Below are 68540 nucleotides of genomic sequence, written 5' to 3'. Positions count from 1 at the left end.
TAATTTTTTTTGGACCTTCATACTGTTTTCCATAGCAGCTACACCATTTTGCATTCCCACCAACAGTGTGTAAGTGTTCCAATCTCTCCACACCCCTGACAACACTTGTTGTCTTTTGTTGTTGTTGTTGTTGTTGTTTTGTTTTGGTTTGGTTTTTTTGAGGTGGAGTCTCACTCCGTCACCCAGGCTGGAGTGCAGTGGAGCGATCTCAGCTCACCATAACCTCCACCTCCCGGGTTCAAGCGATTCTCCTGCCTCAGCCTCCTGAGTAGCTGGGACTATAGGCGCATGCCACCACGCCCAGCTAATTTTTTGTATTTTTAGTAGAGATGGGGTTTTACCGTGTTAGCCAGGATGGTCTCGAACTCCTGACCTTGTGATCCGCCCACCTCAGCCTCCCAGAGTGCTGGGATTACAGGCGTGAGCCACTGCATCCAGCCTGTTGTTGTTTTTACTCACCATCTTGACAGCTGTGAGGTGATTTCTCATTGTGGGCTTGATTTACATTTCCCTGATGGTTAGTGATGTGCAGCATTCTTATTATTACAATCTGTTCTATCTCCTATATTGCAAGGGGTATTGTTGCCTGTGGCTTATTGTAATGAAGCTGGAATTGATCCATACAAAGATAGAATTAATTTTTCTTTTTTTTTTTTGAGACAGATTCTTGCTCTGTGGCCCAGGCTGGAGTTCAGCGGCACGATCTCGGCTCACTGCAGCCTCCGCTTCATGGGTTCAAGCGATTCTCTTGCCTCAGCCTTCCAAGTAGCTGGGATTACAGGCGTATGCCACTACGCCTGGCTGATTTATATATTTTTAGTAGAGACAGGGTTTCTCTGTGTTGGCCAGGTTGGTCTCGAATTCCTGACCTCAGGTGATCCACCCACCTTGGCCTCCCAAAATGCTGGGATTACAGGCATGAGCCACCTCACCTGGCCAAAATTAATTTTTCTATGCCAGGCTGGGTGTAAATTTTCTATGCCAGGCCGACTCACACCTGGCCTGGTGTGCAATCCAAACACTTTGGGAGGCTGAGGCAAGAGGATCACTTGAGCCCAAAAGTTTGAGAACAGCTTGAGCAACATATTGAGACCTGATCTCTACAAAAATTACAAAAAATGCGGATCACGAGGTCAGGAGATTGAGACCATCCTGGCTAACACGGTGAAACCCCGTCTCTACTAAAAATATAAAAAATTAGCTGGGTGTGTTGGCGGGCGCCTGTAGTCCCAGCTACTCGGGAGGCTGAGGCAGGAGAATGGCGTGAACCCGGGAGGCGGAGCTTGCAGTGAGCCGAGATTGCGCCACTTCACTCCAGCCTGGGCGACAGAGCGAGACTCTGTCTCAAAAAATAAATAAATAAATAAATAAATAAATAAATAAATAAATAAATAAAAAAATAAAATAAAAAAATAAATAAAAAACTGAAAATAGTAACTGCTGGAGAAGATGCGAAATAACTAGAACCTACAAACACTAATGGTGAGAAAGCAAACTAGTACAGCCTCTTTAGGAAGAAGTTTGGCAAGTTTCTTATATATTTAATATGACCCATTAATCCTACCCCTCGATATCTACCCAAGTGGAACAACAACAACAAAAATACAAAAAATTAGCCGGTGTGGTGGCACCTGCCTGTGGTCCCAGCTACTCAGGTGGGTGAGATGGGAAGATCAGTTGAGCCCAGAAGTTTGAGACGAGTCTGAACAACATGGTGAGACCCCGTCTCTACGAAAAATTAAAAAATTAGCCAGGTGTGGTGGTGTGCACATTTCATGTAAATAGAATCACACTATATGGGACCATTCGTCTCTAGCTTCTTTCTCTCAGCATCATGTTTTTGTTTTCTTCTTTTCTCTTTTTTGCAAAAGTTACCTTGATTGGCGTAATGTTTTTATTTGGGTTGTCTTTCTAGTTTTGAGGTGTAAGAGTTCTTAGTTTTTATTGTGGGTTTTGTTTTTTGTTTTTTTTTCGAGATAGAGTCTCGCTCTTGTTGCCCAGGCTGGAGTGCAATGGCACGATCTCAGCTCACTGCAACCTCCCGCTCCCGGGTTCAAGCGATTTTTCTGTCTCAGCCTCCCGAGTAGCTGGGATTACAGGTGCCCACCACCATGCCTGGCTAATTTTTTGTATTTTTAGTAGAGACAGGGTTTCACTATGTTGGCCAGGCTGGTCTCTAACTCCTGACCTCAGGTGATCCACACCCCTCGTTCTCCCAAAGTGCTGCGATTACAGGTGTGAGCCACTGCACCCGGCCCCAAGAGTTCTTTCTATATTCTGAATCGTAGTTCCTTATGAGATATATGATTTGCAAATACAGTTAGCCCTTCATATCCAGTTTCCTTATCCATGAATTCAATAAACCACAGAGTGAAAATACCTGGAACCAATAAATTAAAAATAATACACAATAAAAAGAATACAAATAAAAATGTATAACAATTATTTATGTAGCATTTATATTTCATTAGATATTATAAGTAATTTAGAAATAATTGAAAGTATATGGAGGGCTGGGCATGGTGGCCCATGTAATCCCAGCACTTTGAGAGGCCAAGGTGGGCTGGATCACTTGAGGTCAGGAGTTTGTGACCAGCCTGGCCAACATGGCAAAACCCCGTCTGTACTAAAAATATAAAAATTAGCTGGACACGGTGGTGTGCACCTGTAATCCCAGCTACTAGGGAAGCTGAGGCAGGAGAATTGCTTGAACCTAGGAGGCAGAGGTTGCAGTGGGCTGAGATTGCGCCACTGCACTCCAGCCTGGGTGACAGAGCGAGACTCCATCTCATAAAAATAAAATAAAAATAAATAAATAAATAAATAAATAAATAAATAAATAAATAAAGTGTATGGAGGATGTGCACAGGCTATATGCAAATATTATGCCATTTTATATAAATGACTTGAGCATCTGAGCATTTGTCCCATTCTGTGGGCATGACAGGTTTTTGTGTGAACCTAGTTTAAATTTTTTTTTACATTATACTTTATTTTTTAAGTAGTTTAAGTAGCAGTCTTAGTTTCACAGCAAAATTGATCAGAAGGTACAGAGATTTCCTGTACACCTGCTGCTTTCATACTTGTATAGCTTCCCCTACAATCAACATCCTCCACATGCAAGTGCATGACAGTAGCTAGTCTGTTACAATTGATGAACTGACACTGATACATCATTATCACCCACAGTGGATAGTGGATAGTTTACATTAGGGGTCACTCTCAGTTGAACATAGGTTTTTATTTCCCTTGGGTAAACACCCAGGAATCTTTTTTTTTTTTTTTTTTTTGAGATAGGATCTCACTCTGTCTCCCAGGCTGGAGTGCAGTACACTGGAGCAATCATAGCTCACTTCATCCTTGACCTCCCTAGCTCAAGCAATCTCCCAAGTATTGCTGGATGCCACCAAGCCTGGCTAATTTTTGTATTTTTGTAGAGACGGGGCTTCACCATGTTGCCTAGGCTGGTCTCCAACTCCTGGGCTAAAGTGGTCCTCTTGCCTTGGCCTCCCGAAGTGCTGGGATTACAGGCATGAGCCACCATACCAGGCCCTGAATCTTGTAGTAAGGTTAAGTTTAATTCTACTAAAAAAAAACCCAGCCAACCTATTTTCCAGAGTGTCTATACCATTTTGCATCAACACCAGCAATGTATGAGCATTCCAGTTGCTCCACACCCTCACCAACACTTGATATTGTTTATTTTTTAAAAGTTATTCTTGGATGGCTGGGCATGGTGGTTCATGCCTGTAATCCTAGCACTTTGGGAGGCTAAGGTGGGTGGATCACTTGAGGTCAGGTATTCAAGACCAGCCTGGGCAACATAGACAGACCCTGTCTCCACAAAAAATACAAAAAAAAAAAAAATTAGCCAGATGTGGCAGCATGTGCCTCTAGTCCCAGCTACCTGGGAGGCTGAGGAAGGAGGGTCGCTGCAGTGAGCCATGATTGTATCACTGCTCTCCAGTCTGGGCGACAGAGTGAGACCCTGTCTCAAAAAAAAAAAAAAAAAAAAGTCATCCTTGGGGCATCTTTCAAGCCTGATCAGGGTCACATTTTACAAGATGACTGCACAGATTTGGTAGAGGATGCTTGATGAGGCCGAGGCAGGAAAGTCTGCTGGGAAACATTGCAATAGTCCAGGCAAGGTACAGAAAACACAGGTGAGACCCACAGTGAGAAGGGCATGGAGGGCCAGGCTAAGAAATTTAGACTCTCAGATTCTCCACCCAAGAGGATTCTGGGCCTTAATAAAGTTGGTAGCTGCTACATTAGATCTGCCCTTTGGGCCGGGCGAGGTGGCTTACACATGTAATCCCAGCACTTTGGGAGGCTGAGGCAGGCGGATCACCTGAGGTCAGGAGTTCGGGAGCAGCCTGGCCAACATAGTGAAACTCTGTCTCTACTAAAAATACAAAACTTAGCCAGGCGTGGTGGTGGGCGCCTGTAATAATCCCAGCTGCTCGGGAGGCTAAGGCAGGAGGATTGCTTGAACCTGGGAGGCGGAGTTTGCAGTGAGCCACTGCACTCCGGCCTGAGTGACAGGGTGAGACTCCATCTCAACAACAACAAAAAAAAGTCTACCTTTTTTTTTTTTGAGACAGAGTCTCACCTTGTCTCCCATGCCAGAGTGCAGTGGTGTGATCTCGATCTTTTTTTTTTTTTTGAGACTGAGTCTCACTCTGTCACCCAGGCCAGGGTGCAGTGGTGTGTGAGGAAAAGAAAGAGAGATCAGACTGTTACTGTGTCTATGTAGAAAGAAGTAGACATAAGAAACTCCATTTTGTTCTGTACTAAGAGAAATTCTCCTGCCTTGAGATACTGTTAATCTGTAACCCCAGCCCCAACCCTGTGCTTGCAGAGACATGTGCTGTGTTGACTCAAGGTTTAATGGATTTAGGGCTGTGCAGGATGCGCTTTGTTAAAAACGTGTTTGAAGGCTGTATGCTTGATAAAAGTCATCGCCATTCTCTAATCTCGAGTACCCAGGGACACAATACACTGCGGAAGGTCGCAGGGATCTCTGCCCAAGAAAGCCAGGTATTGTCCAAGGTTTTTCCCCATGTGATAGCCTGAGATATGGCCTCGTGGGAAGAGAAAGACCTGACCGTCCCCCAGCCTGACACCTGTAAAGGGTCTGTGCTGAGGAGGATTAGTGAAAGAGGAAGGCCTCTTTGCAGTTGAGATAAGAGGAAGGCATCTGTCTCCTGCTCATCTCTGGGAATGCGAATGTCTTGGTGTAAAACCCGATCGTACGTTCTATTTACTGAGATAGGAGAAAACTGCCTTATGGCTGGAGGTGAGACATGCTGGCAGCAACACTGATCTTTAATGCCCCGAGATGTTTGTGTAGAGTCAAACATAAATCTGGCCTACGTGCACATCAAGGCACAGCACCTTTCCTTAAACTTATTTATGACACAGAGACCTTTGCTCACATGTTTTCCTGCTGACCCTCTCCCCACTATTACCCTATAGTGCTGCCACATCCCCCTCTCTGAGATGGTAAAGATAGTGATCAATAAATACTGAGGGAACTCAGAGACCAGGCCTGGTGCGGGTCCTCCGTATGTTGAGCGCCGGTCCCCTGGGCCCACTGTTCTTTCTCTATACTTTGTCTTTGTGTCTTATTTCTTTTCTCAGTCTCTTGTCCCACCTGACGAGAAACACCCACAGGTGTAGAGGGGCTGGCCCCCTTCAGTGGTGTGATCTTGGCTCACTGCAATCTCCACCTCCCGGGTTCAAATGATTCTCCTTGCCTCAGCCTCCCGAGTAGCTGGGATTACAGGTGCCTGCCACCACACCCAGCTAATTTTTGTATTTTAGTAGAGACAGGTTTCGCCATGTTGACCAGGCTGGTCTCTAATTCCTGACCTCAGGCGATCCAGCCACCTCGGCCTCCCAAAGTGCTGGGATTACGGGCGTGAGCCACCGCACCCAGCCAAATGTCCTTTTTTAAATTTTTTTATTTTTTAGAGATGGGGTCACACTATGTTGCCCAGGCTGGAGTGCAGTGGCTATTCACAGGAGCAATCCCACTACTCATCAGCACAGGAGTTTTGACCTGCTCCATTTTTTTACCTGAGCCAATCCGCCTGTCCTAGGTAACCCGGTGGTCCCCAGCTACCGGGAGGCCACCATACTGATGTCAAACTGAATGTGGACATCCAGTCAGCATAGTGCACCATAGCCCAGAACTCCTGCGATCCCCCTGCTGCAGCCTCTGGAGTAGCTGGGACTACAGGCATGCACCACTGTGCCTGGCAGAATATTAAAGGCTCTGACAATTCCTGCAACAAAGAACTGTATCTGGTGTTATTTAACCCACTGTTTATCAACCTGAAAACTTGGATCACTTTTTTCAAGTCATAACATAATAATAATAGGGTGGGCACGGTGGCTAACAATTGTCATCCCAGCACTTTGCGAGGCTGAGGCACAAGGTTTGCTTGAGCCCAGGAGTTCGAGACCAGCCTGGGAAACATGGTGAAACCCCATCTCTACAAAAAAAAATACAAAAAAAGGGCCAGGTGTGGTGGCTCACACCTGTAATCCCAGCACTTTGGGAGGCCGAGGTGGGCGGATCACGAGATCAGGAGATCGAGACCATTCTGGCTAACACGGTGAAACCCCGTCTCTACCAAAATTACAAAAAATTAGCCAGACATGGCTGGGCACGGTGGCTCACGCCTGTAATCCCAGCACTTTGGGAGGCCAAGGTGGGCGGATCATGAGGTCAGGAGATCAAGACCATCCTGGCTAACATGGTGAAACCCTGTCTCTACTAAAAATACAAAAAATTAGCCAGGCGTGGTGGCAGGCGCCTGTAGTCCCAGCTACTTGGGAGGCTGAGGCAGGAGAATGGCGTGAACCCGGGAGGCGGAGCTTGCAGTGAGCAGAGATTGCACCACTGCACCCCAGACTGGGCGACACAGCGAGACTCCGTCTCAAAAAAAAAAAATACAAAAAAAATTTAGCTTGGCTTGGTGGACACCTGTGGTCTCAGCTACCTGGGATGCTGAGGCAAGAGAGTCACTTAAGCCCAGGAGGCAGAGATCGCAGTGAGCTAAGATCAAGTCACTGCACTCCAACCTGGGCAACAGAGTGAGACTCTGTTTCAAAAAAACAAGACGTAATAAAATAATAATGTCAATGCACACCCCAGAACTTCATCTAGCTTGTTCACCATTATGTTCCCAGTGCAGTGATGCAATCATGGCTCACTGCAGCCTCAAACTCCTGGGCTCAAGCAATCCTCCCACCTCAGCCTCCTGAGTAGCTGGGACCACAGGCATGCACCACCATGTCCAGCTAATTTTTGTATTTTTAGTAGAGACAGGGTCTTGCCATGCTGCCCAAGCCGATCTTGAACTTCTGGCCTAAGCAAACCTCATGCTTTGTCCCCCAAAAGTGCTGGGATTACAGGTATGAGCCACCTCGCCCAGCCAAAACCTTTTTTTTGGAGATGGAGTCTTACTCTGTCGCCCAGGCTGGAGTGCAATGGTGCAATCTTGGCTCACTGCAACCTCCGCCTCCTGGGTTCAAGCAATTCTCCTACCTCAGCCTCCTGAGTAGCTGGGATTACAGGCATGCGCCACAACGCCAGGCTAATTTTTGTATTTTTAGTAGAGACGGGGTTTTGCTGTGTTGGCCAGGCTGGTCTCGAATTCCTGACCTCAGGTGATCTGCCTGCCTCGACCTCCCAAAGTGCTGGGATTACAGGTATGAGCCGCCACCTTGCCCAGCCAAAACCTTTTTTTTTTTTTTAAATCTCAGATCCTGAGAATGACCCTATGAGATAGGTATAATGTAATTTTCATCTCATGAATGAGGTTCAGAGAAGTCAGGTGACTTGCCCAGGGCCACACAGCTAGTGGGCAGAGAGCTGGGATTTGAGCTGGAGTGTGCCCATAGCCTTTCCGTATACCCTGCCTGTCTCTTGAGTGTGCCCCATAACCCCAGCCTCACCTGGTGGTGGCAGATGTGGCCTCCCCACTGAGGTCTTCTCTGTGACATCCCACAGCCCTTATCCTTACCCGTGGACACATTCAGGCTGTTGTCCAGAGAGCCTGGCTGTAATTTGAGTCTCACCAAGCAGGGGGTGACGGCGTAGGTGGGCGGGTGACAGCCAGGGCAGGGAAATTTGCCCAGACATTGGTACACAACAGCCTGGCAACTCGTGTGGCCCTGAGGAAGCTGGGAGCCTTTGGCGTGCATCCCCCCGTCTGGGCTCTGGTTCACGCCATGGGCAACAAGCAGACAGTCTTCACACATGAGCAGCTGGAAGCATATCAGGTAGAGGCGGACAGGATGGGTCCTCAGTGGGTTTGACAACTTTGGTTCCGTGGTCTGGGAAATGGGAACAGAATCCCTTCATCCAGATGTACCGTCCGCCTGGGTTCCTGGTTCAGCGCTGTGTGTGGCAGCGTCAGGCCATCTGTGTGAGTGTGGGGTGGAGGGAGGAGGCCGTGGGAGGAGGCCCCAGAGGCAGGGTTCCTGTTAAGACAACACCTCTCTCCGCAGGACTGCACGTTTTTCACAAGGAAGGAGATCATGAGGTCAGTCCAGGGAGGAAGGGAGAGAAGACCTGGAAAAATGACCTTCTATTCATTGCTGGAGGATATTTGCAATTTGGTGTGTGTGTGTGTGTGTGTGTGTGTGTGTGTGTGTGTGTAAGTGGTCTTTCTTTCTCTTTCTTTCTTTCTTTTTCTTTATTTCTTCCCTTTCTCTCTCTCTCTCTCTATATATATATCTTTCTCTCTCTCTCTCTCTCTCTCCCTCTCTCCCTCCCTCCCTCCCTTCCTCTCTTCCTTCTTTTCTTTTTTTTTTTGAGACAGGGTCTCTCTCTGTTGCCTAGGCTGGAGTGCAGTGGTGCAATCACGGCTCATTGCAGTCTCGATCTCCCAAGGTCAGGTGATCCTCCCACCTCAGCCTCTCAACTAGCTAGGACCGCTGGTGCGAGCCACCACGCGCACCTCATTTTTGTATTTTTTTGTAGAGAAGGAGGTCTCACTATGTTGCCCAGGCTGGTCTTAAACCCTTGGGCTCAAGCGATCCGCCTGCCTCAGCCACCCAAAGTGCTGGGATTACAGGTGTGAGCCACTGTGCCCAACTGGTATTTCCAATTTGTTGGTACTCAAATGGGGAAGGGGGGCAGGTGTGGTCAGTGGACAGAGGCAGAGATGGAAAAGCTGAGAAGTCACATCTTGTCACATTGTCCCAGTCTCTAGGCTGATGAACTTGGGCTTTCTCCCAAGGGTGGCAGGGAGCCGTGGAACATGCACGAGCAGGGGAGAGACCATCAGCACGTTAGAAAGATTCTCCTGAGGCTGGGCGTGGTGGCTCATGCCTGTAATCCCAGCACTTTGGGAGGACAAGATGGGTGGATCACCTGAGGTCAGGAGTTTAAGATCAGCCTGGTCAACACGGTGAAACCCCGTCTCTGCTAATAATACAAAAATCAGCTGGGCGAGGTGGTGGGTGCCTGTAATCCCAGCTACTCAGGAGGCTGAGGCAGGAGAATCGCTTGAACCTGGGAGGTGGAGGTTGCAGTGAGCCGAGATCACGCCACTGCGCTCCAGCCTGGGTGACAGAGTGAGACTCTGTCTCAAAAAAGCAAAATGAAAGATAAAGATTCTCCTGAGACTGGGACTTGAGGCTGGGAGCCCAGGTGCAAAGTCCAGAGCCCACTCTGTGTTGTGGGCTTGGCATTAAGGTGAGGGTGTGAGGAGGTGGCCCAAGGCTGCTGCAGGTCCCTGGCGTGACCCAGCACGATGGACACAGATGAGTATCCCACATCATCACTCGGCCTGTGGGGCCATTGTCCAGGGGCCCCGACCCATGAACTTGGAGCTGTGAAACCCAAGCTGGCCAGGGTTCGGCTGCAGCGTGATCGGGGCCAAGGCCCCAATTGTGTAGTAAAAGGACATCCATTATTGATGGCCACACCTTTTACTAGCGAGCCCCATTGTCTGGGTGAGGACAGCTTGCAGGGTCACCTTGGCCATCACGATCAAATTACTGATGGGGAAACTGAGGCTCAGGCAGGGCGGGGCTGACCCCGGGCTGAAGGGTAGATGCACAGAGCCCCAAGGCGGTTGAAGTCTGACATTTCGTCTGTCCCAAGCTTCTTGCTTATCAGATAGAATAACCAGGGCACAGAGAGGGAGAGGAGAGGAACATGCTCAGAGCCACACAGAAACCTAAACCCAGGGTATTCCCTGAGGGGACCCCGACAGGGAACTGAGTGGTCAGGATGAAAGTTCTAGGTCTCCCCACCCTACCTGCATTGAGTTCCTAGTCATCATATGACCCGGGGACTCACGTCTCTCTCAGAGACAGTCCCTAGCAGCTTGGGGACCTCAGACCCACCAAGGATGGTCTCTGCAAGGCTGCTGCTCAGCCCTAATGAAGGTATGGTGTCACCAGGTGAGGGCATCTGAGTGGAAAACTGCTCTTACAATCTAGATAGTGTGTGTGGTATTCAGTTATTTGCAAAATGTCTTTTGTCTGCCCTTTAGAAAAGATGTGAATATTAGCTGTTTGTCTCTGCTCTGCCCCATGGAGGAAACCCTCCTTTTTTTTCCTTTCTTTCTTTCTTTTTTTTTTTTTTTGAGACAGAGTCTCATTCTTTTTTTTTTTTGAGACGGAGTCTTGCTCTGTCGCCCAGGCTGGAGTGCAGTGGCGCAATCTCGGCTCACTGCAAGCTCCGCCTCCCGGGTTCACGCCATTCTCCTGCCTCAGCCTCTCCGAGTAGCTGGGACTACAGGCGCCCGCCACCGCGCCCGGCTAATTTTTTGTATTTTTAGTAGAGACGGGGTTTCACCGTGGTCTCGATCTCCTGACCTCGTGATCCGCCCGCCTCGGCCTCCCAAAGTGCTGGGATTACAAGCGTGAGCCACCGCGCCCGGCCGAGACAGAGTCTCATTCTTGTTGCCCAGGCTGGAGTGCAGTGGTGCGATCTCGGCTCACTGCAACCTCTGCCTCCCGGATTCAAGTGATTCTCCTGCCTCAGCCTCCCGAGTAGTAGGGATTACAGGCACCTGCCGCCATGCCCAGCTAATTTTTTGTATTTTTAGTAGAGATGCAGTTTCACCATGTTGGCCAGGCTGGTCTCTAACTCCTGACCTCTGGTGATCCACCCGCCTCAGCCTCCCAAAGTGCTGAGATTACAGGCATGAGCCACTGCACCCAGCCCCTTCCTCCCATTATGAGGAGAGGAAGGGAAGGTATGAAAGTGAAGTATCTTTGGAGGCAGGGTCTTGCTGATAACATGACAATATCCAGAGATGTGTGGATTATATAGGATTCTCTGAATGCTTGCTGTGATCTGGCCATAAGCACCCTCCCTTCTCCCAACTGCATCTGCCTTATAAGCTCCTACTCATGCTTCAAAGCCCAGCACCAATGTCCCCTCTTCCAGGAACCCTCTTCTCCTCCCTAGCTTGCTTTCCCCAGTCCAGTCTCCCTTTGTCCTGTGGCCCTCTCTGCACCTTGGCCCTGCCCCCAGGGAGGTAGGAGTGCCTGTATCGGGCTCTGTATGCTTCAGGTCCAGGCCCAGGGCTGAGGGTTCTTGGGGACCCAGTATCCCTCGGTGTGCAGTGAGCATCTGTGAATGTGAAAGAGAAGGGACTTGGCCAGGTGCGGTGGCTCACGCCTGTAGCACTTTGGGAGGCCGAGGCAGGTGGATCACCTGAGGTCAGGAGTTTGAGACCAGCCTGACCAACATGGTGAAACCCCATCTCTACTAAAAATACAAAAGAATTAGCCGGGCGTGGCAGGGTGCACCTGTAATCCCAGCTACTTGGGAGGCTGAGGCAGGAGAATTGCTTGAACCCAGGAGGCAGAGGTTACAGTGAGCCGAAATTGCGCCACTGCACTCCAGCCTGGGCAACAGTCTCAAAAAACGAAGGGACAAGCCTCTTGCCTGCTCCCTGCTCCCTGCTCCCAGCCTTTCTCAGCTTTTTCCTCCCCACATCAGGCTCTTCTATCGCTACCAGGACCTGGCCCCGCAGCTCGTGCCCCTCGACTATACCACCTGCCCCGATGTGAAGGTGCCCTACGAGCTCATTGGCAGCATGCCCGAGCTGAAGGTATGCCCAGGCCATGGGACAAACAGGGGAAAAAATAGTAGAGATGTCTCTCGTTGCATTCCTCTGAGGTCGGTGCTGCAGTTATCCCCATTTTAAAGATAAGAAAACTGAGGCTCAGAGAGGTTAAGACACTTGTTCACGGTCACACAGCTACAATGTGACAGAGACAGGGTTAAAACCCAGAGTTGGCCGGTGTGGTGGCTCAAGCCTGTAATCCCAGCACTTTGGGAGGCCGAGGCGGGTGGATCACCTGAGGTCAGGAGTTCAAGACCAGCCTGGCCAACGTGGTGAAACCCCGTCTCTACTAAAAATACAAAAATTAGCTGGGCGTGGTAGCGCACACCTGTAATCCCAGCTACTAGGGAGACTGAGGCAGGAGAACTTGAACTCAGGAGGTGGAGGTTGCAGTGAGCAGAGATCTAGCCACAGTACTCCAGCCTGGGTGACAGAGTGAGACTCTGTCTCAAAAAACAAACAAGCAAACAAACAAAAAACACCCAGAATTGGGAGGATGAAACAAAATAACACAGGTAACAAATTCAGTACAGGGTGTGTTGTGTATCAAGTACTCAGAGAACGTTCTTCTTGTAACAGGAGCTGCTAAATGCAGGTTTTATCAGCAGGATGTTTGACACATGGCTTGTGCCTCCAAGGGGAACTTGAGGGTTGAGTTAGTGACTGTGAGTAGGGTTGATTTTATTGCAAGTGACAAAAACCTTATTTGAGAGGGACAGAATGGATTGGATCAAAATGGATTGCCCCTGAACAACAACAAAAAAATCCAGAGGCAGGGACAGTGTCAGGTACAGCTGGAACCAGGGCCTCTGATGATGTTCTCAGGAATCTCCCCCCATCTCTCGGCTCCTCCCAGGAAGAGGTTTCAGTCTAAGGCAGCCTCACTTCTTGAGGCTGTGAAGGGACCTCTCAGCCACTCAGCTTTAGCTTCTGTGAGCTTTGCAAGCAGCAGTAATCAGGTCCCCTCCCTCCCAATTTTTCAGAAAAATGTCCCAGGTCAGCCTCTGATTGGCTAGCCTGAGTCACATGCCCATCACAGAGCCAATCACTGTTGCCAGCTGAATGGAACTCTCTGATTGGCCTTGCCTGGGTCACATGGCTGCTCCAAGAGGTGGAAGTTAGGGCAAGGTTGCTCAGATCACAGGGGTGGAGGGTGGAGTTGTCCAAAGTCCTGTCCAGGGACCATGGGAGGGAGTGGGTCTTGATGGAGGGTACTTGGAGGTTCCCAGAAAGTGGGTGTTGATAGTGAGACCACATGGACCCCCAGAGACCTTGGGGGGCAGAGGATGGCCTCCCAGCTTCCTTTCTGTCCCCAGGACAACCCCTTCCGCCAGAGGATCGCCCAGGTCTTCTCTGAGGATGGGGATGGCCACATGACCCTGGACAACTTTTTGGACATGTTTTCCGTGATGAGCGAAATGGCTCCCCGCGACCTCAAGGCTTACTATGCTTTTAAAATTTATGGTGCGTGCATGGCCCTGGGGTTGGGGAGCATGGGGATGGGGTGGGGAGTGGGAACAGGGTGGGTGGCACCCACATCACAAATATCTCCCCAGGGGTTTTGAGGCCCTGTGTGGCCCTGCCCTCCACCCCACTCCAATGCCTCCCCACCTCATTTATTTTCTGACTCTATTCCAGCCACATGGGCCTTGCTGTTCCTCAAACACAGTCTTTGGCCTCTGGGCCTTTGCCTCTGCTGAACCCTGTGCCTAGAACACCTTTCGCCTTGCTCCTTATTTATTTATTTATTTTTAGTTTTTATTTTTTTGAGATGGAGTTTCGCTCTTTTTGCCCAGGCTAGAGTGCAGTGGCTCAATCTCGGCTCACTGCAATCTCCGCCTCCCAGGTTCAAGTGATTCTCCTGCCTCAGCCTTCTGAGTAGCTGGGATTACAGGCACGTGCCATCACGCCTGGCTAATTTTTGTATTTTTAGTAGAAACGGGGTTTTGCCATGTTGGCCAGGCTGGTCTCGAACTCTTGACCTCAGGTGATCCGCCTGCCTCGGCCTCCCAAAGTGCTGGGATTACAGATGTGAGCCACCGGGCCCAGCTCCCCTGGCTCCTTCTTACCCTTGAAGTCTAGGTCGAAAGTAGGCCTCTCCCCATTCATCCCCCATCCCACCATCCTATTTCTCTTCTAGAACCAGGCAATGCAGCTTAATTTTTTGTTCCTTGACCAGTTCACTTCTTATTGACTTTGTCCCTGAGAAGACTCAAAGGTACCGACAGTATCTATTTTGCTCACCACCTGTCGTCTGAGCCTGGCTCAGTAAATATTTGTTGAATGACTGAATGGAAGAAAACAGTTATCTTAGTGCCTGGCATCTTGTGTGCACTCAGTAAATACTTGTTTTTTTGTTTCTTTTGTTTTTTTTGAGACAAAGTCTTGCTCTGTCCCCCAGACTGGAGTGCAGTGATGCAATCTCAGCTCACTGCAACCTCCGTCTTCCGGGTTCAAGCGATTCTCTTGCCTCAGCCTCCTGAGTAGCTGGGATTGATTACAGGTGCCTGCCACCACACCTAATTTTTTGTATTTTTAGTAGAGACGGGGTTACACCATGTTGGCCAGATTGGTCTCGAACTCCTGACCTCAGGTGATCCACCTGCCTCTCGGCCTCCCAAAGTGCTGGGATTACAGGCATGAGCCACTGCGCCCAGCCAAATTTTTGTATTTTTAGTAGAGATGGGGTTTCACCATGTTGGCCAGGCTGGTCTTGAACTCCTGACCTCAAGTGATCCACCCACCTCGGCTTCCCAAAGTGGCAGGATTACAGGCACAAGCCACCGTGCCCTGCCACCATAATACTTTTTGTGTGATGCAGGGACTGAGACTAGGGAATAATACTTTTTGAGTGAGTACATGAAAAATAGTTATCATGGTGCCCAACACATAGTAGGTGCTCAGTAAATACTTGTTGCATGAATGAATGAATGAAAAAGTTATCAGAGTGCCTGGCACACAGTAGACACTTAATAAATACTTGTTGAGTGAGTGAATAAAAGAGTATGGTGCCCAACATGTAGTAGGTGCTCAATAAATACTTGCTGAATGGATGAATGAATGAATAAATGAAAAAGTTATTACAGTGCCTGGTGCACAGTAAGCACTTAAAAAGTACTTTTTGAGTGAGTAGATGAAAAATAGTTATCACAGTGCCCAGTACACAGTAGGCACTCAATAAATACTTGTTGAGTGAGTGAATGAATGAAAAACAATTATGGTGCTCGATACATAGTAGGTGTTCAATAAATACTTGAATAAATGAATGAAAGAACTATCACAGTGTTTGGCACATAGTAGGCACTCAATAACTATTTTTATTTTTTATTTATTTATTTTTTTGAGACGGAGTCTCGCTCTGTCGCCAAGGCTGGAGTGCAGTGGTGCAATCTTGACTCACTGCAAGCTCTGCCTCCCAGGTTCACGCCAGTCTCCTGCCTCAGCCTCTCTGAGTAGCTGGGACTACAGGCGCCCGCCACCACGCCTGGCTAATTTTTTTTTGTATTTTTAGTAGAGATGGGGTTTCACCGTGGTCTTGATCTCCTGACCTCCTGATCCGCCCGCCTCAGCCTCACAAAGTGCTGGGATTACAAGCGTGAGCCACCACGCCCGGCCAACTATTTTTATCTATTTATTTATTTTTTACTGAGACAGAGTCTTGCTCTTGTCGCCCAGGCTGGAGTGCAATGGTGCGATCTCAGATCACTGCAACCTCTACCTCCTGGGTTCAAGCGATTCTCCTGCCTCAGCCTGCCTAGTAGCTGGGATTACAGGCACCTGCACCACGCCCTGCTAATTTTGTACGTTTAGTAGAGATGGGGCTTCACCATGTTGGCCAGGCTGGCCTGGAACTCCTGACCTTAGGTGATTCACCCATCTCGGCCTCCCAAAGTGCTGGGATTACAGGCATGAGCCACTGTGCCGGTCCCATAACTATTTTTTGAATTAGTAAATGAAAAATTATTATCACAGTGCCAGGACACAGTAGGCACTCAGTAAATACTTGTTAAGGGAGTGAATGAATGAAAATTGCACTCAATAAATACTTGTTGAGTGAGTGAGTGAATGAAAATCAGTTACTGTGATGCCTGACACATAGTAGGTGCTCAATAAATACTTGTATGAGTGAATAAAAAAGTTATTACAGTGCCTAGCACACAGCAGGCACTCAATACTTGTAAAAATGAATGAATGAGGCTGGGTGTGGTGGCTCCCACTTGTAATCCTAGCACTTTGGGAGACCGAGGCGGGTGGATCACCTGAGGTCAGGAATTTGAGACTAGCCTGGCCAACATGGGGAATCTCATCTCTACTAAAAATACAAAAATTAGCCGGGCATGGTGGCGGGCACCTGTAATCCCAGCTACTTGGGAGGCTGAGGCAGGAGAATCGCTTGAACCAGGAGGTGGAGGTTGCAGTGAACCGAGATCGTGCCACTGCACTCCAGCCTGGGCAACAGAGTGAGACTCCGTCTCAAAGAAAAAAAAAAAGAACGAATGAAAAATTCATTGCATAAATACTTGTTGAATGAATGAATGAACTCCCAGCAGATCCCTGCCCAATTTTAAGGCAAGTTCCAGATTTTACACCAGGGTCTTGGGTGCCCTCCCAGGGCCTCAGTTCCTTTTTTTTTTTTTTTTTTTTTTTTTGAGATGGAGTTTCACTCTTGCTGCCCAGGCTGGAGTGCAGTGGTGAGATCTTGGCTCACTGCAACCTCCACCTCCCAGGCTCAAGTGATTCTCCTGCCTCAGCCTCCTGAGTAGCTGGGATTACAGGTGCATGCTACCACACCTAGATATATTTGTATTTTTAGTAGAGACGGGGTTTCACCATGTTGGCCAAGCTGGTCTCGAACTCCTGACCTCAGGTGTTCCACCCTCCTCAGCCTCCCAAAGTGTTGGGATTACAGGCATGAACCACCGTGCCCAACCTTAGTTTCCCCTTCTTGTAACATGGGCACAGTATGTGCCCACAGCCAGCCCAGCCCACCTGCCACCTGCTGTCACTCCCCATCCATCCCGCTCTGCAGATTTTAACAACGACAACTACATCTGTGCTTGGGACCTGGAGCAGACGGTGACCAAACTGACTCGGGGGGAGCTGAGCGCTGAGGAGATGAGCCTGGTATGTGAGAAGGTGCTGGATGAGGCTGATGGAGACCATGATGGGCGGCTGTCCCTGGAAGACTTCCAGAACATGATCCTCCGGGCACCAGACTTCCTCAGGTGATGCTCTCCACCACCGCCCACAGTCCATTTGCACATCTGAAGGGGCTTTTACGGAGACAGTTCACAGACTCTGTTTCTGAAAATTCCTCTGTTCATTCTCTCGTGACCCTGGGGAACTTTCTCAATTTCCCCAGTCTCAGTCCCTGCATCTGTAAAATGGGGATAATTAGGGACCCCCTGGGCACCTCTTGCGAGTGGATACACCTCTTTCAGCAAGCAGAATGTGGCTAGACTTCAGCCCTTATTGCCTGAACAGTTTGCAGTGAACAGACTGTGCAACTGTACTTGGCAGCCTTTGGGGAAAATCAGCCCCCACTGCAGGGCAAGATATGGCCAATAGGCCAATCTGACCCAAAGCCTGGTTTTGTACCTGCTGTGAGCTAAGAATGGCTTTTATATTTTCAAAAGATTGAAAAACAATCAAAGAATAATAATATTCCAACCAGGTGAGGTGGTTCATGCCTTTAATCCCAGCGCTTTGGGAGGCTAAGTGGGGAGGATCTCTTGAGCCCAGGAGCTTGAGACCAACCTGGGGAACATAAGGAGAGTCCATATCTACAAATAAATAAATAAATAAATAGCCAGGTATGGTGGTGCCTGCCTGTAGTCCCAGCTACTTGGGATGCTGAGGCGGGAGGATTGCTTGAGCCCAGGAGGTCAAGGCTGCAGTGAGCTCAGATTGTGCCATGCACTCCAGCCTGGGTCACAGAGTGAGCTTCTGTCTCAAAAATAAATAAATACATTAAAATTTTTTTAATTAAAAAAAAGAAGATTATTCCATGACACGTGACAGTGATACGAAATTCACATTTCTGTGTCCAGCAGTAAAGTTTTATTGGCACACAGCCACACCCATTTGTGTACATTTTGTCTCTGGCTGCTTGTGTGCTTCAACAGCAGAGTTGCGTCATGGTATAAAGTTGAAAACATCAACTATTTGGCCATTTACAGAAAAAGGTTTGCTGAACCCCGAATTAATATATGGAGAAAATTCAGCACAGCTCCTGGCACACAATCGGGTTTAATAAATTGCCGTTGCTATTATTATTTTATAATTTTTAAATTTCACTTTATTTTTTATTTTTTGAATTGACAAATAGTGATTGTACACATTCATGGGGTACACAGTGATGTTTCTTTTTGTTTGTTTGTTTGTTTTGAGATGGAGTCTTGCTCTGTTGCCCAGGCTGGAGTGCAGTGGTGCAATCTCAGCTCACTGCAACCTCCGCCTCCTGGGTTCAAGTGATTCTCCTGCCTCAGCTGGGATTACAGGCACGTGCCACCACGCCCAGCTAATTTTTGTATTTTTAGTAGAGACAGGGTTTTGTCATGTTGGCCAGGCTGGTCTTGAACTCCTGACCTCCAGTGATCCACCTGCTCTGGCCTCCCAGACTGCTGGGAGTACAAGCGTGAGCCACCACGCCCAGCCCGTTTGTTTGTTTTGAGACAGGGTCTCACTCAGTGACCCAGACTGCAGTGCATGGTGCAATCGGCTCACTGCAGCCTCCAACTCCTAGGCTCAAGAGATCTCCCACCTCAGCTTCCCAAGTAGCTGGGACTACAGGGCCGAGCGCAGTGGCTCACACCTGTAATCCCAGCATTTTAAGAAGCTGAGGCAGTAGTCTCTACTAAAAACACAAAAATTAGCCTGGGCATGGTGAGGCACACCCCTAGTCCCAGCTACTCGGGAGGCTGGGGCAGGAGAATAACTTGAACCCGAACCCGGGAGGTGGAGGTGGCAGTGAGCCACGATTGCGCCACTGTACTCCAGCTTGAGCGAGACTCTGTCTCAAATAAATAAATAAATAAATAAATAAATAAATAAATAAATAAATAAATAAAATAAACCAGGTAGCTGGGACTACAGGTACGTGCCACTGTGCCTGGTTAATTTTGTTTATTTTATTTTATTAATTAATTTATGTGTTTTAGTTTTTCAAGACGGAGTCTCGCTCTGTCACCCAGGATGGAGTGCAGTGGCACGATCTCAGCTCACAGCAACCTCCACCTCCCAGGTTCAAGCACTTCTCCCTACCTCAGCCTCCCAAGTAGCTGGAATTACAGGCGCCCGCCACCAAGCCCAGTTAATTTTTGTATTTTTTAGTAGAGATGAGGTTTCACCGTGTTGGCCAGGCTGGTCTTAAACTCCTGACCTCAGGTGATCTGTCCACCTTGGCCTCCCAAAGTGTTGGGATTACAGGCGTGAGCCATCATGCCCGGCCTGTTTTTGTTTTTATCTATAAGCCGAGACAGTGCTGAAAATGTTGAGACAGGGTCTCACTCTGTTGCCCAGGCTGGAGTGCCGTGGCACAATCATAGCTCACTGCAGCCTCTACCTCTTGGGCTCAAGAGCAATTCTCCCACCTCAGCCTCCTGAGTAGCTGGGAGTACAGGCACACACCACCACGCCTAGCTAATTAAAAACTTTTTTTTTTTTTTTTGTAGAGACAAGGTCTTGCTTCGTTGCCCAGGCTGTTCTCAAACTCCTGGCCTCAACTGATCCTCCTGCTTTGGCCTCTCAAAGTCCTGAAATTACAGGGGTGAGTCACCGCATCAGGCCACATAATGGTTTCAATACATATAATGTATGATGAATAGATCAGGGTCATTAGCATATCCATCATCTCAAACATGTATCATTTATTTGTGTTGAGAACATTCAGTATCCTCCTTCTAGCTATTTGAAACTTTATATCATATGGCAGGGTGTGGTGGCTCATGCCTGTAATCCTAGCACTTTGGGAGGCTAAGGTGGGTGGATTGCTTGAGCACAGGAGGTCAAGACCAGCCTGGACAACATGGTGAAACCCCATCTCTACAAACAAACAAACAAACAACAACAACAAAAATTAGCTGTGAATGGTGGTGCGCGCCTGTGGTCCCAACTACTCGGGAGGCTGAGACGGGAGGACCACCTGATCCCAAGGAGGTCGAGGCTGTAGTGAGCTGTGATTGAGGCTCTGCACTCCAGGCTGGGTGACAGAGTGAGATCCTGTCTCAAAAAATAAAAAAAGGCCGGGCATGGTGACTCATGTAATTCCAGCACTTTGGGAGGCCAAAGTGGGCGGATCACCTGAGGTCAGGAGTTCGAGGCCAGCCTGGCCAACATGGTGAAACCCCGTCTCTACTAAAAATACAAAAATTAGCCAGGCATGGTGGCGGGCGCCTATAATCCCAGCTACTTGGGAGGCTGAGGCTGAAGAATCACTTGAACCCTGGTAGGTGGAGGTTGCGGTGAGCCGAGATCACACCACTGTACTCCAGCCTGGGCAACACAACAAGACTCTGTCTCCCCCACTTACCCCCCAAAAAAGACTGGGCACAGTGGCTCACACCTGTAATCTCAACACTTTGGGAGGCCGAGGTGGGCAGATCACTTGAGATCAGGAGTTCAAGACCAGCCTGGCCAACATGGTGAAACCCCGTTTCTACTGAAAATAGAAAAATTAACTGGGCATGGTGGCGTGCACCTGTAATCCTAGCTACTCGGGAGGCGGAGGCATGAGAATCACTTGAACCCAGGGGGCAGAGGTTGCAGTGAGCTGAGATCACACCACTGCACTCCAGCCTGGGTGACAGAGCGAGACCCCGTCTCAAAAAAAAAAAAGAATTAAAAAACTAAAGGCATGTGCTCTCAACCCCTGTGGGGGTCCCCCCGCCTAGGGTTGTTTGAGGGGTCCACGTGGCATCCTTCCTGCCTGTCCCAGGGACTTGCCGTGAGCATGTTGAGGGGGAGGAGGAAAAGGGGTTGTCCACTCCTTGAAGTCCTTGACTCATTTTCTCTCTGCACACAGCACCTTCCACATCCGAATCTGATGGCACCACAGAGGAGCCAGGCTATAGGAGGGCGGGGTGACCCCACACCCGCTGTGGACTCTGGTTTCTGAGAATAAACACAAGTCACTGAGTCACACCTGTTTGGAGGACACATTTTTCCACCTTAAAACTGGAAGATGGGAGGGAGGCGGCGTAGAATCTTATCTTTGACTTTGCTGTGTGACCCTGAGTGTGGCCACACCCTCTCTGGGCCACGATCTCTCTGTTTGTACAAGGAAGGGGTGACTCCTAGATCATCTTCACTGTGAAGGCTGGAAATGCCTTGTTGTGGGTGTCTGTGGTGGAGATGAGGTGGTGGGGAGATCGGGCCCATGCTGTCCTACCCCAGGCTTCCCACCCTGAAGGCCAAACCTCGCCCTTGACTACTCAAGTTTCTTTTTATCCCTCAAACCCTGAGTCATCAAAGGGACTGAAACTTTTACTCCCGGGCTGATTCATTAGAGCTGCCAAGAGGAGGGGTGGGAATGTCATTCACTGAGGTGGCTGCTGCACTTCACAGTTTATGATGCCTCTGCCCCCTAAACGTGACATTGACCCCCTATGACATCCCTGCAGAGTTGGCCGAGGATAATGCCCTCATTTGGAGGGAGCAGAGTGACTTGCCTAAGGCCACCCACAAGTCATTTGCAGGGGCGAGCTTGAACCCAGGTGCACCTCATACCAGATCCCAGATGTCTGAACCTTGTACATTTGGGGAACCCCACACCGCCTCCACCTGGGGTTGCCCCAGGGCCCCCATCTACGCTCAAGTCAGTCCAAGGAGTAGTCACTCCTGCAACCAATACCAGCCCCTAGGGACCTCCCCAGACACCTCCATTTTACAGTATGTCATGTCTAGAGAGCTCACTCCCATCTTAACCCGCTAGTAAATTAAGCAGCTACTGGGCTGGGCACGGTGGCTCAAGCCTGTAACCCCAGCATTTGGGAGGCCGAGGCGGGCAGATTGTCTGAGCCCAAGAATTTGAGACCAGCCTTGGCAACGTGGCGAAACCCTGTCTCTACCAAAAATACAAAAAGTAACTGGATGTGGTGGTGCACGCCTGTAGTCCCAGCTACTCAGGAGGCTGAGACAGGATAATTGACTGAACCAGGAGGCAGAGGTTGCAGTGAACCCAGATCGAACCACTGCACTCCAGCCTGGGCGACAGACCAAAACTCCTCCATCTCAAAAAAAAAAAGAAAGAAAAAAAAGAAAAACACCTACTGTACACCAAAGTCCCAGGTTTTACATGCATTCTGCTGGTTCATCCTGAAGAGGGACTGCTCTTCTCATTTTCCAGGTAAGAAAGTAGGCCCAGAGATGTCTAGACTTGCCAAGGGTCACACAGCCCCACAACCTAGGATTCCCTCCAGAGCCCTCCACCATCATGGCCCTGTCATGCCTCCTCCATCCCCAGCCTTTTTTTTTTTTTCTTTTTTGAGACAAGGTCTCTCTCTGTTGCTCAGGCTGAAGTGGGGTGATCGTGACTCAATGCAGCCTTGAACTCCTGGGCTCAGATGATCCTCCTGTCTCAGCCTCCCAAATAGCTGGGACTACAGGCGTGTGCCACTACACCTGGCTAATTTTTTGAATTTTTGTAGATACGAGGCCTTGCCATGTTGCCCAGGCTGGTGTTGAAATCCTGGGCTTAAGCAATCCTCCCACCTCAGCCTCCTAAAGTGCTGGGATTACAGGCATGAGCCACCACACATGGCTGCCTCTTCCCTTTTTTTTTTTTTTTTTTGAGACGGAGTCTTCGCTCTGTCACCCAGGCTGGAGTGCAGTGGTGTGATCTTGGCTCACTGCAAGCTCCGCCTCCCGGGTTCACGCCATTCTCCCGCCTCAGCCTCCCGAGTAGCTGGGACTACAGGCACCCGCCACCACACCTGGCTAATTTTTTATATTTTTAGTAGAGACGGGGTTTCACTGTGTTAACCAGGATGGTCTCGATCTCCTGACCTCGTGATCCACCTGCCTCCACCTCCCAAAGTGCTGAGATTACAGGCGTGAGCCACCACGCCCGGCTGCCTCTTCCCTTTTTAAAGGAAAGACGCTCATGTGCTTCTCCTGAAACCAACACTGATGATGTCCAAATGCCTACTGCACACCAGGCCCTCAACACATCTCATCTCCTTCATTTGCATGAAACCCCCAGGAGGAAGGCATGAATAGCCACGGGTGCCACTGGGGACACACTCGGAGTTGAGCCTGGATACAGCTCCGGTTGGTGAGAGACCCTGCAGCGTGCTTTTATTTTTTTATTTCATTTTTATTTATTTATTTATTTTTTGAGATGGAATCTCACTCTGTCATCCAGGCTGGACTGCAGTGATGCGATCTCAGCTCACTGCAACCTCTGCCTCCTGGGTTCAAGTGATTCTCCTGCCTCAGGCTCCCAAGTAGCTGGGATTACAGGCATGCGCCACCACGTCCGGGTAATTTTTGAATTTTTTACGGGGTTTCACCATGTTGGCCAGGCTGGTCTCGAACTCCTGGCCTCAAGCGATCTGCCTGCCTCGGCCCCACAAAGTGCTGGGACTATAGGCATGAGCCACCGCGCCCGGCCTGCCGTGTGCTTTTAGACAACAGAACAAACAGATGATGTGGGAAAAAGGCTCGGATTCACCTGGCTTCAAATCCTGGTGCTGACACACATAACTCTGTGGCCTTGGTCCTCTCTGAACCTCAGTCTCTTCTTCAAAACATGGAGGATGACCCTCCCTGAGGGCCTTGCTCTGAGGCGTAAAATAATGAATAGAGGGTCTGGCACCGGGGCTGATGTACACGTGGCGCCCCAAACCATTAGCGTCACTCTGATGATTATTGCTAAAATAACCAGCTCACCCCACGGGTGAGTGCAGGAACAGACCCCAAAAACATCTTTATTCCATTTCCCGGGTTCCCGAAGACTCCCGGATGCCATGGCGTGGGGCCATGGAAGAAATGTTAGGACATTCAGGAGTGTGGCAGCCCCTGGCAGCAAGAGTCCCAGAGCCAGGGTGGACCTGTTCTCTAGCAGTATCCAGGGGCAAAGGGTGGCGGTTGTTGGTACTCCTCTGGGAGCTGGTCGTTCTCAGGCTCTGCCAAGCCCTGGTGCTCTGGCTTGGACTCCTGGGAGGATAGGGCTCTCACTACCATTTGGTGCCAATTCCTGTCCCCTGGGGTCACCTCAATGCAGCTGGCCGACCTCTCGGCCTTCCTGGTGGGGACCTTTCTGTCTTTTGGTGCCTGGGGCAGTGAGGGGCTTTTGAGAGATGTGGCCACGTCGGGATCCGTGTAGCCTCTGTCCCCCGAGGTGGGATCCCCTGAGTGATCTTGGCTGCCTTTTCCGGTCCCAGGGCCTGAGATCACCGTGGATCTCCGGACATCCAAGAGTGATGACAAGTTCACAGTGGCGAGGTGGCTTTTTAGCTGCTGCCGGACCCTCTGGCTTCTCTGGGGAAGCATTTTGAGGCTCCTCCAGAGTTTCTGGCGGGTCTCTCCAAGAGGAGCTTTTGGGGGGCAGGAGGAAGTGGCTTCCTCGGTGGTTATTCCATTCATCTCTGCTGATGGCTTCCTTTCCTTTGATTGGTGACACAGGACTGGCTTTGGGGAGGCCTGAAAACGAGAGTGGGTGAGGCCTGGGGTAGCTCGCCCACCAGAGCACCACGTCTGTCCCAGAAATTGGAGCCTGGGTTCCACCCAGACACCCTGCGGCTGAGAAACGTCCGCGTGTGAACCCCCAAACCTGATCCCATGCCCCATCTTTCTCGTCTCAGTAAATGGCTTTGCCGTCTCCCCCAGGGGTTGGCAAACTTCTTCTTCTTCTTTTTTTTTTTTTTTGAGATGGAGTTTCACTCTATCACCCAGTCTGGAGTGCAGTGGTGCAATCTCGGCTCACTGCAACCTCCACCTCCTGGGTTCAAGCGATTCTCCTGCCTCAGCCTCCCAAGTAGCTAGAACTAAAAGCACACCACCATGCCTGGCTAATTTTTGTATTTTTAGTAGAGACATGGTTTCACCATGTTGGCCCTGGTGGTCTTGAACTCCTGACCTCAGGTGATCCACCCATCTCGGCCTCCCAGAGTGCTGGGATTACAGGCATGAGCCACTGCACCCAGCCTGGCAAAGTTCTTTTACAAAGACTCAGAGAGTAAATATTTCAACTTTGCAGGCTGTACCATCTGTCTCAATTACTTAGCCCTGCTGTTGTAGGGGATGCCAGAGGTCACATGTCAACCAATGAGCGTGCCTGGGTTCTAATATAGCTTTATTTATAAACATGGAAATGTGAATTTTACCTGATTTTCACAGGTAACAAAATACTATCTTTACAAAAATGTGGGGCCAGGTGTGATAGCTCACGCCTGTAATCCCAGTGCTTTGGGAGGCTGAGGCAGGAGGATTGTTTGAGGCCAGGAGTTTGAGACCAGCCTGGGCAATGTAGTGAGAGCCCATCTCTACAGATTTTTTTTTTTGAGAGGGTCTTGCTTTGTCACCCAGGCTGGAGTGCAGTGGTGCCATCATGGCTCACTGCAGCCTCGAACTCCCGGGCTCAAGCAATCCTCTCACCTCAGGCCCCAGAGTAGCTGACTACAGGCATGCGCCACTATGCCTGGCTAATTTTTTAATTTTTTGTGGAGACAGGGTCTTGCTGTGTTGCCCAGGCTGGTCTCAAAGTCCTGGCCTCAAGCAATCCTCTCGCCTCAGCCTCCCAAACCACTGGGAATACAGGTGTGAGCCACTACGCAGACCAAATATCCATGTTTCTTTCCACGCCTGGGCTCTCATTTTTGTCCCTCCCACCTTGACACTGTCCCCCAGCCCCACCTCACTTCCTCCTTCTTTCCATCTCCACCAGTGCCCAGGAAAGCCCCTTCTGCAGCCAGTAGCCACAGGAAACATTTAAAACTACCAGTCCTGGCCAGGTGTGGTAGCTCACGCCTATAATCCCAGCACTTTGGGAGGCCGAGGTGAGCAGATCATGAGGTCAGGGGTTTGAGACCAGTCTGGCCAACATGGTGAAACCCGGTCTCTACTAAAAATGCAAAAATTAGCATGCACCTGTAGTCCCAGCTACTCAGAAGCCTGAGGCAGGAGAATCGCTTGAACCTGGGAGGCGGAGGTTGCAGCGAGCCTAGACTGTGCCATTGCACTCCAGCTTGGTCGACAAAGCAAGACTCCGTCTCAAAAAAAAAAAAAAAAAAAGTCCTCCCATGCATACACTCTCCTATGGCTCCTCCCTGGTGCAATTGGACTAGAATCCCAGCTCCTTACCTTGGACCCAAGGCCCTGCACTATTGGCCCCTGCTGACCCTGGGGCTTCAGCTTCTGACAATCTCTCTCTCACTAACCCCACTCCATCTATATGCTGGCTTTTTTTGTTCTGTTTTCCAAACACACCAAGCCCCAGGACTTTTGCAAGTGCCATTCCCTCTGCCTGGAATGTCCTCCCTGTGTCTGTGTGTATGACTGGCTCCTCCTTACCTTGCAGATCTCAGCTATATGCCACCTCCTCTAGGAAGCCTTCCCTGACTGCCTTCCCCCACTTGCACCCCCCCCTCCACTGATGTCCATCACACCAGCCTGTTTCATTTGTACCACTGTCATAACTTCCCCTGCTGGGCAAGGGGCTTGGAAAGCACTTAGACTTCAACCTAGGGGTGCCTAAAGGTCTCCCAAACCCCAAGATGCATTCATTCATCTACTCCAGAGATTCATTAGTTAAGCACCTTCAATATGGCAGGTCCTCTCAGAGGGGTGGGAGAAGCAAAGGCAAACAAGCCAGATGGAGTCTCCAGTCTCTCAGAGCTCACAGTCTGATTGGGAAGGCAGCCAGGGAGCATGTAACCCATAAGTAAATAGGATTTTGGGGAACATTTTTGGGAAGTCCGCTGCAGTGAATAAACAGGGTAATGTGAAGGAGAATCCAGAAGGTGTTGCTTTAGGTCTGGGGCCTGGGGAAGGAGGCACTTGAAGGAGAAATGAATGAAGACATGGGAAATCTAGGGGCAGGGCACACAGTTTGTGCAAAGGACCTGAGGTGGGGCCGGCACACGCAGAGACCCCGAGGCTAGCTTGGAGTGTCTGAACAACAGACGGTATGGCAGCAGGGCTGGTGCTGGGTAGGTGATAGGCAGAAAGAGGAACTGAGATTGTAGTTTGAAATTTAATCTCGGTGTTGGGAAAGCACTGGAAAGGTTTAAAGCACCAAGCTGTAGGATCGCATTCTCATTCTAGAAGGAGCCTCCTCTGACAGCTGTTGATCACCTCTGCTCCTGCCCCTCAGCCAGGTGGGCGGTGCCAGCCTCCTGTCATATACATACCTCCTCAGGGGCAGACACCGGGCAGGCAGCTTCCTCGGCCACTGCGTTGGAGTAGAGGAAGAGATCCTCATAATCCACATTTGCGGGATCCTTCTGCAGGGCGGAAGGGGACTGTAGCTCAGCACTAGGGAGGGGGAGAGGTCCTGCGCCGACCCTGGAAGGCAGGTCTCAGGGACCATCCCTTGAATAGCAGTTTCTTAGTACCTGGGTCACGCCCACTAAGCGTTATAAGAAAATATGCCCCACCCACAGCCATTTCTTAGGGGTCCTGACACACCCACTGAACCTTCTAAAGAAAGATGCCCTGCCCACAGCAGTTTCTTGGGAGCTAGGCCACACCCACTGAGTTTTCTAAGGAAAGATGCCCCGCCCACAACAGTTTCTTGGGAGCTAGGCCAGGCCCACTGAGCCCTATAAGGAAAGATGCCCCGCCCATAGCAGTTTCTTGGGAGCCAGGCCACACCTACTGAGCCTTCTAAGGAGAGATGCCCCGCCTACCACAGTTTCTTGGGAGCTAGGCCAGGCACACTGAGCCCTATAAGTAAAGATGCCCCGCCCACAGCAGTTTATTGGGAGCTAGGCCACACCCACTGAGCCTTCTAAGGAGAGATACCTCCTCCTCAGCAGTTTCTTAGGGGCTAGGCCACGCCCACTAGGTCTTCTAAGGAAACATGCCCAGCTCACAGCAGTTTATTGGGAGCCAGGCCACACCCACTGAGCCTTCTAAGGAAAGTGTATTGGGAGCCAGGCCACGCCCACTGAGCCTTCTAAGGAAAGATGCCATTCCTTCAGATGAGCCAAGATTATACTTGGCACATGAACCTTTATAAAAAATCAGCCTGTTGACATGGGCCTGGAGGGCGGAGCCATGGGGAAGCAGGAACCACAAGGGAGACGGCTGTGGGGGGCAGAGGGACTACGAGGGGTGGGGCCGGAGGGGCCAAACACCATGAGAGTGACAGAATCAAGAGTAGTTGATGGGGGTGTGGGAAACAAAGGGGTCTGGGGGGCTTGGCCCCAAGGAAATGGCTGTGAACCTTGTGGGCCCCTGCCCTCACCTGCCTGCAGGGCTGTGTCAGCAGCTCCCTGCGTGGCTCAATTGGCTTCTGCTGGTGGAAGGCGACCAGGGCATCCAGCGAGGTGTGGGCCACCTTCTCCCCGGGGATCATGAAAGTCCCATCATCCAAGAGCTTCACCATGAAATGGCAGCAGCTGCTTTGGGCTCTGCGGAGACACTGTGGGGGCTGGGACATCCTACTTCCCCTCATCCCTGCCCCAAGTCTCCAGCCCTTGGGCTGGCAGCATCACTGCTACAGCCAGACTACCCCAGGTTCACATGCAGGCTTCTTCACTCACTAGCCATGGGACACCCAGCAGGTTACTAACCTCGCTGTGCCTCAGTTTCCCCCATTTATAACACAGGAGTACAAAGGCTGACCTCAGATGAAACATGCCACTACAGATAAAAGCTTCACTCATTGCCTGGCTAGCAGCTCCCGTTCTCAGATCCACAGCCTCAGTTACTGCTGCTTTCTGAGAAGCTATGACATGAAGCACCCCTTGCCCCCTCCAAGGAAGCCCGAGAGCCCACCTGCCCCTGCCCTGGCCCCCGGCCCAGGCCTTACTTGTAGGAGAGTGTGTAGCCCACATGGCTGTGACTGACCCTGATGAGAAAGGATCCCAGTGGCTGTGACTCCAGCAAGTTCTCAGCATCCCTGGAAGGGCACACATAGAAAGGAAATGACACAGTCCAGTCGCCCCACATACCAGTTAGACTCCTGGGGCCATTGGCCCATTCATGGAGAAGGCTGGTAGTTTTCATTTTTCTTTTTTCCTTTTTTTTTTTTTTTTTTTTCTGAGACAGAGTCTCGCTATGTCCCCCAGGCTGGAGTGCAGTGGCGCAATCTCAGCTCACTGCAAGCTCCACCTCCTGGATTCACGCCATTCTCCTGCCTCAGCCTCCCAAGTAGCTGGGACTACAGGCGCCCGCCACCACGCCCGGCTAATTTTTTGTATATTTTAGTAGAGACGGGGTTTCACCATGTTAGCCAGGATGGTCTCGATCTTCTGACCTCGTGATCTGCCCACCTCGGCCTCCCAAAGTGCTGGGATTATAGGTGTGAGCCACTGTGCCCGGCATCTTTTTTCCTTTTTTTTTGAGATAGAGTCTTGCTGTGTCACCCAGGCTGGAGTGCAATGGCACGATCTCGGCTTACTGCAGCCTCAATCTCCCGGGTTCAGGTGATTCTCTTGCCTCAGCCTCCCAAGTAGCTGGGATTACAGGCACCCGCCACCATGCCCAGCTATTTTTTTTTTTTTAGTAGAGACAGGGTTTCACCATGTTGGCCAGGCTGGTCTCAAACACCTGTCCTCAAGTGATCCGCCTGCCTCAGCCTCCCAAAGTGCTGGGATTACAGGCGTGAGCCACCGTGCCCGGCCTGTTTTCTAAATGAACAAACATCCCAAACCCATCTTTTTTTTTTTTTTTTTTTTTTTTTCAGTTGTTGCAGACCTTGGGCTATTCAGGGATTAGGGATGTTCCCCCCGAGGAGCTAGGAGGCGTCTTATGGCATTGATCTCAGGCCAGACCTCTTCCCATCTCCCACAGCCACTTCCCAATGCCTGGAATCCCCCGATTAAGGCACCTTTGGGTGGATCAAAGTGTCACAAGTAACAAAGAAGGAGCTGTATACTCAGATGCATTCGAGTTCATAACCCAGCTCTACTGTCCATCAGCTGTGTGACCTCAGGCAATCGTCTCTCCCTTTCTGACCTTCAGCTTCCTCAAGGGGAGAGTAAACTCCACTTCCAAGGCTGCTGTGAGAACAGAAAGAACTTGCAACATGAGCATGACAGCTGCTACCTGCTAAGTGCTCCCAAAGTGTTTGTTGTTATTATTACTATTATTCTCTCTCTTTTTTTTTTTTTTTTGAGACGGAGTTTTTGCTCTTGTTGTCCAGGCTGGAGTGCAATGATGCAATCTTGGCTCACTGCAACCTCTGCCTCCCAGGTTCAAGCTATTCTCCTGCCTCAGCCTCCCAAGTAACTGGGCTTACAGGTACCCGCAACCACGCCCAGCTAATTTTTTGTATTTTTAGTAGAGACGGGGTTTCACCTGTTTGTCAGGCTGGTCTCGAACTCCTGACCTCTGGTGATCCACCTGCCTCGGCCTCCCAGAATGCTGGGATTACAGGCGTGAGCCACCAAAACCAGTCTGTTTTCTATATTACTACCATTATTATCTGGAGTTCACAGAGAGGAAGGCGGCCTTCCGTGGGACAAGCTGGGGAGACTTTGGTCCTGTACTCTTCGATGCAGAGGCCACTGGCCTTTTGTACTGATTTCCAAAACAGCAGAAAAGAGGAACATATGCTGTTTCATGAATCGTTTTTTGTTTTTGAGACAGGGTCTTGCTCTATCACTCAGGCTGGAGTGCAGAGGTGCAATCATAACTCACTGAAACCTTGAATTCCTGGGCTCAAGAGATCCTCCCACCTCAGCCTCCTGAGTAGCCAGAACCGCAGGCATGTTCCACATGCCTGGCTAATTTAAAAAAAAATTTTTTTTTTTTGAGTTGGAGTCTTGCTCTGTCACTCAGGCTGGAGTGCAGTGGCACAATCTCAGCTTACTGCAGCCTCTGCCTCCAGGGTTCCAGCAAGTCTCCTGCCTCAGCCACCCGAGTAGCTGGGATTACAGGCACGTGCCACCATGCCCGGTTAATTTTTTTTTTTTTTTTTGAGACGGAGTTTCACTCTTGTTGCTCACTGCAACCTCCGCCTCCCGGGTTCAAGTGATTCTCCTGCCTCAGCCTCTCGAATAGCTGGGATTACAGGCATGCGCCACCACGCCTAGATAATTTTGTATTTTTAGTAGACACAAGGTTTCACCATGTTGTCCAGGCTGGTCTCGAACTCCTGACCTCAGGTGGTCTGCCCGCCTTGGCCTCCCAAAGTGCTGGGATTACAAGCATGAGCCACCGCACCCAGCCTAAAATTCCTTTTAGAGATGGAGTCTCACTATGTTGTCCAGGCCAGCCTTGAACTCCTGGGCTCAAGCGATCCTCCTGCCTCAGCATTCCAAGTAGCTGGGATTAAAGGTAAGTACCAGTGCATCCAGCTGCTTCTTTTAATATAACTACTAAAATTTTTTTACATTGCAATGTGCAACTCATGTTATATTTCTGTTGTTCAGCAAGGCCCCAGAGCTCAGAAACCATGACCAACACTACTTCCTCTCTGTGGCCTTCACAGAATTTTCTCAATTTCCTGCATGCAGAGAGTGGCCATAAATAAATATTTTTTCCTCCATTTAGTTAAAGCCAGGCCCACATCCTCAGAGCTCACAGTCTGAGGTAGAAAGGGCACATTGGGGCCAGGCATAGTGGCTCATGCCTGTAATCCCAGCACTTTGGGAGGCCGAGGCGGGCAGATCACTTGAGGTCAGGAGTTTGAGACTAGCCTGGCCAACATGGTGAAACCTCGTCTCTACTAAAAATACAAATATTAGCTGGGCGTGGTGGTGCATGCCTGTAGTCCCAGCTACTCAGGAGGCAGGAGGATTGCTTGAACCCAGGAAGTAGAGGCTGCAGTTAGCCGAGATCGCGCCACTACACACCAGCCTGGGCAACAGGAGCAGAACTCTGTCTCAAAAAAAAAAAAAAAATAGAAAAAGAAAAAAAAAAGAAAGGGCACATTGGTTGTATCCTGATGGGTTGAGAGCAGCTGCTTGGGGTACTGTGTTCAGAAAGATTCTGGCTGGGTGCAGTGGCTCACGCCTGTAATCCCAGCATTTTGGGAGGCCGAGGTGGGTGGATCACTTGAGGCCAGGAGTTTGAGATCAGCCTGGCCAACATGGTGAAACCCTATCTCTACTATAAACACAAAAATTAGCCGGGCTTGGTGGCATGTGCCTGTAATCCCAGCTACTCAGGAGGTTGAGGCAGAAGAATCACTTGAATCAGGGAGGCAGAGGTTGCAGTGAGCCAAGATTGCACCACTGCACTCCAGCCTGGGTGACAGAGTGAGACCCTGTCTCAAAAAGAAAGAAAGACAGAAAGATTCTGAGGCTGCATCCTGCCATCGTTGATTGGTAATGCTTGGCCTGGGCGAGGTGTGGGGTGCTGCCAGGTCCCTGGCAGTGCTGGCCTGTTGGCCACTTGTATAGAGAAAGCTGAGGCCCACAGAGAGCAAGTAACTTGCCCCAGGTCACACAGTGAGCCCACAGAGGTGGCAGGATTCAAGCCTGGGAGCCTGGAGCTCATTTTAGCCTCTTGCCACACTGAGCTGAGCCAAGTCCAGAATTCTGCAGTTAAAAGCTGCCCAGGGTAGGGACAGACAAGGAAAGAATGGGGAGGGCAGGGTGGAGGGTGTGGGTGTGTCCTCACTCTCTTGAGATTGCACCATGGAACCACTCGGGGACCCCGTCTTGGGCCAGCTGGCCCACCTGGGTGTGCACAAACCAGTCCAGCCGTGGGGGTAGCGGTAGGGGCGGCTTCCTGGCCTCTGTCATAGCTTCCTGAGGTGGAGGGAAGGTCACCTGGGTAGAGAAGGGAGGGAAGACAAGAATCAAGCTTGATGCACCTCTTATCTTTGCTCTGTTCTTGAAGCTTATGGTGCCTCCTCCTTTGAGAAGTCCTCCAGGGTGGACAGAGCAATGGACTTAAAACTGGCTTGTGGCTGGGTGTGATGGCTCACACGTGTAACACCAGCACTTTGGGAGGCCAAGGTGGGAGGACTGATTGAGCCCAGGAGTTCCAGACCAGCCTGGGCAACATAAGGAGACTCCTATCTCTACAAAAAAATTAAAAAATTCGGCCAGGTGCGGTGGCTCATGCCTGTAATCTCAGCACTTTGGGAAGCCAAGGTGGGTAGATCACCTGAGGTCAGGAGTTTGAGACCAGCCTGGTCAACCTGGTGAAACCCTGTCTTTACTAAAAATACAAAAATCAGCTGGGTGTGGTGGTGGGCACCTGTAATCCCAGCTACTCCGGAGGCTGAGGCAGGAGAATCGCTTGAACCCGGGGGGCGGAGGTTGCAGTGAGCCAAGATCGCAACACTGCACTCCTGTGACAGAGTGAGACTGTGACAGCCTGATCGCAACACTGCACTCCAGTGACAGAGTGAGACTCCTCAAAAAATAAATAAGTAAATAAATAAATAAAATAAAATTTAAAAATTAGCTGGGTGTGGTGGTGCATGCCTGTAGTCCCAGCTACTCGGGAGGCTGAGGTGGGAGGATCCCTTGAGCTCGGGAGGATGTGGCTGCAGTGAGCTGTGGTTGTGCCACTGCAGTCCAGTCTGGGGAACAGAGCAAGACCATATTTCAAAAACAACAACAAAAAAAAACTGGCTTGTGTGGCCGGGCGTGGTGGCTCATGCCTGTAATCCTAGCACTTTGGGAGGCTGAGGCAGGTGGATTACCTGAGGTCAGGAGTTCAAGACCAGTCTGGGCCACGTGGTGAAACCCTGTCACTACAAAAATACAAAAATGAGCTGGGCACAGCGGCATGTGCCTATAATCCAGCTTCTTGGGAGGCTGAGGCACGAGAATCACTTGAACCCAGGAGGCGGAGGCTGCAGTGAGCCGAGATTGCACCACTGCACTCCAGCCTGGGCAAAAGAGTGAGACTCTGTCTCAAAACAAAACAAAACAAAACAACCCACTGACTTGTGTTTTTTGGGCACCTACTATGTGCCTGATAGTTTTTACACATTCATTCATTGGCTCATCCCCAAAGTCCTTCAAGGACTTTTCCTTTTATTCTTCTTATGCCATTGTGTTTTTTTCTTTTTTTTTGAGACAGGGTCTCACTCTGTCACCCAGGCTGGAGTGCAGTGGCCCCATCTCGGCTCACTGCAGCCTCGACCTTCTTCCCTCAAGTGATTCTCCCACCTCAGTCCCCCAAGTAGCTGGGACCACAGGCATGTGCCACCACGTCTGGCTAATTTTTGTATTTTTGTAGAGATGGGGTTTCACCTTGCTGCCCACATTGGTCTCAAACTCCTGGACTCAAGCAATCTGCCTGTGTCAGCCTCCCAAAGTGCTAGGATTACAGGCGTGAGCCATTGTGCCCAGACTTTTGTGCCATTATTGCAAGGACTAGAGGTTCCTTTTATAAATAAATGTTTTGAAATTTAATAATAGAGTATTTAGAGCTGGGCATGGTGGTTCACGCCTGTAATCCCAGCACTTTGGGAGGCTGAGGCAGGTGGATCACCTGAGGTCAGGAGTTCGAGACCAGCCTGGCCAACATGGTGAAACCCCGTCTCTACTAAAAATACAAAAATTAGCCAGATGTGGTGGTGGGTGCCTGTAATCCGAGCCACTCAGGAGGCTGAGGCAGGAGAATCGCTAGAACCCAGGAGGCAGAGGTTGCAGTGAGCCAAGATCGTGCCATTGCACTCCAGCCTGGGGGACAGAGTGAGACTCCGTCTCAAAAAAAAGAGTAGAATATTTAAATATTAAGTAAATATCAATGCCCCTGGAGGAATGAGGAAATGACAAAATGGCAAGTGAACGAAATAAACAGCAGACCCAACAGTGGTGGTCAAAAAGGGTTGCCCTGATTTCTTTCTTTCTTTTTTTTTTTTTTTTTTTTTTGAGACTGGGTTTCCTCTGTTCCTGAGGCTGGAGTGTGCAATGGTGCAATCACAGCTCATGCTCCTCACTGCAGCCTCAACCTCCTGAGTAGTTGGGACTACAGGCATGCATTACCATGCCTGGCTAATTTTGAAAATTTTTTTTGTAGAGACAGGGTCTTGCTCTGTTATCCAGGCTGGCCTCGAACTCCTGGGCTCAAGCAATCCTAACACGTCAGCCTCCCAACATACTGGGATTACAGGCACGAGCCACGGTGCCTGCCTGCCTTGGTTTCATTAAACACCAGAGAAATGTGACTTCAGACAGTCACTTCTGCCACCAACGTCACCACACGTTGTAGCCACTCATGGCACACTTACAATATGTCAGATGCATCATTAATTCACACACTTTCTTGACAATTTTAAGCAAGCAGTACCACCGGACTTTGTGTACCAATGACAGAGCTGGAGAGAGAAAGCAGCATCGTTTTGCAAAACAGTATTAAGTGAGTGTAAGACAAGCCAAAGGATTGTATCTTGCTAGATAGTTCCTTCAGGACCCCTCTTGCTCACCCTTAATTCATTTTTTTTTTTTTGAGATGGAGTCTCGCTCTATTGCCCAGGCTGGAGTGCAGTGGCGTGATCTCAGTTCACTGCAGCCTCCGCCTCCCAGGTTCAAGTGATTCTCCTGCCTTAGCCTCTTGAATAGCTGGGATTACAGGCATGTGCCACCACGCCTGGCTCATTTTTGTATTTTTAGCAGAGATGGGGTTTCACCATGTTGGCCAGGCTGGTCTCCAACTCCCGACCTCAAGTGATCCGCCTGCCTTGGCCTCCCAAAATGCTGGGATTACAGGCGTGAGCCACTGCGCCCGGCTGCTCACCATAAATTCTGTCCTTAAACTGGAGCTCACTGCCTCCACCCATTGGCCCCATCTAATGTTTCAATATCTCAAAACATCTTTTTACTGGGCTGTTTCTATGAGGAGGCGGGGCCTGTTGACCAATGGCAGTCAATATTGACTTTCTCCAACCAGATGTCAAGCATATCCTCTGGGGTATGGCCCGAAGGAATTCTGGGGCAACCAAAATTAAATAACTGTATTAAGAAATGTTTAATAAAGCAGGGTGACAAAGCAATTAAGAGCCTGGAATTAGAGGCTGGGTGCAGTGGCTCACACCCAGCACTGTAATCCCAGCACTGTTGGAGCCTGAGGCAGGCAGATCACCTGAGGCCAGGAGTTTGAGACCAGCCTGGCCAACATGGTGAAACCCCGTCTCTAATAAAAATACCAACATTATCTGGGCAAGGTGGCTCACGCCTGTAATCCCAGCTACTCAGGAGGCTGAGGCAGAATTGCATGAACCTGGGAGGCAGAGGTTGCAGTGAGCTGAGATTGAGCCACTGCACTCCAGCCTGGGCAACAGAGCAAGACTCCATCTCAAAATAAATAAATAAATAAATAAATAAATAAATAAATAAATAATAAATAAAAATACAAAAATTATGATGGCATGTGCCTGTAGTCTCAGCTACTCGGGAGGCTGAGGCAGGAGAATCACCTGAATCCGGGAGGCAGAGTTTGCAGTGAGCCAAGATCGCACCACTGCACTCCAGCCTGAGCAACAGAGTGAAACTCTGTCTCACACACACAAAAAAAACCCAAAAAACCCCCATCACCACCAACAACAAAAAAAGAGCCTCGGCCAGGTGCGGTGGCTCACGCCTGTAATCTCAGCACTTTGGGAAGGCTGAGGCAGGCAGATCACGAGGTCAGGAGATCGAGACCATCCTGGCTAACATGGTGAAACCCTGTCTCTACTAAAAATACAAAAAATTAGCTGGGGGTGGTGGCAGGCACCTGTAGTCCCAGCTACTCAAGAGGCTGAGGCAGGAGAATGGCGTGAACCCGGGAGGCAGAGCTTGCAGTGAGCTGAGATCGAGTCACTGCACTCCAGCCTGGGCGACAGAGCAAGACTCCGTCTCACAAAAAAAAAAAAAAAAAAGAGCTGGAATTCGACCCAGATGGCCTGGGTTCAAACCCTGGCTCCCCCACTTAGCCACTGTGTGACCTCAGGTAAGTCACTTAATGGCTCTCTGTGCCTGTATTTCTGCCTTTAATTTGGGGATAATGATATTTACCTAGGAAAGTTTAGCTGGCACTGTATATATATAGAGAGATATATACAATATTCATGAATCCAGTTGCGACCTAGCATGGGGTAATGTTTACAGGCTTATTCTTTTTTTTTTTTACTTAGAAGAACTCCTATTTATCCTTCAAAACCCAGTAAAAATGTCCCCTCCTCCAGGCAGCTTTCCTACATCTCCCCCCAGACAAAGCCCTGGCACCCCTCTCTGTCCCCAGCGTTCCCCCCCATTCCTCTCTCTGGTCCAGCCATGACTCCATGGAGCTAAAGTGTCTTTATCTTGCTCTGTCTCCACCAGCCTGAGGGCCTCCTAGGGATCAGGGCTTAGGGCTAGGTTCTTGTGATGTTGTTTTTTTCTGCAAGGGTCTTTGCTCATGAAAAGCTATCGAGTGATGAAAGACCTCATGCTCAAATTCAAGCTCCTGACCCTGGCCTGGGAGCCTCCTCTACTTCCCTGCTACCCACATTCTAGACCTAAAGACATCCTTGCTCTCTCTCTCTTGCCTCTGCACACCTTTGCTCATGCTGTTGTCCTACCAAGACCCCCTTTTCCCCAACTCCAGCTCCATTTTCCATTTGTGGTCACCACAAATACCCCCTCCTCCATGAAGCTCTCCCCCATGCCCCCAGAAAATCCCTCCTGCCACCCCGGGCCCCACTAACCCTGTCCCTCCTTGTGGCCTAGCCTAGCCCCCATGTTCTGTCTCCTCGAGGGCTGAGAGGAGGGCTGAGGCTTCTGGGTCACATACCTGGGAGACCCTTGGATGGCCGAGGCCCTCGCTGTAGCTGTGCCAGTGCCTGCAGGAGCCTGGGTTTCGATTCAAGGTCTGCACGTCAATGGGGCGGAGCTGGCTGCCCCGAGGCAGTTCCTGTTTCCTCAAGCAGGTGAGCCCTGGGGGCGGAACAAGGACAGCCCAAGTCACCCTGTCTGCAGTCCAACAAAACATCTGGTGCCACAGGTGCAGAGACAGCTTGCTCCCGCCTTGCCCCCAGCAAGTTGTTATTGAGTACCTACTGTGTGCCTGCTCTTTGGAGGAACAGGGGTGACATGGAGACAGGTGCAGGCCCCCTGACTCCTGGCATCTACAATCTATTAAGCAGTGAAGAGGAGTGAGACGTGATTACAAAGGGGGAACAGGGGACGGGTGTGGTGGCTCACACCTGCAATCCTGGTACTTTGATAGGCTGAGGCAAGTGGATCACTTTAGGTCAGGAGTTTGAGACCAGTCTGGCAAACATGGTAAAACCCTGTCTCTATTAAAATACAAAACAGCTGGGTGTGGTGGTGCACGCCCGTAATCCCAGCTACTCAGGAGGCTGAGGCACAAGAATCGCTTTAACCCGGGAGGCGGAGGTTGCAGTGAGCTGAGATCGCACCATTGCACTTCAGCCTGGGCAACAGAGTGAGACTCCTTCTCAAAACAAAAACAAAAGCAACAAAGGGGGAACAGAAACTGGGCGTGGTGGCTCACACCTGTAATCCCAGCACTTTGGGAGGCCGAGGCGTGTGGATCATTTGAGGCCAGGAGTTTGAGACCAGCCTGACCAACATGGTAAAACCCTGTCTCTACTAAAAATACAAAAATTAGGCGTGGTGGCCGGTGCCTGTAATCCCAGCTACTCAGGAGGCTGATGCAAGAGAATTGCTTGGACCAGGGAGGCAGAGGCTGCAGTGAGCCAAGATCACGCCAGTGCACTTTAGCCTGGGTGACAGAGGGAAACTCTGTCCCCCGCAAAAAAAAAAAAAAAAAAAAAAAAAAAACCAGCCGGGTGCAGTGGCTCATGCCTGTAATCCCAGCACTTTGGGAGGCCAAGGCGGGCGGATCATCTGAGGTCGGGAGTTCTCGACCAGCCTGACCAACATGGAGAAATCCCGTCTCTACTAAAACTACAAAATTAGCCAGGCGTGGTGGCGCACACCTGTAATCCCAGCTACTCGGGAGGTTGAGGCAGGAGAATCGCTTGAATCCAGGAGGTGGAGGTTGCGGTTTGCTGAGATCACGTCATTGCACTCGCCTGGGCAGTGGGAGTGTAACTCCGTCTCAAACAAAACAAAACAAATGAAAAAAACAAAACAAAACAAAACAAAACAAAAACCCCAAACAAACAAAAAAACCCAAAGGGGGAACAGGAAGTGGGAACAGCAGTTGCACAAACCCACAGAGGTGGCCTAACTGACCTGGAGGAAGGGGCATTTGAGGGTGAGTAGGAATCATCTTGATTTGGGGAGTGTGTGGTGCAGAAAGAGTATATTTTTTGTAGACATGGGGTCTTGCTATGTCGCCCAGCCTGGGGGAGGGAAGAGCAGGCACAAAGACCTTGAAACTGAATTGAGCCTGGACAGGCTGGGGTCTCATGGCACGCATAGGTCCACACCAGGACTTCCTCCATTACAAAATATTTAAAAATATTTTTATTAATTGACTAACTTATTTTAGAGACAGGGTTTCACTCTGTCACCCAGGCTGGAGTGCAGTGGTACAGTCATAGCTCACTGCAGCCTTGAACTCCTGGACTCTAGTGATCCTCCCACCTCAGGCTCCCAAGTAGCTGGGACTACAGGCACACAACACCACACCTGGCTAATTAAAAAAATATTTTTTTTAGAGATGGGGTCTTGTTGTGTTGCCCAGGCTGGTCTCAAACTCCTGGGGCTCAAGTGACCCGCCCACCTTGGTTCAAGTGATTCTCCTGCCTCAGCCTTCCAAGTAGCTGGGATTACAGGTGCTCACCAACACGCCTGGCTAATTTTTGTATTTTTAGTAGAGACAAGGTTTCACTATGTTGGCCAGGCTGGTCTCAAACTCCTGACCTCAGGTGATCCACCGCCTCAGCCTCCCAAAGTGCTGGGATTACAGGTGTGGGCCAGCGTGCCAGCTTAAAATTCTATTTTACAATTGCGTTGGCATTAAGACCCATGTGGTCCAGGCTGGATTCCTTATTGTATATTTATTTTTAGGATGTTCAGGTTTTTTTCTTCTGGTTTTAAATAAGCTGAAGCCCTTTGGGAAGTCCTACACAGCACTTGGATCCTGGGTGCAGGCCCCGTGTGCCTAACAGATTGGCCAGCCCTGGCTGTGTGCTCGTACCCCAGGCAGACAAGCAAAACTACTTCCTCTTCTCCTTTCAGGCAGAAAGGATCCAGATCCTGCTGGGGGCCTCCCCACCGGCCTATCGCCCTGGCCCAGCTGGGCTAGATAACCCCAGGCTCACCCTGGGTGCCTCTCTCACCCCCCTACTCCTCCTCGTCAGCAGCAGCGCCTTGTCTGCCCTCTGTGGTCAACAAGGTCTAAGCAGGAGACACATGGAGCCCTGCTTCTCACTCACCTGCTGTGTGTCCTCAGGTGACTTGCTCAGCCTCTCTGAGCCTCAGTTCTGCATCTGTGCAATGGGCGTAATAGCCTTCCTTAATCATGTGAAGATGATAGGAGAGGCAACCCTCCAGCACAGCACATGGAGATGAGTTGGGAGTGAAAGAATCAGGACTCTTTGTTGTGACTTAATTCAAGCAAGGCCTTTGTGTTTGCCTGGGGGAGACTCTGGCTTGGGCCTCAGACCTCATGGGCTGAGCTGCCTTGGGCAACTCACTTCACCTCTCTGTGGCTAATCTCTTTCTCTTCTCTCTCTCTCTCTGTTTTTTTTTTTTTTTTTTTTTTTTTGAGATAGGGTCCCCTCACTCTGTTGCCCAGGCTAGAGTGCAGTGGCGCAATCTCAGCTCACCACAGCCTCTACTTCCTGGGCTCAAGCAATCCTCCCATCTCAGCCTCCTGAGTAGCTGGGACTACAGGTGCACCACCACCACGCCTGGCTAATTTTTGGATTTTTGAAGAGATGGGGTTTTGTCATGTTACCAGGTTGGTCTCCTTCAAGTGATCCTCCCACTTCAGCCTCCCAAAGTGTTGGGATTACAGGTGTCAGCCGCTGCATCTGGCCTTTTTATTTTTGAGATGATGTCTTGTTCTGTCGCCCTGGCTGGAGTGCAGTGGTGCGATCTCGGCTCAATGCAACCTCCACCTCCTGGGTTTAAGCAATTCTCCTGCCTCAGTCTCCCAAGTAGCTGAGATTATAAGCGTGCACCACCACTCCTGGCTAATTTTTATATTTTTAGTAGAGACAGGGGTTCGCCATGTTGGCCAGGTTGGTCTTGAACTCCTGAACTCAAGTGGTCTGCCCACTTTGGCCTCCCAAAGTGCTGGGATTATAGGCCTGACATAGTTATTTATTTATTTATTTATTTATTTAATTTATTTTTTGAGACGGAGTCTCGCTCTGTCACCCAGGCTGGAGTGCAGTGGCGCAATGTCGGCTCACTGCCAGCTCCGCCTCCCAGGTTCGCACCATTCTCCTGCCTCAGCCTCCCGAGTAGCTGGGACTACAGGCGCCCGCCACCACGCCCGGCTAATTTTTTGTATTTTTAGTAGAGACGGGGTTTCACCGTGTTAGCAGGGATGGTCTCGATCTCCTGACCTTGTGATCCGCCTACCTTGGCCTCCCAAAGTGCTGGGATTACAGGCATGAGCCACAGAGCCTGGCCTTCACTTCACTTCTCTGACCCTCCTGGGAAAGTCTGACCATCGGGGCTCTTATTTGCATGGGGTTTAGAGTTTCCAGGAATAGGGGGGTATGTTTGCCTAGCTCCAGCACAGCCCCCTAAGACCTCACCACAAACGGCCCAACCTCGCTTCCCCTGACCTGCTTGGGTGATGTGGTCTCCCACAAACTAACGCCTTCCTTTCAGATGTCGCAACAGAATCACCCCCACATCCCTCAGTGTCTGCAGGCCTCGGCCCGCAAACGGATATGCGTACCCCAGAGGAAGGAAGGGTGTGGAGGGGAAAACGAAGGTGCCCTGATGGGGAGATAACGGGGCTACAATTCCAAGGCCCCCTCTCTCTGATATCAGGTTCTCCAGGGAGACAGATCTGGGCTTCTCAGCAGAGGCCGCAGCTGGTAAGTGGGCCATTCACAGACTCATGTGGGATGGCTCTTGGGGGATGTGGCCACAATGCCATCTTAGTGCTAGGAAAATGCTGGGCCCATACATGTCAGGGAGTGGGGAAGCCCTTAGGCTCTGCCAACACTGGGTTTGATGCAATTCTTTTCAGAGACAGGGTCTCACTCTGTTGCCCAGGCTGAAGTGCACTGTGCCATCATAGCTCCCTGCAACCTCAAACTCCCGGGCTCAAGCGACCCTCCCTCCTCAGCCTCCCAAGTAGCTGCAATCACAAGCTCACACCACCATGCCCGGCTAATTTTTCAATTTTTATTTTGTAGAGACAGGGTCTTGCTGTGTTGCCCAGGATGGTCTAGAACGCCTGAGCTCAAGCAATCCTCACACCCTGGCCTCCCAGTGTTGGGATTATAGGCATGAGCCACTGTGCCCAACCCTGGGCTTGATGTAATTTTATGGTTTTAGCTTCCTACAATGCCTTCATTCTATTCATTCATTCATCTCACAAACACTGGCTGAGCCCCAGCTCTGGATGGGCGCCATGCTAGATGCTGCCGATGAAGCACAAGGCAAGATCGGGCCAGGTGCAGTGGCTCATGCCTATAATCCCAGCTCTTCGGGAGGCTGAGGTGGGCAGATCACCTGAGGTCAGGAGTTCAAGACCAGCCTAGCCAACATGGGGAAACCCTGTCTATACTAAAAATACAAAAATTAGTCAGGCGTAGTGGTTCATGCCTGTAATCCCAGATACTCGGGAGGCTGAGGGCAGGAGAATTGCTTGAACCAGGAGATGGAGGTTGCAGTGAGCTGAGATCATGCCACTGCACTCCAGCCTGGGTCACAGAGTGAGACTGTGTCTCAAAAAAAAAAAAAAAAGGCAAGCTCGGCATGGTCCCCACCCTCCTAGGGCCCACAGTCTATGGAGAGACAGATGCTGAACAAGTTCACATGCAGGACAGTCAGGCAGAAAAGAAAATAGCAAGGGCAGGCTGGGTGCAGTGGCTCAAACCTGTAATCCCAGCACTTTGGGAGACTGAGTCAAGGGATTGAGACCAGCCTGGCCAACATGGTGAAACCCTGTCTCTACCAAAACTACAAAAATTAGCTGGGCATGGTGGCTCACGCCTGTAATCCCAGCTACTCGGGAGACTGAGGCAGGAGAATCGCTAGAATCCGGGAGGCGGAGGGTGCAGTGAGCTGAGATCTTGCCACTGCACTCCAGCCTGGGCAACAGAGCAAGACTCCATCTCAAACAAACAAATAAACAAACAAACAAAATCGACAAGGGCAAAGGCCCTGTGGTAGGAATGAACTTGGCACGTCTGAGGCACAGATGATGACAGCTAAGGTGTCCAAATGGTAGAAACAACCCAAATGTCCATGAATGAATGAATGGGTAAACAAAACATGGTTCATCATCCACACCATGAAATATGATTCAGCCACAAAAAGGAAGGAAGCACTGCTCCATGCTACAATGTGGATGAGCCCCAAAAACATGATGCATAGTGAGAGAAGCCAGACACAAAGGCCACCTAGTGCATGATTCCATTGATATGAAATGTCCAGAACTGGCTGGACCCACGGTGGCTCACACCTGTAATTCTAGCACTTTGGGAGGCCAAGGTGGGTGGATCACCTGAGGTCAGGAGTTTCAGACTAGCCTGGCCAACATGGTGAAACTCCGTCTCTACTAAAAATACAAAAATTAGCCAGGCGTGGTGGCAGGACCTGTAATCCCAGCTACTCAGGAGGCTGAGGCATGAGAATTGCTTGAACCTAGGAGGCAGAAGTTGCAGTGAGCCAAGATTGCATCACTGCACTTTTCTTGGGGAACAAGATGAACAATGGTGGTCATAGTAATAACAGGGTGGGTGTGGTGGCTCACACCTGTAATCCCAACACTTTGGGAGGCTGAAGTGGGAGGATCACTTGAGGCCAGTTCAAGACCAGCTTGGGCAGTGAGACACCATCTCTACAAAAAAGTAAAACAATTAGTTGGGTGTGGTGGTATGCACCTGTAGTACCAGCTACTTGGGAGGCTAAGGCAGGAGGATCGCTTGAGCCTGGGAGGTTGAGGCTGCAGTGAGCCATGATCCCACCACTGCACTCCAGCCTGGGCAACAGAGCAAGACCTTGTTTCTTTTTTTCTTTTTTTTTTTCTGAGACAGAGTCTCACTCTGTTACCCAGGCTGGAGTGCAGTGGCGTGATCTAGGTTCATTGCAACCTCTGCCTCCCTGGTTCAAGAGATTTCTGGCTAATTTTTGTATTTTTAGTAGAGACGGGGTTTCACCATATTGGCCAGGCTGGTCTCGAACTCCTGACCTCAAGTGATCCGCCCACCTCAGCCTCCCAAAGTGCTGGGATTATAGGTGTGAGCTACCGCGCCCGGCCGGAAGACCCTGCTTCAAAATAATAATGATAATAATGATGATGATGGTGATGAGGACAGTAATGATGCTGATATCAGCCTGTTCTCTCTCTGTGCTCATTATGTACCTGTGCCTCCTCTGGGATCCACCATCTCCCTGGCTCTTCATAGCCATCCTATGAGGTGGAAACTATGATCGCCCCTATTTTGCAAGAGAAGAAATTAAGTTCAGTTGGTGAGGGCATGTGTCCAAGGTTGTGCCATTGAAACGGCCTCATCTGGGGTAGATACCCGAGATTTGTCATCTTATGGCCATGGAGAACAAGGATGTGGACACACAAGAGTGAGGTTAAGAGCAGTAGTTTAATAGGTGAAAGAAAGAGTTCCCTCCTGCAGAGAGAGGTCCTGAAAAAATGCATTGACGGATGCACGGTGAAATGCAGGGGGTTTTATAGATGCCTGGTGAGGAGGCAGTGTTTGATTTACATAAGGTGTGAAAGATTGGTTGGACTAGGTGTTACATTTGCATAGGGTGCGAAAAACTGGTTAGGACTAGGTGTGCCATTTGCATCGGGTGTGAATTTCTGGCCACCCCTACCGTAATCTTTTATCATGCAAGCGGGTCCTCTCCCTGAGCTGTGCCATGTTGCCCACCCCTTTACTGTACACGTGGTAATAAAAAGAGGGAAGATAGAATCTCCACGTTGGTCTTGCCTGGCTCCCAGGCAACTGTTTTCTATTTACCCAGCTGCTGGCATCTCCCCATGCAAGCTTCTAGCTCGCTTATCTATGTTTGCAGCTCGATTTCTCAGACTGCTTTTTGTTAGAAAAAATAATTTCTTGGGCTGCTTTTTGTTAGAAAAGAAATTCTGCCAAGGACTCTGGTGCCCTCACTATCTGCCTAAATAATTTCTTTCTAGCTCCTCTATCACCGTGGGTCTTGAGTGGTGCTGGGATTCGGGCCCAGGCAGCTCTCTCTTATCCGTGACCCATTAGGGGCTCAGAAGAAAGCCAGGCACAGGATGGGTTCCCAGTCAGCATCTGCTATTCATTGCCATTGGCTGTCACTGTCTCCGAATTTTGCAGTTTTGGACAGAAACTGCAGTTTCGTGGAAAGAAAGCAAGTTTCCCAAAGTGGCCGTTTATCAGGCATCCCTGGCAGGGGGCGACTTTGAGTTTTACTATCAGGATTTAGGGTCCTCCTGAGTGGGTGCTCGGAGGCTCAAGGATAGACACGACAGAGATGTTGATGGCAGCTAAGCCAGGGACCACCAGGGCAGCCTCTAGCATGGTCAGGTGGGAAGGGAGTTTGTGGCTGGGGGTTCCCAAACCCATTGAGTTTGTAATGCCTGGGGAGCTGCCCCCCAGGCTGCAGAGGCTGCAGGATCAACCCTGGAAGCTGGTTTCTTTGAAGGAAGAGGATGTCACCTCCCTTGTGCTCACCCTAGAGGCCACTTGGGTGTCCTTCACTAATTCAATGGGTTCAGGCCACACACAAGCACACTACAGAAGTCCCTGTCCTCATGGAGCTTTTGGGCTGAGTGGGGACAGGCTTGGCAATGAAAACAGGTAACTTCTCATAAATGCTATGAAGATGAGCTAGGAAGAGAGAAGGGCATGGCTGGGAGAGGCCTCTGCAGAGGTAGCCCTGGATAACCATGACGTGATGAACAGTGGGCTTTGCACATTTCAGGAGACTGCAACACTACGGTGTGGCAAGTGCAAAGGCCCTAGGGCCTTCTCAGTGATGAGTGTGGAGCGAAGGAGTAAGGAAGGAGAGGATTGGAGTGGAGTGAGCCAGGGAGGGCAGCCAGAGAAAGAGGAAGGAGTAGGGGGGGCCATGGCTACAGCGTGTAGAGGCTTGTGCCCCACGGTGAGGGGCGTAAGTTGTATCCCTAAGCTGAGGGAAGACCTGGGGAGGTTTTTTTTTTTTTTTGGATAAAGGGTCTTGCTCTGTCACCCAGGCTGGAATGTAGTGGTGTGGTCACAGCTCACTGCAGCCTCCAACTCCTGGGCTCAAGTGATCCTCCCTCCTCAGCCTCCTGAGTAGCTGGACTACAGGTACATGCCACCATACTTACTATTTTTTATTTTTTTGAGACGGAGTCTTGCTCTGTCACCCAGGCTAGAGTGCAGTGGCGCAATCTTGGCTTACTGCAACCTCTGCCTCCCAGGTTCAAGCGATTCTCCTGCCTCAGCCTCCTGAGTAGTTGGGACTACAGGCGCATGCAACCATGCCTGGCTCATTTTTGTATTTTTAGTAAAGATGGGGTTTTGCCATATTGGCCAGACTGGTCTCGAACTCCTGATCTCAGGTGAACCACCCGCCTTGGCCTCCCAAAGTGCTGGGATGAGACATGCGCCACCGTACCCGGCCAATTTTTGTATTTTTTTTTTTTAATTTTTAGAGATGGGGTCTCACTATGTTGTCCAGGCTGGTCTTGAACTTGAACTGGCCTCAAGCTATTCCCCTGCCTCAGCCTCTCAAGGCACTGGGATTATAGGCATAAGCCACGCACCCCAGCCCCTGAGGAGAGCTTTAAACAAGGAGGTGACACTGATTTCAGTTTTGTAAGGACACTCTGAAAATAGTTTGAAAGACAGAGGGGAGGGCCGGAAACCCACGAGGAAGTGGTCACAGAGGTCCAGGTGGTCGTGGCTACAACTCGGGAGGGGTCAGCTGTGGGCACGATGGGGAAGGCAGGGATGGAGGCCAGGGTCAGGGCTGTGTTACGCTTATGGTGCCGATGAGACATTCCAATTGGAATAGAGAGTAGCAGGTGAAACTCAGACTTGGGTCCGGCCTGGATTTGCAGCATGAAAGCCACTGGCCTATCTAAAGGCATAGTGTGTGCAGAAAAGAATGAACAGATCTGAGGCTGCTTCCTGAGAAAGGCCTGCTGGCAAGGTGGGCCTGCAGTTGGTAAAGTTCCCTACAGACACAAAACTTCCATACATGCGTGGTTCATGACGGGTGCCTACACTTTCTGTACAAATGATGCGGTTTATGCTAAACCCCTGCTTTCTTTGTAGGAGTCTGGAATCCTGGTGCCAGGTAGAGGGTTCCTATGTGACTGGCCCCATAAACACCTGGGCACAGAACTGCCAACCAGCTTTCATGAGAGACACATTACACACCTGTTGTTACAACGCATTGTTGGGGGAGTTAAGCATGGGGTGTGTGACCCCACTGAGAGAGGATTCTGGAAGCTTGTCTGGTTGCCTCTGGACTTCACTCTGCATGCCTTTTCCCTTTGCTGATTTTGCTGTGATCTTGGCTGTGAGTACAGCTCTCTGCCAAGTCCTAGGGAATGGCTGGACCCGGGGGGTGGTCTTGGGAAGGACCCTGGATAGAGTGGAAGGAATGCCCTGGAAAGCCAGCCAGGAGAGGGCCCCTGGAAGCACCTACCAGGGAGGCAGGAAGGACACAGTGGCTGAGCTGCATGCCAGAAGGCAGGTGACGCAGGCTCTTGGGGAGGATGGGGTGCTCCTGAGAGCTGAGGGGTGCAGAAGCAAGGACTCAACTTGGCCAGATGGGTACCACTGGGGACCAAGGCAAGACAGTTTTGGTGGCATGATGGGGCTGATGTTGGCTGATCAGGTCAAGCAGAGGAGTAAACAGGAGGGAGAGACAACCTTTTCCTGCAAAGGAGGGGTGGAAGTAGGGCTGTGGCTGCAGGTGGGAAGGGCTGGGTTTTTTTTTTTTTTTGAGACAGGTTGTTACTCTGTCGCTCAGGTTAGAGTGCAGTGGTGCAATCTCAGCTCACTGCCACCTCAACCTCCTGGCTCAAGTGATCTTCCTGCCTCAGCCTCCAGAGTAGCTGGGACCACAGGTACGTGCCACCATGCCTGGCTACTTTATTTTGTATTGTTAGTAGAGATGGGGGTTCACCATGTTGGCCAGGCTGGTCTTGAACTCCTGAGCTCAAGTGATCAGCCCGCCTTGGCCTCCCAGAGTGCTGGCATTACAGGTGTGAGCCACCGCGCCAAGCCAGGAGGCTTCTTTTCCCAATTTAGTCTCTTGATGACGGGTGGCATCTCCTCTGAGGAGGCCGCTTGATGGGGTAACCCTTGGGCTCTACCAGCTTGTCCAGACCCACCCCCAGCACCTGGCCATGTCCGGGTGGCCTACAGGGAAAATGTGGACATAAAAATCCTTGGACTTTAAGATGAGCTTTAATTTGTTGGTTTTCCTTAAGTGCATTTATCGATGTAAACAGAGCATGTTAGAGATTCCCGGGGAGAGCAGACTATTGCTGATATGTTGGTTTAATTCAAAAGAAACGATGATGCCAATGGTTTGGATCGACAGCAGCTTAAGGAGGAAAAAAAAAAAAAAGAAAAAAAGAAAAGGCTGGTGACACCCCTCTGGCTTGGTTGACCTGGTCCCAATCGCAGTCCCTACGGGACAGCAGAGCTGTCAAAACAGAACCCAATGATGACGGCTGAAAATCAAGCCAGACTGCTGTGCGGTCAGCCTGCCGCCGTGGAATGCCTCGTGTCTTGGCCATGTCCAGCCAAGGGTACAACGTGCTTATACCCGATCACCCAGGTTTGCCATTGGAAGTCAAAGACAGAATTGCTTCATGGCACTACAGATGTGGAAAAATAAAAATCTCAGCTAGAAAGAACGTCTGATTTGGAGACAGCGGGAGGACATGAAGGAGTGGGGGCCATTTTGGTGCTGAGAGGAGGGTGCCCCAACTTCAGGAGGACCATGTGACGGCTGTGGCTGTTTTCGGGGTCACTTGTAGCACACATGGCGTCCCCTTGATGCTCGATGGGGACCGCAGACGGGCCTGCGGACCTAACCCCTGGCTGTGGACAGGAGAGGCTGCTCCAGGCTTCTTTCCTTCTCAACGCTTTACAAGGATTTCCTTCATTTGTGCTTTCCTTTGGTTTAACAGTTAAAAAAGAAGAGTGAGGGGGCAAAATGGTTTGTCACTTGTCCAAAACTGAGAGAAGAGGTGGAAGTGGGCGCCAAAATCTCCTGGGTGATGCTTCCCGGGCCTGGCGATCGGTTGCCTTGCTCAGGGTTTGGGACCTGCTGCTCCTGGAACCACCGCTGGCCTTCTGGGACCTCGCTTCCGTGGTGGGGGACGTGAATCAGCCTCCTGGTGGAGCTTTGTGTTGCAGTGAGGCCACAAAGCAAAGGCCCAGAGGCAGAGGCCTGACACTGGCTATGGTCGACGGTCGCACCTTGATTCCCTCTCTCTCTCTGGATATACAATGTGTGGGTGGGCCCGTTCAGCAGACGTTACAGGAAAAATAGCAAATTTTTAACTTATTCCATCTCCAAAGTTGAAAAAGATCAGACAGTTACTAAAATAAACGATTTCTCAATTGCATTCTGGTGGCTGTGGGCCTGGTGGCCGTGGCGTGGGCGGGGCATTGGAGGTGGGAGGGCCCCGGCTGAGTGAAGGGCTCACTCAGAACAGGCACAGTCAGCTGGGCCGAGCGAGGCTCAGAGTAAGGCGGTGTTCCTCACAGAAGAACACATCGGAAAAAGCTGCTCCTTTTCTGCTGGTCTGGTGTGATTTTGACTCCCTGGTTGCTCCCCTGGGGGCTATTGCCTTCCTGAAATCACAAGAGGTTTTCTGAGGTTATCACTGAGCATCAGCACTACGTCTCACAACCAGCCATCCACCTAAACATCCATCCAACCATCCATCCAACCAACCAACCAACCAATCAACCAACCAAATCAATCAAACCAACCAAACCAACCAACTAACCAACGAGCCATCCAACCATCCATCCATCATCTGCCAGGTCATCCTTCTGTTCCCATTCCAACCATCCAACCAACCAATCAGCCATCAAACCATCCATCCATCATCTGCCAGTCCATCCAGCTGTCCCCTTCCAACCACCCAACCAACCAACCAGCCAACCAATCAATGAACCAACCATCCATCTATATACCCTTTCAACCATCCATCCATCCACTCACCCATTCCCTTCCATCCATCCACCTGCTTCCACCCAACAAACCAATCAACCAACCATCCATCCCTTCCAAGAACCATCCACTCATCCATCCCTTTCCAACCATCTGTCTTCTTCCAACCATCCATCCCCTTCCAACCAACCAACCAACCATCCATCCCCTTCTAACCACCTCATCCAACCAATCAACCATCCATCCATCCCTTTCCAGCCATCCATCCACCCATCCATCAACTTCCCTCCATCCACCCTCTTGCAACTAACCATCTCCTTCTAACCACCCCTTCTGACCAATCAACATCCATCCATCCCCTTCCAAGCAACCACCTCCTTCCAACCAACCATTCAACCATCCCCTTCCAACCATCAACAAACCAATGATCTATCTATCCAACCATCTCCTTCCAACAAATCAACCATCGATTTATTCCCTTTCAACCAACCATCCATCCATTATCTTCTACCCATCCATCCAATTCTCTTACAACTGATAATTCGTTTTTCAAAAACAGATCTATTTTCCATCTGCTATATACCACCCCTTCCAACCACTCTCTCACTTATCCGCCCACCCCATCATACCCTTCCCAGCACTTTGGGAAGCCGAGGCAGAAGAACTGCTTGAGCCCAGGAGTTTGAGACCAGCCTGGGTAACAAGTGAGATCCTGCCTCTTAAAAAAGAAAAAATGGCCAGGTGGGGTGGCTCACACCTATAATCCCAACACTTTGGGAGGCCGAGGCAGGTGGATCACCTGAGGTCAGGAGTTCAGGACCAGCCTGACCAACATGGTGAAGCCTCGTCTCTACTAAAAATACAAAAATTAGCTGGGTGTGGTGGCATGTGCCTGTAATCCCAAGTACTTGGGAGGCTGAGTCAGAAGAACCGCTTGAACCCGGGAGGCAGAGGTTGCAGTGAGCAGGGATTGCACCATTGCACTCTAGCCTGGGCAACACAGCAAGACTCCTTCTCAAAAAAACAAAAAAGAAAAAGAAAAAGAAAAAGAAAAAAAATTAGCCAGGCATGGTGGCGTGTGCTTATAGCCCCAGCTACTTGGGAGGCTGAGGTGGGAGATTGCTTGAGCCCAGGAATTGAAGGCTGCAGTGAGCTGTGATGGTGCCACTGCACACCAGCCTAGGTGGCAAAGTGAGACTCTAAAAAAAAAAATCTCTTTTTTAACTAATAAAAAAGCTAAAAGAAAAAAGAATCAAACCTTGACCATTATACTGAAGAAAAGAAATTACAAGAAAATCCCAAATTATTGTTGGTCAGTGCACTGGTTTCCATGAGCTGTTTCCCATTTTGATTTAATGGCCAAAGAGCTGCTATTAAATCAATCACATGCCTCATTGTTCAAGTCACCGCATCTTAGAATTACAAAACAGATTTGCTTACATCAGATGTAAACTACTTGAACGGCATTTTGTATTTTATGTGCATTCTCGAGTGACCAGACTTAACCCACAAATAGAGCGCCGTGTGCTCCTCGATTGGACAACCAATGTAACATGGCCGGGAAAGGGCAGTTGCTGGAACCAGGGCGAGGGAGGATGGGTCACTACGGTGTTTAGGCACTAAATGCCCCCAAAGTACAGGGAAGTGTTTTGATTCCGTCAAGAAAGCACCATTGATACTGAGCGCAGTGGACTAGGAAATCGCTAGCGCGGTAAACAAAAAAAGCAAGAAACGAATGAGAGGATCGATGGGGAAGGATTCACGCAGACTTCCCTGGAGGCCTCAAGAGAACCCTGGGACACAATGAAGGTCGCAGAGCTGTCACAACTTGTAGCATCTGGGGCTGGGGTGGAGTGGGGGCAGGTTCTCAATCTGCCATGCTTGTCAAGATGATGAGCCAGCAGTTATCAGACACCAGCCCCGGCCCTGCCCAAGCGACCTAGGAAGCTTTTCTCCGAGACGTGGCTCTCTGTCCCTGCACACCATGTTGTCTTTCTGGCCCTTCTCTTAAGTGGAATGGAAAGGGCCGTGTGCCCCCTGCTAGCCTGGGGATTCACCGGGCACAGCCTTGTCTGCTTGGGCAGCATCCCCAGGCCGGCACTGTCTGATGCTGATGCCCCAGCCACACCTGCAAACTCTTCCCCCTTTCCCAGCAATGTCCTATGGGGTCTGGCTGGGCCCTAAAAAGCAGGATCTAGGGCATGTCATGTCACTGCTGCTAACGACAATGGCTGGATTCCAGAGATCCACTCGGAGATCTAGGAAGGACACACACTCACCAATTTTTTGTCCATTTTTGCTTTGATGTCTCTGGCGAGAGTGAAAAATGCCTGTGGAATAAGCACATTGTGAGTCCTCGGGATGGCAGGACCCCGAGTCCTCAGTCGCCTGTGTACAGCGGGTGTGGCGGGACAGCTTCCCAGGCGTGGGCCTCCCATTTGGCCCTTTGATGCCCGCCTCTGGCAGTGGCTTCATCTGGCCTGTCTGGCCCCGCTCCTGTCCTTCCCCGGCTCCCTCTGCCTCCCAACCACCCTTACTCCCTGGTATCAACTCTCACTTCCGCAGGGCACCTTAGTGTTGCCGGGACTTTACGAATGCGCCACCTCCCCTAAGCCCTGTGAGATGGGGCGACACTCAGTTGGCCAGAGAGGAAAATGAGGCTCAGAGAGGCCAAATGACTTGTCCAAAGGCACCCAGCAGTTAACCGACCAATCCAGAAGGATCTAGGAGTGCCCAGTTCTTTGCCTCTAACTCCTAGGTTCTGTCAGCTCTGGCCTCCCTTCTGATGGTCAGGGAAAAAGGCAAGCAGCTCTGTGGCCAAACAAGCTTCACTCGGAGTCCTTGCCTGGCAGGGCTGGGAGCGGGAGCAGGTTCATCTCCCAGCACAGCCAAGGCTTGAGCTGCTGTCACAGCCTTGAGGAGGGGACATACAGAGATGGCAGGAGGCGTGATCCCAACATACATCCCCATGATATGGGAGGTTCTGGAGAGTGGCTTGGGGTGCGGAGGAAGGCCCAGGGGAAGCTGAAGGTGTTCTTGGGGAGAGGCCCCCTGGGCCGGGCCCTGACTAGAAAAGGGAACCTGGCAGGCAGAAAAGGGGGCACATAGGAGGGAAATGCAGTGAAGTATTGGAGAAGGGAGCAGCCCAGGTGGCCTGGGGAGGGAGTGGTGGGGTGGGCAAGGCCCGAGCCCTGGGTGGCAAACATCAGCTGTGGTCAGCAAGGGAGGGTTTTCCATGCCAGGCGAGGAGTCTAGCCTTTGTCTTCACGTCAGCATAGAGACTTTAGGTCAGGAGTGATATGGAAGATGTGCTTTGGAAACATGACTAGGATGGGGAAACATCACAGGATCGGCCGCAGGGCTGGGGTCGCCCCGTGGAGAGGGGAGGGTGGCATGGGCCCGGGTCCCATCAGGGCTCCCTGCTGTGTCTGGGCTTTTGACAGGGGCCTCTCCAGGGTTAAGTGGTGTGGCTGAGAGGGTAAACACAGAGCTGGGTCTTTCTGAGCCTCAGTTTCCTCACCTGTAAAACCGTGCCTATTCCCCAGGGCTGCCCAAAAGCCCGTGAGATGCATCCTAGGTGCCCTTTGTGGGGCCTGTCCCTGCTGATGGCACATTCCCAGGGGCTGCCTGTGCCTGGCACATGGCACTGCCCAGGAAATGTCCCTCAGAGGACTGACTGGCAGCCCTGAGCCCGAGGCTGGTCCCTCTGGCAGGACCTCCTCGGAGGACGCCAGCTCCCCCTTCAGCCTGAAGGGGCCGATCCTGCAGGCCCCGTGTCTCCCAGCAGGAGCCGGGACTCACATTTTCCACGTTGATGTTGGCCTTCGCGCTGGTCTCCATGAACTTGATTCCATAGTCGAGAGCCAGCTGTGAGAGAGGGAGGCACACGCATGAGCACACCAGCTGCTGGGTGCATCTGAGCTTGCCCAAAACAGGAGCGGAAGGCAGTGCCGGCGCCAAGAGGGAGCAGCAACGGGGCTGGGGCTGTGGGGCATGACTTCCTGGATCACTCCCTCGATTCTATAGTGAATGGCCCTCCATAGTGCTGCACAGGGCATGGAGTGCTGGGGTTGGCAGCTGAGATGGGAGGGTGGCGGGGGCCTGCTGGGATCAAACCATGGCTCCGTTCCCCGCTCCTGTGGTCTTGAAAGCCTGCAGCGGGGCCATGGTAGGTTTTGAAGAGATGCCCGCAGAGCGCACCCAAGAAGCCCCGGCTGGGTGTGTGCTCCTGCCATCCCACAGCACATGCCCCACTGGGGTGACCAACTCGTCCCAGGCCCCTGGGGCAGAGGAGGGACAGGGGAAGCCCTCCGCACAAAAACCCCTAGACCCCAAGGCCCTCTGCCCCTTGTGCCACCACGCCCACCTTTTCTCCCCGTTCCTTGGAAACTTGTCTCTTGTCATTCACATCACACTTGTTCCCGAGTATCATCTTTTCGACGTCTGCAGAGGCGTGCTGAGAGGGAGGGGGACAGACGGGGGATCAGACCGGATGACACAGGCCAGGTGCCTCTGCCAACACACAGCCTGTCCCCAGAAATCAGAGTGGTGGGGTCAGGACTGCTAGGTACAGCCTGGTCTAAGGGACAAGCTAAAGCTCACAGACGCCAAGCAGCCGGCCCCATGTCACACAGCTAATGCCAGGGCTGGGGCCAGGGTTCTAGCTGCTACTCTGAGCAAATGCACATTTTCTGAAAATGCTTTCTGGCAGCTTCTATGGCTGTATCAATCAAGCCCCCGAACCTGGGCTGCTGGGCGGGTCTAGCCTATGGGAGGTGAGTGAGGCTGAGATATTTATCCCCGACCTTGGCTTTCCTCCTTCCCTCCCTGGCTCCTCTGCAAGAGGCCCCAGCTGTTGTCCTGGGACCTTCTGCTCTGACACTTTTTTTTTGTTTTGTTGAGATGGAGTCTCGTTCTGTCTCCCAAGCTGGAGTGTAGTGGCATGATCTCGGCTCACTGCAACCTCTGCCTCCAGGTTCCAGCGATCCTGAACCTCCCGAATAGCTGAGATTACAGGCATCTGCCACCATACCAGGCTAATTTTTTGTATTTTTAGCAGAGACAGAGTTTCGCCATGTTGGCCAGGCTGGTCTCGAACTTCTGACCTCAGGTGATCTGCCCGCCTCGGCCTCCCAAAGTGCTGGGATTACAGGTGTGACCCACTGCGCCTGGCCCTGACATTTCAACTCTCTTTTTGGGCTCCGGAAACAGGCCATGCCTGAGGTGGTCGCAACTCGAGGCCGTCACCAGCCACAGGCACTTCACCACCCTGTGTGATGTTGCCCAAACTCTGCCCTCATACCCAAAGGCAGCTCCTTCGTCAAGCCTCCCTGGGTCCCCATGGAGCGGACCACGCTTCCTGGAGGATGGGGACACTGGAAACTGCTGTCTTCTTCCACCAGCTCAGACTTGGTCTCTGGAACCTACTGCGCCACTCCCTGCCTCACTTCCCATGAACCAGAAGTGGCTCCTGCCCGCTGGCCAGAAACAGAGACCTTTCACAAAGACCAGGCTCTCCTCCTCTCCATGGATGAAGACAGCTTTCCCAGCTGGGGTGCACCCCTGCACTGGCAAATTCGGCAGCACAGCCCTCTCAGGGTCACTGGGGAGGTGAGCCCAGTGCAATGACTCATAAATGATGGGGTGGCCTCTCGGCCTGGCCCGGGAGGCCCATGAGTCCTGGGTGGACAGTGATATGCCCTTTTGCTGTGGTTTTATAGATGGGAAAAGTTCTCTGGCTGTGCCTCAGACCTGAAGCCCCATCTGGTTAGTTATAGAAAGCTGCAGGTGCCGGTAGCCAGGAAGGCTTTGCGGGTGAGGTCAGCTCTTTGGGGAGCAGGAAGATGAAGATGCTGGCTTTGGGAGGGGAGGAGGGGTTGGCCTCCTTCTCACTCCTCTGTGGTTCAAGGTCTGAACACAGGTCGTTTGTACCAGGTCACACCCTGCTCCGATATAGCTCAAAGTACAACTGACGCCTGCTCACCACACCCTCCAACTACAAGGGTCACACCTGTGCTAGACCCTTCCTTCTCTAGAAAGCACCCAACACTCATGGTGACCACAAGCTTGGATATCCTTTCTCTTATGACCATGACACTGGCCAGATCCAACAGCCTAGCTGGAGGGATGGGCTCCGAGGGGCTCTGGGGTGGGGCCAGGCCAGTGTGTGGTCCCTGGGGCCGGCTGCCTGCATCTCAGTCCCTGCTCCCACCACGTCCCTGACTAGGAGGCTGTTGGCAAGTGGCCTGTATGTGTCTCTGCACCTTGGCCTTCTCATGAGTAAACCAGAGGGCTCTGGGACAAGGACTGAAGCAGGGACAGTGGGAGGAGCCGGTGGGCCTCACCTCCTCAATGTTGCGAATCCAGTTCCGGATGTTGTCGAAGGACTTCTCATTGGTGATGTCGTAGACCAGCATGATGCCCTGAGCGGGGAGAGAAGACACAGGTGCCTGATCGGCTGCAGGCTCCGGAAGGCAGGCCTCAGCGGCACCACAGAACAGTGGCGGGGAGCCCAGCACCCACTGCACAGCCAGGCCCATTAGCTGCCGCCCTCCCCACCTCTGTGGAGCCCCGGAAGCCAGCCCCCTCCTTTCCATCCCTGTGGCCCTTCTTTCTGCTGGGTTCTGGAACCAGCCTTGTCCTGCCCCCCGGGCTGCTGAGGTGACCCTTCTGCCTCACAGGCCAGCCCCTGCCACGCCCTCGCTGACAAGCCCGGCTGGCTCCTCTCATGGCCGACGGAGTGGTGCCGCCTGATGGTGGGAGCTGGTCCACAGGCCCACTGCCAGCAGCACTCCCCTCATGCTGACCCTCCCCTGCAATCAGCCTCCTCTTCACCCCTTGCTCACCCCATGCTCTGCCTGAGCCACCTCCCAGGCACAACTGAGCCCAGGAAGTCCTGACCCGACATCCACACAACTTCCAGTGACCCCACCACAGAGGGAACCGGCTGTGTGAAGATGGAGCCGAGAGCGCCGAGGCCCTTCCAGTTCCCTAACCTAGACGTGAGCAACTGGGAGACGGCTTGTGGGTCCTGAAAGAGCTTCGGGGCAGCCCTGCCTCAGCCTGGGTCCACAGCCTTGCTACTGCTGTGGACAAGGGCAAACATGCCCATGCGATGCAAGGGGAAACTGAGGCACAGAGACGTGACCTTTAAGATTCAAGCCCGGGGTGGGGGGACTAACTCCAAAAGCGCTGATGACACCTATCCTCTCAGCAATGTCCCTGGGCCTTTTTCAGCCCCAGAACCCACATGTGGGGGCCACCTTCTGACGGTCTGTGTGTGGTTCTCGATGTCCTTGTGGAGTGCCCACAGCAGGCCAGCCTGCAGTGCCATCACAAGTCCCCCTTTGTTGCCGGGCATCCTGGGCTCCAAGGCACGTGGCCTGCTCACGTCCAAGCCTGGCTTTTTTCCTTCCTCCTCGCTACCTGCTCCCCAGGCCCAGCCCTGCATCTGTGGCACCTGAGGGCACTGATGACTTCTGCAGCTGGCCAAGTTGTCTGGGGCCATCCAAGTTTGCAGAATAAGGACACGGGCCCTGTGGTAATGGTGAGACAGGTGTGGGTGCAAGAGTGTGGGACAAAACAACACAGATGGGGCAAGAAAGGCACTTAACCCCAAATCCCCCTGGGAATTTGGGGACATGAATAATAGCCTCACAGTCAGGCGCAACCATGGCGAAGAACCTCAAGGCTGCAGTGGCCCACGATGTCTGCCATGCCCCAGCCACGGTGGGCACACCCTGTCACTGTGACATGGTCAGGGACAGGGGACGTGGGGCCCTTTATCCGGGGACCGGACCCTCTGAAGGCCCAGGATTCCTGCCTTCACCACTAAGTTGGTGACATGTGCCCAAGACTCAAATTCCTGGATTGTACCTATTTCAGGGAGCTGAGGGGAGAGAACCTGGACGTTAGTGGGGCAGTGGGTAGAGCTCTCTCTTAAGAATCAAGCAGAAGCACCTGGAAAATACTGAGTCAGCCATCCTATTCCAGGTTTTCCTGGAAACGCCCCTCAGGGCTCCAAGTGACTATTTCCCAGGCCCCCGTCTGGGCAAACCTCACCATGGGTCTCTAGGCATCCAATGCTTCCCAAACTTGGGATTTTGAGGCCCAAGGGTCTAGGAGCATGCTGACAGAGATGAGGACACAGCTGCAATGGCGGCGCTGTCCCATATGACTGCTATTGGCTACACAGGGCTCTAGGGCATCAGAAACATAGCTGCTTTGACCCGAGGAGCTGGATTTTCAATGTTTTTTAAAATTAATTAATTAAGTAGTTAAGCAATGGATTCTTGCTCTGCTGCCCAGACTGGAGTGCCGTGGTGCAACCTCGGCTCACCGCAACCTCTGGCTCCTGGGTTTAAGCGATTCTCCTGCCTCACCCTCCTGAGTAGCTGGGATTACAGGCATGCACCACCATGCCCAGCTAATTTTTATATTTTTAGTAGAGATGGAATTTCACCATGTGGCCAGGCTGGTCTCCAACTCCTGACCTCAAGAGATCTACCCGCCTCGGCCTCCCAAAGTGCTGGGATTACAGGCATCAGCCACTGCGCCTGGCTGGATTTTCAACGTTAATTGGGTAAATTCAAATAGCCACATGCAGCCAGTGGTGGCATCTGTTCAGGTTGGCCTGGGTCTAGGAGGATGGAAAGCCACAATCATCTTGGTGCTGGTTGAGGATGTGGGTGCTAGAGACAAACAGCCCAGCCCAGCCTAGCCATTTACCTGCTGAGTGAACTTCAGCAGAGCAGGCCACCGGGCCAAACCTCAGGTTCTTTGTTATAAAACAGGGATGACAATGGCGCTTGCATAAAGAGGTTCACAGCCAAAATGCAATGAGATAATCTGAGCTAAGACCTGGGCCCACCGCCTGGTGCAGGGGAGGGCTTGGTGATCAGGGCAGGGTGGAAGGTGGCTATTTGGGCCCAGAGAAGATCGGGACAGGCCCCAGGTCACACAGTTTTCTCCAGAAGCTGAAGCTCCCCAAGACCCCAGTGCCCTCAGGCCACCTGCCCACCCTCCACCAGAGCATTGTGAGGTGGGGGGGAAGAAATACATTAATTTTACTGAGGCACACTAAGGCTGCAACCCACACGAGTGGGTTTCCATGAGGTTTCGGATGCCGCGTGGGATGCTCTAAACACATAATGCCTCCATTCATCTCCACCCTCAAGTCTTTCCTGAGCAACTACTGCAGACCCAGCAAGTTCCCTGGGGTCAGGCAGATGGCAGGGACCAGGATGTGGCGCTGCCCTCATCGAGGAAACAGGCAGCTGCCTGAGCAATTAAATGATGGGGTATGCCGAGGAAAGAGTGGGGAGCAGAGGGACCTGGGAATGGGGAGAGGCAGCCATTTATCCTCAGCACAGCCTGAGACACAGTGCTATGCTCTATTCCATTTTCCAAGTCAGGAGATGGAGCTCAGTGGGCGAGCCAGGGTCTCAGGCTAGGTCCAGGGGCTCCACCTCCTGCTCCCTCCACCCCTGAATGCCCTGCCACGTACACACAGGGCCCCTGACACAGGACCTTGTCCCATCCCTGGCCGCCTTCTGCATCTAGTTAAGGCCTAGCCCAGAGAAGGTGCTTGAGAAATATTTTGAGGGATGATGAGTGAGTCTTCCCGTCACGTCATCCCGCCTCAGGCCTGGGTGACGGATATAACGGCCGACAGCCCAGGGCAGGTCAGCTCCTGGAAGGTCTTCAAGCTTTTGGTAGCAAATTCCATAGAGACAGATGCAGGTCATGTGACAGCTTCTAAAAGTCAGGGCATGCCAGCTTCGACCGCACTGAGCTCACCTGGAAGAACCGGCTTCCTGTGTCCTCCTTCATTCCCAAAGAATTATGTTTCCACTTTATTTAAACCCTGCATTGTTTCTGCAGCCAGAAGGGGAGGTATGTACATGGGGGTGGGCCAGGGCACAAAGCCTGTTCCTAAGACTAAGTTGGGACCAAGGAGCCCTGAGGAGGTGGGGCACAGGCGCCACAGAAACATCTAGGCTTCGGTAACCATTGCACAGTGACGCTCCCATGTTGACTTAAAAGGGAGGTAAAAACAATCAAACAAAAAATCCCTACCATTGCGCCCCTGTAGTAGGCCGTTGTGATCGTCCGAAACCGTTCCTGACCGGCTGTGTCCCTAAACGTGAAGAGAAGGGATATTAGCAACATTAAAAGAAAGTAACTGTCCCCAGTAGGAGACAAGGAGCATCTACCCGGGATGCCTGGCTTTCTCACGGGTCAGCCACTGTGATAGCTTCTTCTGCTAAGGCAGCACCTTCTAATCTCCCTATTATTACAGGGAAGGACACTGTGGCCTGGAGGGGTTAAGGTCATTTGATGTGGCAGAGCCATGATGGGATCCCTGACCCATGCGCCTTCTCCTCTTCTGCACCTTTGCTTCCAGGGAATTCTCCCTGGAGTTTCTGGTTCACAGAAGAGCCAGTCATGTGGCTCAGGAACATAGCTCTTGCTGTTGAAGGTGGCTGGGACTCAGGAAAAGCTTTCAGGCCTGCCATCTTGGTTTGAATGATGGGGAAAGTCCCTCCTCATCTGCATGACAAGGAACACAGGGCCTATTGCCCGGGAGGTGACGCCTGGGTAAGACACACCCATGCCCAGCCCAGCTCCTGGCTTGAAGGGTACTTACTGTTTGGTTTAAAGGTAGGTAACCTAACTGGCCGGGCGCAGTGGCTCACATCTGTAATCCTAGCACTTTGGGAGGCCGAGGCAGGTGGACCACCTGAGGTCAGGAGGTCGAGACCAGCCTGGCCAACATGGTGAAACCCCGTCCCTACAAAAAATACAAAAATTAGCCAGGCGTGGTGGCACATGCCTGTAATCCCAGCTACCTGGGAGGCTGAGGCAGGAAAATTGCTGGAACTCAGGAGGCGGAGGCTGCAGTGAGCTGAGACTGCACCATTGCACCCTAGCCTGGGTGACAGAGCAAGACTCCGTCTCAAAAAAAAAAAAAAAAAAAGGTAACCTAACTGGCCTGGTGCAGTGGCTTACATCTGTAATCCCAGCACTTTAAGAGGCCGAGGCGGGTGGAGCACCTGAGGCCAGGAGTTCGAGACCGGCCTGACCAACACAGTGAAACCTCATCTCTACTAAAAATACAAAAATTAGGCGGGCGCGGATCTGCAGTCCCAGCTACTTAGGAGGCCGAGACACAAGAATCGCTTGAACCTGGGAGGTGGAGGTTGCAGTGACCTGAGATCGTGCCACTATATTCCAGCATGGCTGACAGAGTAAGACTGTCTCAGAAAAAAAAAAAAAAAAAAAAGCCAGGCGTGATGGCTCACTCCTGTAATCTCAGCACTTTGGGAGGCTGAGGCCAGCGGATCACCTGAGGTCAGGAGTTTGAGATCAGCCTGACCAACATGGTGAAACCCTGTCTACTAAAAATACAAAAGTTAGCCAGGCGTGGTGGCAGGTGCCTGTAATCCCAGCTACTTGGGAGGCTGCAGCACGAGAATTGCTTGAACCAAGGAAGTGGAGGTTGCAGTGAGCTGAGATCATGCCACTGCACTCCAGCCTGGGTGACAGAGTGAGACTTTGTCTAAAAAAAAAAAAAAATTAAAGGTGACCTAACTGATTGGTGGCAGAGCCAGGGCAAGATTCAGGTCTTTTGTCTCCAAGCCCAGGGTTCCTCCCACGGCCTTGCCGGGACCCAGAGGGCTCTATACGTCTGGATTGTGCAGAAACACCTTGCTTGGAGCTAAGCTGACTTTCTGACACCAGCAGCAGGAGACATGAGTGGTTAAGAACAGTCATTTTTGCTGGGTGCGGTGGCTCACGCCTGTAATCCCAACACTTTGGGAGGCCGAGGTGGGTGGATCACCTGATTTCAGGGGTTCGAAGCCAACCTGTCCAACATGGCGAAACCCTGTCTCTACTAAAAATACAAAATTAGCCAAGCGTGATGGCAGGCACCTGTAATCCCAGCTACTTGGGAGGCCGAGGCAGAAGAATTGCTTGAACCCAGGAGGTGGAGGTTGCAGTGAGCCGAAATCGTGCCACTGCACTCCAGCCTGGGCAACAAGAGCAAAACTCTGTCTCAAACAAACAAACAGTCATTTTTTTTTCAACCACAGTCCTTAGAAGAGTTTTAAGTCACTAACCTCACCACGATTGCTAAGAGCAGAAGCAGGAAGGCAGGAGGAAAGTGAAACTTCTGCTTGCTGGTGCAGTGTCACTTTGAACTTGGGAACAAAGGGTGACGTGGCACCAACGTGCTGGAAGTGGAGAAACTTCCATGGCTTGGAACTTACAAGGCAGCCAGAGCTTGATTACTACCAATGTCTGCAGGATGGACTGCACGTTAAACCTACCTGACTCCCAAAGTCAGATTAAGAGGTGAACAGTAGGGCCAGGTGTGGTGGCTCACGCCTGTAATCCCAGCACTTTGGGAGGCCGAGGTGGGTGGATCACCTGAGGTTGGGAGTTCGAGACCAGCCTGACCAACATGGAGAAACCCCGTCTCTACTAAAAATACAAAATTAGTTGGGCGTGGTGGCGCATGCCTGTAATATCAGCTACTTGGGAGGCTGAGGCAGGAGAATCACTTGAACCCGGGAGGCAGAGGTTGCAGTGAGACAAGATCGTGCCATTGCACTCCAGCCTAGGCGACAAGAGCAAAACTCCGTCTCAAAAAAAGAAGAAAAAAAAAAAGAAGAGGTGAATAGCACCTGGAGCCAAGGGTAGCTGTGGGGCTCCCTGAAACTGGCAAGTGGGGATGACTGGTCACACTTTGAGACTTGAGGGAGGATGGCTTCGTGGCCCATCTCCTGGCACACTGCTCCTACTCAAAGGCACTTGCCTGGTTTGGGTGACAGGGAAATTGCACCATGCTCTTAAATGTGACTTCTCTTTGTTTTGCTCAGGGCCAGTGACTATGCAAGTGGCATGTGTGCAGGGCAGGACCCCACTATACCTGCCACCTGAACTCAGTCTCAGCAAACTGGGTCAGGCCACTGATGGCGACTTGGAGTCTCCCCACTTCCCTAATTGTATGTGCATGGGAAGTCACCCTTAGTTCTCAGGAATGGAAACAGGTCTCAACAGGGGGCCCGGCCCTCGGCTTAATTTCGGTTCGGGGTTTCGGTCTGTATGCTAGGAAGGGAGGCCAGGCCTGCCCCAGGAGAGAAAAGAGGAAGTGAAGTTGGACCTTTATGCTTCTGAGTGGGTTGAGAGGCTCAAAAGGAAACTCTTGGCTGGGGCATCTCACAGTCCCTGCAGGCGTCACCAGCACCTGGCACCGAGAGGGCTCTTTTCCCGTTCAACAGAAGCAGCCCACTCTGAAGCCCAGACCCAGATGGTGCCCACTGCGGAACACTGAGCTAGCCAGGGCTGGGCAGCTTTGTGCCTATGATGCTATAGGCCCTGGTGCCCTGCAGCCAGCAGAAGACAGCTCTCTGGGCTGGGTATAAACCTCCAGGAGCTTCTGGAGAAAGCCCCATGTGCCAGGACTGGGCACCAAGAAATGGAGGCCAAGGTCACAGGGACGGTGGAGGGAGAAGGCCAAGGGCTTCTGGCTTGAAGCCATCTCCAGGTGGAGAGAATGACAGAGAACAATGACTCTTACCATATCTGCAATTTAATTCTCTTGCCATCGAGCTCTATGGTCCTAATTTTAAAGTCAATTCCTGAAAGAAAAAAGAAAAAAGGCATGTCACTGTCAGCCCATTTCCCAAGTTGTGTCTGAGCTGGGCGCCACCAACCTGTGCAGGTAACAGCTGTTGTGGCTTACGGAGACCCTGCCTGGCGCTGGGCATGCGGGATGTCGGAATATCCAGATCTGGAAACACTTGGAGATACTTTCCCTCTCCAAGGGCCGATGGGAGCAGTGCAGAGCAAACCCAGGGGGCGTGGGTAGCAAAGCCCTGCTCTTGTCCCTTGCTACCAGCTAAACCCGCCTCCCCACCCCAGGCAGATGTACGGAGTGGGTCTCAAGAGAGCCCTCTGCAGGCCTGAGTCCCTCGCTCCCCAACACCCTGCAGCTGACCCCCAAGCACACAGGGCCTTGGGCCCCACGATGCATCAATGCACATGGTCACGTTCTCTCCTGCCCCCAGCTTTTGTACACGCTCTTCCTTTTCTGCAGGTGGTCTGTGTCCCACTGGCCCGTCAGCTGGGCAAACTTCTCCTCCTTTAAGGCCCCCTTGAAGATCACCTCCTAACAAGCCTTCCTGACCCCATCCTCCTTGTCTCTCACCTCCCGCTTTCATCCCCTTTCTCCACGGTGACCTCGCAGCCACCTTGATGTTCCCCAGGCTCCCACTGTTCCCCCTCAGTCCCCTCCCCAGCCTTCAAAAATATAACCCTAACCATGTTACACAGCTAACCTCTGCTCCAAACTGCCTTTTTTTTCTTTTTTTGAGATGGAATCTCGCTCTGTCGCCCAGGCTGGAGTGCAGTGGCAAGATCTCGGCTCACCGCAGCCTCTGTCTCCTGGGTTCAAGTGATTCTCCCGCCTCAGCCTCCCGAGTAGCTGGGACTACAGGTGCCTGCCACAATGCCCGGCCAATTTTTGAGTTTTTAGTAGAGATGGGGTTTCACCGTGTTGGCCAGGCTGATCTCAAACTCCTGACTTCAAATGATCCGCCTGCCTCAGCCTCCCAAAGTGCTGGGATTACAGGCATCAACCATCGCACCCAGCCCTCTGCTCCAAACTTTCTAGTATGTCCACCAACAGATGAAGGGATGAACAAAATGTGGTCCAACCATACAACGGAATATGACTCAGCCATAAAAATGAACAGAGTTACTCATCCATGCCATACAATGTGGATGAACCTTGAAGACAGGATGCTGAGAGAAGCCAGACACTAAAGGTCACTTAGTGTGAGATTCCATTAACAGACATGTCCAGCATAGGCTCATCCATAGAAACAGAAAGCTGATTAGCGGTTGTCTGGGGCTGGGGGGGTGGGGGACGTGGGGAAACTGGAAGGGTTGGTATCTTTTTTTTTTTTTTTTTTTTGAGACGGAGTTTCTCTGTCACCAGGCTGGAGTGCAGTGGTGCGATCTTGGCTAGGCTGGAGTGCAGTGGTGTGATCTTGGCTCACTGCAACCTCTGCCTCCCAGGTACAAGTGATTCTCCTGCCACAGCCTCCCAAGTAGCTGGGACTGCAGGCACGTGCCACCATGTCCAGCTAATTTTTCTATTTTTAGTAGAGACAGGGTTTCACCATGTTGCTGGCCACGCTGTTCTCGATCTCTTGACCTCGTGATCTGCCCACCTCAGCCTCCCAAAGTACTGGGATTACAGGTGTGAGCCACTGTGCCACCGTGTGTGCCTGGCCTTGGGTTGGTGTCTTTTTGGTATAATAAAAATGTTCCCAAATTGCCTGTGGTGATGGTTGTGGAACTCTGTGAATGTACCCAAAGCCACTGAATTGTATACTGCAAATGGGTGAACTGTATGCGAATTCTATCTCATAAAGCTATTTTTTTTTAAAGCCTCTTTCAGTGGCTTCCCTGCCCCCCCTTCCCTCGAATAAAGTGGAAACAGCTGCCCGTGTGTGTCGAGGTCCTGCCTAACCTGGTCACCTCTCAGCACTCTGGCCCATGACCTGCTCTCTCTGGCCACACCATCCACACAGCGATTTCCTCAACATTCCAAGCATGCTCCTGACTCGGGGCTTTGATGTTTGCTCTTCCCTGCCCTGGAAAGTTCTTTCTTCTGTAGCTACCTGGCTATCCCTTCGTTCAGGTTCCCATTCAAGTTCCCTCCTCGGGGGAGCCTTTCTGACCATCCTCATCAGTTCTCCTTTTACCTATTTATTAACATAGCTGACGTACATTTATGTATCTGCTGCATGGACCTGGGCATAACGCTTGCAGATCATAATGGCCCATGTGGATGAGAAACAGCCAGACCCAGCCTTTGCCACCAGGAGTTTGTTCAAATCCCTGCCGGAGAAGACTTGAGGCCCAGGACTGGCTGGGCCTCTCTGAACCCAGGGTGGGGACGCTAACTCCATCCAGCCAGCCCCAGCACTGGACTTTCGCCCTCTCAAACGTAAGCTCCCTGGGGCTGGGACCTGACAAGTCTCATCCACTGCTATTACCTCCAGTGTGAACACACAGGGGCTGAATATGCATTTGCTAGAAGCTGGTACCCCAGTCCTGCACGCACCTTGACTCACCTGCGTCCTCTCCGCAGCCCTCTTGCCAAAGCGGCTGCCCGGCCCACAGAAGACACTGGCAAAATATGGCTGGATCAAAGTATTAAAGTGCAACAGGGTCTACACAGTGTTGAGCGGTTCACAAAGCACTTTCTCAAATGCCCTTTCTCAAATGCCAACCCTCTCACTGGAGGAATCAATGGGCCCCCAAGGAGGCAGTGGCCCCGAGCCAGGCTGGTGAGAACCCATTCCAGGGAGCTACAGGGCCAAGTCCACACCACAAATGATGGATGGGGCTTCTGAGAATAGGCTTTGGTGAAATGTAACTTTTGGCAAAATGTTAAGGATTGACTGGCAGAAAATGAACAGCCACTCAATCCTTGTCTATAAGGAAAACCCAGAGGTACACTCAGCCAATAGAGAATTGCTTTTTCTTTTTTTTTTGGAGACAGAGTTTTGCTCTGTTGCCCAGGCTGGAGTGCACTGGCACAATCTTGGCTCACTGCAACCTCTGCCTCCTGGACTCAAGCGCGGTTCTCCTGCCTCAGCCTCCCGAGTAGCTGGGAATACAGGCAAGCGCCACCATGTATGGTTAATTTATGGAATCACCTTTAAGCATTAAGGTGATTCTGCTTCAGGACTAGACAGCCCAGTGTGCCCAGGCTTCCTAAAACATTCCCCACTTCCTGTCACACGTGTACAGGGACACAAAAAACCGAGGAGCACTGTTAGGTTGGCCAAGCTCCACAGCAGCACTCCGCCCTACACTCCTCTGGGTTTTATTAACATGCCAAATTTAATTAGGAAGTGTAAACTTTATGAGGCCTAAGAATTATGAGGCCTGAACTTCAAGGTCATGGTGAATTAGACTTTCCTAGAAGACAGAAGGCTACAAATGGAAGGAGGGGAATGAAGGGGTGGGAGGGAGGGATCTTAGGGTCAGGTGCCACCTCCACCTTGCTAGGTAACTTTCACCAAGTCACATCCTCATCTGCAAATGGAAGACAGCCTCTTTAAAGCTCAAAGTAACTCTAAGGAGGAGGGGTTGGGCTGGGTGTGGTGGCTCATGTTTGTAATCCCAGCACTTTGGGAGGCCAAGGTGGGCGGTCATGAGGTCAGGGGTTCGAGACCAGCCTGGCCAACATGGTGAAACCCCATCTCTACTAAAAAAAAACAAAAAAAAACAAAAAAAACCCAAAAAACAAAAATCAGCTGGTCATGGTGGCGAGTGCTTGTAATCCCAGCTACTCGGGAGGCTGAGACAGGAGAATCGCTGGAATCCAGGAGGCGGAAGTTGCAGTGGGCCAAGATTGTGCCACTGCACTCCAGACTGGGTGACAGAGTGAGACTCCGTCTCAAAAAAAAGAGGGGGGTTTGTGGGGAAGGCCGGGAAACTGGGATCTGAGTGAATGCAAGCCAGTCTGCCCACAGTTAACATCATTTCTTTTTCTTTTCTTTTTCTTTTTTAAGACAGGGTCTTGCTCTGTTGCCCAGGCTGGAGTGCAGAGACACCATCACAGCTCACTGCACCTTGACCTCCTGGGCTCAATCGATCCTCCCACCTTGGCCTCCCAAGTGGCTGGGTCTACACGGATGAGCCACTATGCCTGGCTAATTTTATTTTATTTTTTGTAGAGATGGGGTTTTGCCATGTTGCCCAGGCTGAATTAACGCCACTTCTTGATTGGTTGGAGCACAAAAGTTACCCTAAAGTTTGGCCTTGGAGTGGGGGAGGGGGAAGAATTCAGAAACATCTGTCTTCAGAGGCTGGATGCTGTCACTGCAGGGGCCATTCATTTGCTTCCTCTAGATGGCCTCTGGTTGTGGTGACAACCCCTTATTGTCTAATTCTAATCCTCAACCACCAGGGTACTAGGCCGGGCAGACAGCGTCACTCCTGCTCTAAAGACAGCAGGGCTCAGAGAGGGGTAGTGCACATTCAAGGGCAAACAGCAACTGGAAACCAGACGTAATGATTTCCAGTCAATTCTCTCTAT

General features: G+C 51.2%; 3 protein-coding genes across 4 annotated transcripts in view; 1 reads left to right on the top strand and 2 right to left on the bottom strand.

Moving 5' to 3' along the window:
* The first annotated feature begins 8194 nt into the window (after nt 1-8194).
* On the top strand, nt 8195-21248 carry CIB3 (calcium and integrin binding family member 3). 2 transcript variants are annotated; one of them, XM_032170018.2, is made up of 6 exons: nt 8195-8295; nt 8524-8558; nt 11981-12092; nt 13424-13571; nt 17137-17332; nt 21130-21248. In XM_032170018.2, the coding sequence occupies exons 1-6, from the start codon at nt 8245-8247 to the stop codon at nt 21149-21151; spliced, it is 564 nt and encodes a 187-aa protein (XP_032025909.1). In that variant the 5' UTR covers nt 8195-8244; the 3' UTR covers nt 21152-21248. The 2 variants fall into 2 exon arrangements, with proteins under 2 accessions (XP_032025909.1, XP_032025910.1); XM_032170019.2 differs by lacking the exons at nt 8524-8558; nt 11981-12092.
* Nucleotides 21249-23412: 2164 nt separating this feature from the next.
* On the bottom strand, nt 23413-38027 carry HSH2D (hematopoietic SH2 domain containing). The gene is made up of 6 exons (XM_032170016.2): nt 37938-38027; nt 32841-32992; nt 29083-29172; nt 28516-28681; nt 27458-27550; nt 23413-24749 (listed from the first exon to the last, which is right to left on the bottom strand). Exons 2-6 carry the CDS (start codon nt 32963-32965, stop codon nt 24165-24167), a joined length of 1059 nt encoding a protein of 352 aa, XP_032025907.1. The 5' UTR covers nt 32966-32992; nt 37938-38027; the 3' UTR covers nt 23413-24164.
* A 10735-nt stretch (nt 38028-48762) lies between these two features.
* RAB8A (RAB8A, member RAS oncogene family) overlaps nt 48763-68540 on the bottom strand; it is a 21911-nt gene continuing 2133 nt past the window's right edge. The window contains exons 2-8 of the mRNA XM_032170017.2: nt 63999-64059; nt 60491-60551; nt 56758-56835; nt 54780-54869; nt 54215-54280; nt 52693-52743; nt 48763-50088 (exon numbers count right to left, since the gene is read on the bottom strand). Of these exons, the coding sequence (XP_032025908.1) occupies nt 49996-50088; nt 52693-52743; nt 54215-54280; nt 54780-54869; nt 56758-56835; nt 60491-60551; nt 63999-64059 (500 nt within the window). The 3' untranslated portion in view covers nt 48763-49995. The remainder of the gene's footprint in view (nt 50089-52692; nt 52744-54214; nt 54281-54779; nt 54870-56757; nt 56836-60490; nt 60552-63998; nt 64060-68540) is intronic.

The sequence above is a fragment of the Hylobates moloch genome, unplaced genomic scaffold, assembly GCF_009828535.3.
Source record: "Hylobates moloch isolate HMO894 unplaced genomic scaffold, HMol_V3 SCAFFOLD_12, whole genome shotgun sequence".
NCBI lineage: Eukaryota > Metazoa > Chordata > Mammalia > Primates > Hylobatidae > Hylobates > Hylobates moloch.
The sequence above is the reverse complement of the archived record's forward strand: the minus strand, read 5'-3'. Positions and strand labels throughout refer to the sequence as shown.

What these genes read in the sequence shown, in the direction of transcription:
- CIB3 (XM_032170018.2), top strand. Translation starts at nt 8,245, where the DNA reads ATGGGCAACAAGCAGACAGTCTTCACACATGAGCAGCTGGAAGCATAT. An exon ending in GCAGCATGCCCGAGCTGAAG is followed by an intron (nt 12,093 to 13,423) that starts GTATGCCCAGGC and finishes TTCTGTCCCCAG; the next exon opens with GACAACCCCTTCCGCCAGAG. An exon ending in CGGGCACCAGACTTCCTCAG is followed by an intron (nt 17,333 to 21,129) that starts GTGATGCTCTCC and finishes CTCTGCACACAG; the next exon opens with CACCTTCCACATCCGAATCT.
- HSH2D (XM_032170016.2), bottom strand. Translation starts at nt 32,965, where the DNA reads ATGACAGAGGCCAGGAAGCCGCCCCTACCGCTACCCCCACGGCTGGAC. An exon ending in GGCTACACACTCTCCTACAA is followed by an intron (nt 28,682 to 29,082) that starts GTAAGGCCTGGG and finishes GTGTCTCCGCAG; the next exon opens with AGCCCAAAGCAGCTGCTGCC. An exon ending in TGACACAGCCCTGCAGGCAG is followed by an intron (nt 27,551 to 28,515) that starts GTGAGGGCAGGG and finishes TCCGCCCTGCAG; the next exon opens with AAGGATCCCGCAAATGTGGA.